Here is a 72,089-nt window from a genome sequence, read left to right as displayed (position 1 = left end):
GCATTAGAAGAACTAAAAACTACCTCGGCTCATCTCCACTAATGGCAAAGCTCGAACCTGGAGAGGAGTTATTCCTGTACCTAACGGTCTCTCCTGTGGCTCTCGCAGCAGTTCTGATTAAGAAAGAAGCAAAAACTCAACGGCCAATCTACTACATAAGTCGAGTATTGAGGGACACCGAAATCAGGTATATTAAGTTAGAGAAACTAACTTACACCTTGTTGATTGTAGCTTAAAGGCTCCGACCTTACTTTCAAGGGCACCCATAATACTGCTCACCGACAGCCGATCAAGGCGGTTCTGCATCAAGCGGATGCCTTTGGGAGGATAGCGAAATGGACAGTCGAGCTCACAGAGTTCGACATCGACTATCGACCTCGATCGTGATAAAAGCCCAGATATTAACAGACTTCTGGTGGAATGCACTATCCCGGAAGAGGCTAAACTTGGACGAGATGAAGCACAACCTAGGGCTCCAGCCGAACTCCCCTGAAGAAAGAACAGATCTCCCTGATGGTTTTTGGGCCCTCTACGTGGATGGTTCCTCCAACATGTCAGGGCAGGTGCGGGCCTGATCTTGGTCAATCCAGATGGGATTATCGCGGAGTATGCACTGTGCTTTGAGTTTCCTATTTCAAATACAAAGCAGAATATGAAGCTCTGATTGCAGGACTAAGGATCGCCAAAGAGTTAGAAATAGATTGGCTTCAAGCCTATAGTGACTCTCAATTAGTGGTGGGACAGCTCAGCGAAAATTATGAAGCTCGGGAGGACAGTATGGCCTAGATCTAGAAAGATAAAGGAGATCATCCCTACCTTCGGCAGATTTACATCAGGTAGATCCCAAGAGCAGAAAATACCAGGGCCGACCTTCTCTCCAAGTTGGCTACCCTGGCTCCGACTGAGCTGCCTAAGGAAGTCTTCTTCGAAGTTCTGAAGTGCCCAAGTACGGAAGAATCACAGCTTGTGATGGAGATCAGCCGTGAACCCAGCTGGATCGACCCACTGGTTGCACACCTCAAGGACAGGGTTCTTCCTCTTAATGCAAAAAAAGCTCGAAAGCTTAGGAACCAGGCCTCTCGATATATCCTTTACGAAGGCAAGCTATACAAGAGGTCATACTCTTTGCCCCTCCTGAAATATCTCCGACCTTCTGAAGCTGACTTCGCCTTGAGGGAGGTACATGAGGGAGTCTGTGGAAGTCACCTGGGGCCAGATCTTTATCCCACAAACTACTCTGACAAGGCTATTACTAGCCTACCATGTACCACGACTCCGTCGAATATGTCAGAAGGTGTGATCGGTGTCAGAGATATGCAAATATCCAAAGGCAACCTGCCTCCGAACTTACACCATTGAGTGCCCATGGCCATTTGTGCAATAGGGGATGGATATCCTCGGACCTTTTTCCATGGCATCCAGGCAGCGGAAGTTCCTCCTGGTGGCAATAGACTATTCACCAAGTGGGTCGAAGCTGAACCTTTGCCAAAAATCACAGAAGCTAAAGTGCAGGACTTCATCTGGAAATCAATTGTCAGTAGGTTTAGCTTACCCAGAACCCTCATTACTGATAATGGGCAGCAATTTACTGAAGCAAGATTTGTTGAATTTTGTGAGGACCTAAATATCTCCCATAACTTCACTTCGGTAGCCCATCCACAGGCAAACGGCGAGGCCGAGGTGACCAACAGGACTCTATTGCAAGGAATCAAGACGAGACTTGAAAAAGCAAAGAAACTTGGACAGACGAGCTTTATCATATGTTATGGGCATACCGAACTACTCAGAGATTGCCCATAGGGGAGACTCCCTTTGCCTTAGCCTTCGGAACAAAAGCCGCGATCTCGATTGAACTCAAGCTTCCGTCGGTGCGAGTCATGGCATTCAACGAGCAGCGCAACCCACAGGATCTCAAGGCCAACCTCGACTTGTTAGAAGAAAAGCAAAAGACAGCTCAAGTTCGGATGGCGGCTTACAAGCAGAAAGTAGCCTGCTACTACAATTTTCGGATCAAAAGCAAAGCCTTCAGAGTGGGGGACCGGGTACTTCGGTGAGCCACTGTCTCACACCTCAGAATCAAGGGAAACTTGCTCCGAACTGGGAAGGCCCGTATGAAGTCAAGGAGGTAGTCCGGACCGAAACATACTACCTAAAAGAGCTCGGAGGAGCAGACCTTCCACGGCCATGGAATTTGAAAAATCTACGAATGTATTACCAATAACTTTGCCTTAAATAAAAGTTTCATATTTGCCATTTTTTTTTTAGCATGAGCTTATAACGACAGGAAGTAACTCCCTCATACAATCAAAATTAAGCATGTTAGAAATAGGTGAAAAACCTCATCCTAACATGAACAAGGTCGAAGGCCCGGTTACTTAAAGATCGGATGGGGGGAGAGGCCCTTGCAATGGCCCTTATGTGCCCCCACAGCCTTGTTAGGAACAGGAGGAGAATCTCATCCTAACATGAGCAAAGTCGAAGGCCCAATTACTTAAAGATCGGATGAGGGGAGAGGCCCTTGCAATGGCCCTTATGTGCCCCCACAGCCTTGTTAGGAACAGGAGGAGAACCTCATCCTAACATGAGCAAAGTCGAAGGCCCGGTTACTTAAAGATCGGATGGGGGAGAGGCCCTTGCAATGCCCTTATGTACCCCCACAGTCTTATTAGGAACAGGAGGAGAACCTCATCCTAACATGAGCAAAGTCGAAAGCCCGATTACTTAAAGATCGGATGGGAGGAGAGGCCCTTGCAGCGGCCCTTATATGCCCCCACCATCTTGTTAGGAACAGGAGGAGAACCTCATCCTAACATGAGCAAAGTCGAAGGCCCGATTATTTAAAGATCGGATCGGGGGAGAGGCCCTCGCAACGGCTCTTATGTGCCCCCACAGCCTTGTTAGGAACAGGAGGAAGGCCTCGTCCTAGAATAGCTGAAATTGGCTACGTCGGGGATAGGAGGAGAACCTCACTCTAACACAAATAAAGACTCGATCGATCAGGACCGGATGAGGAGAAAAGCCTCCTCAACGGCTCCTCTACATCCCCACAACCCCACTAAGAGCAGAGGAAAAATCCTCGCCTAAAGGGAAAACCCTCGCCCAAATAAAAAGAAAAAGAGAGATAAGAAGGGAAGGTGACAAACTACACCAGCGATAAGTGAAAACAAACTACGTCAAAGACATGAGGGACCTCGTCTCAACGAGGAAGGATATCCCTATCAAAAATCCTTAATCGCTAAAGAAGGAACTCAACACAGGCCAAGGAGAAGACAAAAGAAGTTCGGTAAACGACAACTCAATACAAGAATGGACAAGGTAATGGAAAATTTTTTTTTATTTTATTAGTAAAGTGTACATTACAAAGCCTTGAAGGCCAAAAAAAAAAATGACAAGAAAAGAAAAAGAATACATGGAAGGATGAAAGATAAAAAAAAAGAGGGGCTCTAAGGAAGCTCAGCTTCTTCCGACTTCGAGCTCTTGATTCGGTCCTTATTAGGGATTGCTTTAAGTTTTCGACTTTTCCTCCAGTTCTATCTTCTCAGCAGCATCTTTCGGTATATCTGGTGGAACCGCGGCTTTCGCCCTCCGACTCCCGAAGCCTCTTCCTCAGGATCTCGGACTCTGCCTTGGTATCTTTGACTCCGCCTCGGTATCTTTGACCTCCTGCTGCTCATGGACCAGCTAATATTCAGTCGCTGTAGTTCAGCCTCCTCCTGCCCAAGGGCCACAGACAGTTCTGCCATGGTCCCCCTCAAGGAGCAGAGCTCGTCGGAGCCTTGTGCAGAGGTAGGCTGGACTCTCTCAGACAACTACCTCTGAAGGTGGGCAACTTCATCGATCATCGTTTGGAGCTTTTTTCGGTAGTCCTCTACCTGCCCGCACCAGCCGACCCGATAGGCATTGCAGTTCACCTCAGCATCCTGCAGCTGCTTTTGAAGGTTGGAGAATTTGATCGATCAATCTCGATTGCGTTCAGCCTGAGTTACGAGCCAGGACGAGCTCCCTTCCAACTGGCCGATCTTTTCTCGTGTAGCTGCCAGCTCAACTTCAAGAGAGCTGATCATGGAAGCTTGGGTCCAAGATCAGTCGCTGGTGCATTTTTGAAGTTCCTCAAGCTCCGCCATGAAGTCGGCCTTCCTCCGGGTGTATTCCATGAAATCCTTCTTGTGGAGGTTCCGAAAGCGAGTAGCCTCCGCAGTGATCTCTGAATGGCTCTCCTCAGTTGGTGAAGTTCGTCTTCCAGCTTCTTGGATTTTTTCATCAACTGACGAACTTCCCTTCAGAGGTCTTGAATCATCGACTTCAGAGAAATCTCCTGTGGCAGGGGAAGAGCTCCGGCAGGGCACTGTCGTTGGAAGACAAGAGCGCCACGACTCAAATTAGTGCAAGAAGACAAAAAAGAAAGAAAAGAATACAGAAGAAAAAAGGAGGCTCTCTGTAAAGAAGAATCCGATTTCATTGATTAAATAATTTTTAAGTACAAGAGAACAATGAAAAGTCACCACAAAGGAAAAATACCAAACTAGAGGTTTCGAACCTCTGGGGCAGAAGTGAAGGGGCTCGGCATCCCCGAAAGATCGACAGCGGTGACCGCAGCGGTCGATGAGGTCCCGACTGGAGGAAGACCGACAGCGGCTTCGAAAGGTCTGGCTTCATCGTCGGACACCTTGTCCAAGAAGCCGAGGTCCAATTCAAAAAACTTTTCGACCACCTTCTCTTGGCAGAGTTCGAAACCCTTGATGAAGGCATCCTGGCCGAACTGGACCTGTAGATCCTCCATCTCGGAGGAGGCCTTGAACTCCTCCACTACTTGGGCCCCTGCCTCTGAGACCAGGGATGGGATCCGCGCTTTCAGATCAAAAACCTGCACCTTCAGTTCGGAGACCTCAGCCTCAGCCTTCTTTCTCTCCTCCTCCAAGGTGGTCCTCAGATCGGATGAGGTTTGTCCCTCCTTTTCCAGTGCCTCCTGGAGACTTATGACCTCGACGATCTTCTCCTCGAGGCAGGCGGCCTTAGCTAGGTGACCTTCTTCCGCCCGAGCTGCCTCCCTCTTGGCGATCTTCACCGCCTCGACGTTGGCAACAAGCTGGTGTCCAATCTGCAAGAGAGGCCGGGGAGTCAATATAAAGGCTAAGGAGTAAATTAAGTAAAGAAGCAAGAAGGAGAAAAAAATAAATTAACCTACTTCGAGAAAAGATCCCAGAGAGTCCCAGACCCACAGCTCAGGATCAGCAAGGACGATCCTCTGGACGACCTCGGGCAAAATGTACCCTTCGACCAGCCTCTTTATTAAATCCCTATTGTTGAAGGGATTTTCCCCCAGGTCTTCCTCGGAGCCGTCGGCCCCCTTGACGGCAGCCTTGCGGCTGCGGCTCCTGCGGCCAGGGTCTTCTTTCTCCTCCTCCCTCCGATCCCGGGTGCCCCCTCGGGACAAGCCTCTGGAGCAGGATCCTCGATCGGGGGGCTCCTTGAGGAGGCTCAGGGGACTTTGGGTTTGACGTCGGAAGGGACGTCGACGGCAACGGCCATCTGAGCAGGCACGGTCGAGCTTGTCTCTTCTATCCTGACTCTCTTTGCCGACCCCGAAGTCGAGGTACCTTTTCTCTTGTGAGTCTTGAGACCCTAGGCTAACTGCTGAGCCACGCCTTCATCCATGTCTGCAATAAAAGAAGATCGGCACGGCTCAGGGATAGAATAAGACAAAGGGGAAGCAGCAAAAAAAAAAAAAAAAAGGTACCGACAGGGTTAAAAGGACTCAAGCTGATGTTGAACAAGAGTTGTTCCTTCAGAAGGTCAGAGAGGAGGGGGGCTGGATAGGCCTCGAGCTTATTATAGGCTTCGAGGTCGTCCCTTTCCAGGCTAGAAGCCCGGCGGATGGAATCCCTCAAAGAGCCCCGGGGGGTAATCCCAGTTCCAAGATCGGGCACCGAACGTAGAAGTACCTCTCCTTCCAGTTGTGGATAGAAGAGGAGGCACCTTTCAACAACCCCTTTCTACCGAACTGAGGGGAGAAGTACCACCAGTCCTTTGCCGAGGGGTGATGCTTGAAAGTATTGAAGTTCCTAAACAAGGAAAGAGTTGGCCGAACTTCAGCTAAGCTACAAAGAGAAAGAAATCCTATTAGAAACCTAAAGGAGTTCGGTGCGATGAAAACTAAAGAAATATTTAAGAAGCGGAAGAAAGCAATAACAAAAAGGAGAAGCGAAAGTCGAAGCCCGATGCGGAAAGCTTCTTGGTATAGACAAAAGCAGTCGGGAGGAGGAGCGCTAGCCTGGTCGGTCGGTCCGGAAAGCTCCAGCTCGTACTCCGGAGGAACCCCTTACTGAATCCTAATCAGTGAGAGTTCCTCCGAGATCAGAGAACTGGGGATAGTGCCTGGTACAAAGACGAGACGAGGTTCATCTACAGAACTGAAGTTTTTGGGAGCTGGGATGGACGAACTCCTAGAACTACTAGAGGAAGAAGTGTTAGAGGATATTATGGATCGAGCAAAAACCCTAAAAATCTCAAAAAAATTGAGAAAAATAAGAGATGGAGTGCTTGTGAAAAACTGAACAGGTGGAATGTAACAGGAGAAAAATGGATGAAGAACAGCAAAAGAAAAAGCGAAGAGGGGAGTTTTGGAACTAACCTAGACTGGTTCAAGAAGTGCAGAGACACAGAGAAGGGGATCGACTCGAAGAACGCCTAAGGCCAAAAGGGATGGAGCTCTTGGGGAAGAAGAAGAAAGGCACCAACAGGAGGCAAAGTGAAATTCCTGAAAGGGGGGAGCAGGTTTAAATAGGCAACAGGATCCGATGCAGTGATGATTGTGGATCTCCTCTGGCTGACCTACACTCGTCGCGTGTCCCACTCACCATGACAGGCTACTGAAAATGGCTGACAGCTGATAAAATCATTATTGCACCGTACCTAGAGCCACGCTCCGATAGAAATTCTAAAAAAATCTTTTCGGATCGCCTTGATTTGAAAAGACTCCGACATCAGTGCGTCAAATGCCAAAATACTGGAAACCATCGAGTGCGAAAATCGAGGGGGGCAACTTCGGCTGTGAGAATTTTCTATACTTCCTTCATTCGAAATCCAAACTCGAAAGTAGGGGGACTAGTGTTGGGTATAAAATACCCCCAGCCGAAATTTGTAAAAGACTGACCCTTCTAGGACTTTTCCGGCTTCCGACCTTGTGTGGTGTCTTTCTGAACCCCCTCGACCGTCCGAGCTTCCATAATACCATCCAGACTTCTCCGACAATGAACTTCTCCATTCATCTACCGGGCTGCTCTAAAGGCTCTCTGGGCTTCACTATCAGTCGATCTTCTACAGTGATCAACTATTCTCCGAATCCCTTCCAGACTTCTTCCGGTCATGGATGACCCTACTCCGAGCTCCATCCGAACTTCATCAATATCCGAGCTTCTCCAACAATGTGATTTCTACAATAACCAGACTCCATCCAAGTTTCTACGACGGTCGACCACCTTTCAAATTCCATCCGAGCTCCTGCGAGAGCCGAACTTCTACAGCAAGCAGTCTACTCCAAACTCCTACTGCAGGTGGTCTACTTAGGATATCTACTCCGGATCCCAGACGAGCTTCTACAACAGGACAGGCTCCACCGGTCAGGTCACTACTCCGAGCTTCCACGACAATCGATCTTCGATCGAGCTTCTACAATAAGCGGCCTCCTTTCAGCCTTCTACAAGAATCAGGCTCCGTCCGAACTTCCATAGCGGATGGATTTCGGATGAGCATCTATAACAGATGGGCTCCAGCAACTGGATTTTTACAACGGCCGATCGCCTCTGGTGTCTGCCGAACCTCCCTAGCCAACAACCTTCAATAGCATCAGTCGGACTCCAACAATGCCATCCAGACTTCCACAAGATCTTCAGACTCCTCCAGTAGACGAATCTCCCCAACGCCATCCGAAGTCCACCTCTGGCCGACCCTCCGCCAGATTCTTCATGAAACTGAACTTTCCCAATAGAAAATCCCTGTCCGAGCTTCTACAGTAGATGGTTTTTGCCTGCAGCATCAGTGCTTTGGGCACCCAACAACAGTAGACCCATCACAACCTCGGATGTTTTCGAGCTTCTCCTAGATCGATGAGATAGAGAGCCATTCCGCCCCATCAGACATCCCAGCCGAGCTTCAGTTGACAGATCCAAACTCTCTGGCAAGTCACGACAATGGCCACTACCCTACTCCACTCTCTGCAATGGATTCCACGTAGCTCCACCACTCTCTAGCAAGTCGCAATAATGGACACCACTCCACTCTTCGTAGCAAACTCCACGTGGCCCTGAACGATCCCTGACGCCACTACTCTCCATAACAAACTCCGCGTGGCTCTGAACGGCCCACTACCAGGCGGTTATAGACGTCGCTGTCAATCAGTTACGCTCTCCATCTATAAAAAAGGACCCCAAATACATTCTTCTCTAAGCTCTAAACTCTATCTCGAAATTCTGCTAAAATTTTTACTCGAGCACTCCATTTCTGTTGAAGCAGAGTACTGACTTGAGCATCAGAGGGTCTTGCCGTAGCACCCCCAACTCCGATTTAGACTTTCCTTGCAGGTCCCGATGGTGGCCGTAGTCATCTCAGCTCCAGCTTCTCCGGCTTCGGTGGAATTCTGCACCAACACAAACTATATCACATGCTATAACATATCATAAAACACATAACATGATAATCATAATAATAGCATGCTGTGCCAAAAGTGTATAGTTATATCATCATTTTAGGATAACCTTATGTCAAAATGATGACTAACTAATTCTAAACATATCTCTAATATAGATTAGGATTTAGGTGAAACACCTAATCAATGGCAATCAATAACACATTATGTATAACTACTATCATGCTACATATATTAACATGACTTGCATATCATATATCATAACATCAAATTGACCATTAATTGAATCAATCAAGGTCACTCTGATACCATTGTTGGGGTCTGATAGTGCAATAGAATAGTAGATTTCAAAATTTTATAATCATGAAACCCATGAGACCTGAAACCCTAGACCCAGGATCCCTTGACTAATTGTAATTAATGAATAGTTTAACAAAATAATTATGATATAGTTTAGATAAATACCTCTTATGCTAAATCCTAAATCTCTATAGATACACAAGCATATGCTCTCCATAGGTAATCCACATGAAAATGGCTCCAAGAGCAGGACTCCTTGCATCAAATCCTTGTTGATGAGTCCTAACCTATAGAACTTGATTTGATCCAATTTGATCAAATCCACTCCTTGACTTGGACTTGGTCTCTTTTTGACTTAGACTTGGACTCCTAAACCTCTCTTCCTTCCTCTAATGTTCTTCCTAAACTCTTGTCTTAAAGTGGGCAGACTTGTCTTAATTTTAAGATAATGTCTTAACAAGAGAAGGAAAGGAACTATCGGATAGAGTTGGGAATGCCAAAACAATTCTATCACCCCTTATTTATAGTAATAGAAGGGGCATAAGAAGGTCTAGATACACCAATTCATGAGTCCCTTAAATCAGCATATCAGAAATTAAGAGTCTTATTTGAGAAGGACTCTTAATTATAAGATACAGTGATTTTCGCATCCACCAAAAAAGAGAGATACCTTAAGGGCCTCATCTCAAATCAGAAAAAAATATGATTTTACCACATAGATAGCCAACTGAATGAGGCTTCTAATGGCATAGATATTGAGGCATGAATATATCCCAATCGGAAGAAATCTCAGTGTGAAATCATGACTCCTTGCGCCTCTTCATCCCACATGCACCAAGAGATTAGGGGTGTCTCACGCCGCATCTAGCCATGGCACACTTTAAACTTTATGCCACACTGATAGAGGGTTGAGAGGGTTTCCAAATGGGCATTAAACTTAGATTAAATAGGAATTTTAAGAGTTCAAAACTGATCAAACACTTCAGCCTTATACCATGTGGTGCATGACTTGATAGAGTTCCAATCAAATTGGACTCTACAATTGGCACCCCAAATTGGCTGTAATAAGCCCAATAAAATCTAGATAAATATGGTCCAAGTTTGATCCTAATCTAATTAAATTAATGGCTCAATTGGGTTAAGCCAATTCAACAAGATTTTGACCAAATCAACTTAATTAAGGAGCTAGGGTTCATGCCACATGCGAGCATGTTTCCTGGCAACCCTAGTAGGTTCCTTTGGTTCAACCAACCAACCAAAACCTGCTCTTGGCTAATTTTCTAGTGTGTGTGACCCTATGGGCTCTATATTTAGTCAGCAGTAGGTCCAGGTACATGTTGATCTGATTAAAGTAGACTCCATCTAATTGATTTAGGTCAAACCCAAGTCAATCTGAGTTGTCAATTTTGAACTCTTTCTAATTGACTCATGAATTAATCACTTTAATTCATGAAAATCTACAAGACATGATTGATATCTAAAAATATATCATGCCTATCTGAAAGATATAAAATTTGATGAAAATTATCAAAATATCCTTCAGTAGTAAGTTACCATGTAATTCAATCTTTCTATTATCCTGCACCTCGAATATGTTCATGAGTATGAATTTATGTCAAACTCAAATACATATTCTTATTGATTCTTCATCAATCAATAATAACTCTAATGAAGTATTAGAAATTCTATCTAATCTTTATACTGCTTTGGTCGAAGACTTCCTAAGTTATCTAGAGATGAGAATATATGGGATGTCATCTTCTCTTACTCAGAGTGATCGATTCTTTGTTGATCTACTCACAATCTTTATACATAAACTACTATATCTAGAACATCTCATTCATAACTTAGTCATGATTGAGTATGAATCAACATATAGATTCATGTGTATAAGATTTCATGGTGATCTCAGATCAAAGAATCACTTGCACAACTATCACTTAAAGAACTATCTTTTGGCATAAAAGTAAGACTTCCATAAGATGTTCTCTCGATGGATCAAATCAGTATACTCATGCCCTAATGAGCACCTACATTTTTGTATTAATATCCCTATACAAGTGGTTGTGAGATCAACCACTCTCTCCATTGAGCACACATAGGATGTGCTAGTCTTTCCAAAATTATTGATCCCTGACTCAATGATCCAATGATTAGGATTGTTTTAGATTAGGATTTTAAGATTTTAGATCTCATTGACATGAACTCTACAAGCCCATAAAACATTGTCCGAATCTATGAGATTCATCATAGTCTTAATTAATTAAGACACAACAAATGATGAAACATAAAAATATCTATTTATTATTGATTAATAATAAATATCATACATGAGTTGGGAGTATTAACAAAAAAGATCCTATCATATAACAAATGCAATTGATTTGTAAAGCACAATTCTTTCACCTATGGTGCTTAGGAATGGCAGACTTCAATTTGGGAGCCATGGCGCTCGATTCACCTAGAAAATCAAGATGGAACAAGGATTTTAGGGAGTTTGGAGGGAGAATAGAGAGGACTCTAAAGGTTTGGAGAAAGCAAACTCGAAGAATAGTGAAATGATAAAGGTGTGGGTCTATCGAATCATCTGTTTAAAAATATGATCTCCACAAATGAGTCGACTCGAAAACTCTCGACGAGTCGACTCAGATTTTGAGTCAACTCATAGCTCTCTGTTAAGTCGACTTGAGCACAGTCTCAAACAGAAAAGATTGAAGAGTTTCCAAAAAAGTTTTAAGGTATTTTAAGATGACTCTAATCAAATGAATTAGCATAAAACCACATCAAATGCTTAAGATAAATCAAGCAAATCTAAAGGGGATGATTGACAAGTGGATGGGCTAGATGCAATCCTCAGAGAGCAGTGAAGAGGATTCTAGGGCGTGCAAGAAACACTGATTCAAGAAGATTTGAGTTTGGCTAGCTTGGTCTAAGATGAGAGATCTAATCTGAATGATAACATATTTCTAGCTCTCTTCTAATTATGCTAAACTTTTCTTCATTGAAGGATTTGATAAAGATGTCAGCTAATTGCCTTTTTGTACTAACAAATTCAAGAATTATATCATCATTTTATATGTGATCTCTTATGAAGTGATGTCTTATCTCAATATATTTAGATCTTGAGTGTTGAATTGGATTCTTAATTAAGTTAATTATACTTGTATTATCATATCTTATTAAAATTTTATTAATTTTAATATCAAAATCTTAAAGTTATTGTTTAATCCATAAAATTTGAGCACAACAACTTTCAATAGTAACATATTCGGCCTCGATCATAGATAATGCTACTGAGTGTTGTTTTTTGGTAAACCTAAAATTAAATTAGCTTCAAGAAATTGACAAGTGCCACTTGTACTCTTCCTATCTAATTTACATCTAGTAAAATCTACATTAGAATATCTAATTAATTCTAAAGATAACATATTATCATACCACAAGCCAACATTAAGTGTACCTGGTAAGTATCTAAATATTTTTTTAATAGCTAATAAGTGAGACTCTTTAGGATCAGATTGATATCTAGCACATATATAAATATTAAATACAATATCAAATCTATTTGCAGTAAGATAAAGTAAAGATCCTATCATACCTCTCTACAATTTGATATCAACTTTCTTACCCCTTTCATCTTTGTTAAGATTGCAAGAGAGACTCATAGGTATGCCAATTGATCTTGAAGTCTCTATTTCAAACTTCTTGATTATTTTTCTTATATATTTTTTTGGTTGATGAAGATTTTTTCTTCATTTTGCTTATTCTGGAGTCCAAAAAAAAAATTTAGCTCTCCTATCATGCTCATGTCGAACTCATCCTGCATTAGCTTGATAAACTCTTGACAAAGAGACTCATTAGTAGCATCGAATATAATATCATCTACATAGATTTGTACTACTAATAGATCATCAAATTTTCTCCTTAAGAAGAGTGTCTTATCGATATTTTTCTTGATAAATTCATTAGTTAATAAAAATTTACTTAATTTTTTATACCATGCACGTGGAGCTTGTTTTAATTCATATAGAGCTTTATGCAATTTACAAAAATGATTGAGAAATGCATGATTTTCAAAGCTAGGTGGCTAGTCAACATACACTTCCTCAACTATATATCCATTTAAAAATATACTTTTAACATCCATTTGATATAATTTAAAATTTAAGAAATATGTGAATATAAGTAATAATTTAATTACTTCTAACTAGCTATAGGGGCAAAGGTTTTATCAAAATCAATGCCTTCTTCTTGATTGTATCCTTTAGCAACTAATCTAACTTTATTTCTAATAACAATCTCATTTTTATTCAATTTATTTCTAAATATCTATTTAGTTCCTATTATTTGTTGATCAATAGGTCTATCTACCAATGTTCATACTTTATTTTTTTCAAATTGATTTAATTCTTTTTATATGATAATTATCCAATTTAGATTATTTTCAGCTTCTTCAACAGTTTTTGACTCTATTTGTGAGACAAAGATTAAGTAATCATTAATATTTCTCAAAGAAGAGCGAGTTCTTATCCCTTATGATGGATCACCAATGATTAGATCCTTAGGATACCCATATACATACCTCCATTCCTTAGGCAAATCTTGATCTTGATCATCTTCATGATGTTCCATTTCTTTTTCAACTTCTTTGCTTTCTTTTTTATTATCTTGAGCCCAAGAATCTTTTAGAGTGAGGTCTTTAACTTCTTTTTCAATTATTCCTACATCATCATCAATAAAATCTTCTTTTCTCTTCTTTTTTAGAAGATTATCATTAGTTTCATCAAATACTATATGTATAGATTCTTCAATAATAAGTATCCTTTTGTTGAAGACTCTATAAGCCTTACTAGATAAGGAGTATCCTAAGAAGATATTCTCATCTAATTTTGCAGCAAATTTTTTCAAGATTATCTTTAGCATTATTAAGTATAAAATATTTGCAACCAAAAACATAAAAGTAACTAATATACAATTTTCTATTTTTTCAAAGTTCATAAGGGGTTTTCTTCAATATAAGCAATATCAATGCTCTATTTAGAACATAACATACTATATTGATAGCTTCAACCCAAAAATATCATAGGAGATGGATTTTACACAATATGGTTTGGGCCATTTCCTCTAAGGTTCTGTTTTTTCTTTCAACAATCTCATTTTGTTGAGGTATTCTAGGAGTAAAAAAATTATGTTCAATCTCCATTTTACTGTACAAACTTTTAAAATATTAGTTTTCAAATTCTATTTCATGGTCACTTCTAATACAAATGATTGTTAAATTCTTTTCATTTATGATCTTTCTATAGAACTTGGTGAATGTTGAAAATCCTTCATCTTTTTAAGCCAAAAATAATATCCAAGTAAATTTAAAAAAATCTACTATCACAAATCCATATCTTTTTTCTCCTAGGCTTGTATCCTTAGTTGGTCCAAATAAATCTATGTGAAGTAGTTCAAGAGGTTTTAAAGTTGAAACCATATTTTTAGATTTAAAAAAAAAATGTAGTTTGTTTTCTAAATTGGCATGCATTACAAATCTTATCCTTTTCAAAATTAAAATTTGGTAAACCTTTTACAAAATCTTTTTTGATTAATTTTGAGATTGAATTCATACTAGCATATCCTAGTCTATGATGCCATAACCAGCTAGTTTCATTGACCTTGGCATTCATTGCCATTAAACATTGACCATGCTTTATGGAATGATCATCCAGATCAACCATATAGACATTCCCATACATATGTCCAACAAGAAGGATGTCATTACCAATGGAATTAGATACAATGCACATTAAAAAATCAAAAATAACTTTAAATCCTTTGTGACAAAGTTGACTTATGTCTAAGAGATTATGTTTTAATTCATCTACCAAAAGAACATTTTTGATAAAAATAAATGGAATGATACATATTTTGAAGGAAAATTTTTTGATCTGATCGGATCGCTAGGGTGTGTTTGAAAATTTTTCTATTCTAGTGGTAATATAACATTTATATTTATCTTGGTTGCGGTGAACTAGGGATCAAATATTGAGGGTTTCTTTCTTGAATCCAAAGCCTCGTGAGGTCTGAAAGCATAGGCTCTCTACTTCGCGTGCACGCCAAACTCCATAAGAAAGATGAATGAAGCCTTAGGATGTTGCAACTTCTCAAGGCAGCAAAGGGAAGGAAGAAAAAGAGATCACATGCCTAGGGATCTTTTTGTAAGAGACCTTCACCCCAAGAAATCAGGCACCAAAAATTCTCCATGCCTAGAAAGAAAGGATGCCTCCTTTCTTTGTGTCACACACACCTCTTTCTCACCATGTTTTTATTACTTTTGTCACACAAAATCAGTTATCCCCTAATGGTTAAAGAGGCTCCCTTCTTATAGTTGAGGTGTCTTATGTTTGATCAAGGACTAAAGTAGTTAGGACACCAAATCTAATTAGGAGTCCCACTCAAGAGAGGACACCGACCCCTTAGCACATGTCCATGACCTTCACACATTCATGAAAAGTTGGGGCACAATTTGCTATCGCTCCCTTTCTTTCTTTTGGTTGGTTATGATGAGAGAGGATCCTTGGTTCATGGGACTCTTTGGTTCTAAACCAAACTAGCTCAAATTTGACTCGATTCGGATCCAATTCGAATCAGATTTGAAGAGCCATCAATCCTAATCTAATTAGAATTCTGGTCTAAGTCTAACTTAAATTTTTAACCCAATTAATTTTTAATTAAATCAAATCTAATTTAAAATTAATTAGAACATAAATTGATTCTCTCATAAATCTCTTGGATCATTGATCAGATCATCATCATCTCCAAAACTAAACCTGAACCTCATGTCTAGTGCTAGCTAGACATAGTCAACTTGCTTAATCCCATATGTTCTTAACTTAATTTTTAATTAAGCTAATCTATTCATTCAATCAAGTCACTTACTTTTAAATTGAACTCATAGATTTAGATCAATTTTTTTCTATATTGCTTGACTTTGTGCATAACTCCATAGGTTCGAACACTAAGTCGGTAGCATAAGAATCTTTTTCTATACTAATCAAAATTATCATCTAAAATGGTTCCCAACATTCAGATAGGTCGAATATTTGTAAGGCAATATCCAAAAACCTACGTATATGGTTACCGCATAACTCATCCCTTTGACCTCAAATGCTCAAGGATGACCTAGGATTTAACTGTTAATCCTGGATGAGTTATCCATATTGCATTTCAATCTTTCATATCCATCACATGGATTATTCGGGCCTAGGTTTGTTGAAAATTATGTCCTAAAATTAATCGTGTGATGATTGAATTCTCTTTGTATATGAATTATTGATTATTAAATAAAAATTATTTTGATATTTTTCATCACAAAGTAATATCTTTCTTGAACTCTTGTGCTATGATGAAGTCCTTAGAACTATGTTAGTGTGCGATGAAGAGAAGATTTATCGTATAGTTCTTAAACATATTCACGATCAAATGATACATTATTATAAGATGATGATATTTATCAGTGGAGGTCATTGTGTGCCATATAGGTTGGTTATCCTCCTAACCAAGGAGTGTGATGACACTGGTATGGCATACAGGTGAGATATAGGAGTACATCGTCACTGAACAGGTGACTCACTTGCTGAGCATTCTATTGTCAAGAGCTGCTCGTGAAATACATGGATATAAGTGTCCTTCAGATCTGAGATCACCATAGTGACTTGCAAGTAACTCATTGTGCTTTGATGCCGACTATCTAGATTTCTAATACAGTGATAGAAGGCTACTAAGTACAGTCAAGTACTTATGAAGTCTGCATGTGGATCAAGATGGAATTGACCCCTTCGAATTATTAGTATTGATGCATTACTGTATTTTAATTTAGCAAAGCCTTAGCCAGAGTATTCCATAAGATGGATTAGAAAGGTTAAAATACAATGTGGATGAAGCAATCTTGATTGACAGTTAACCTGAGACCATCCTAGTGTTAGATGTATATCCTAGAAGCTAATATGACTAACACATTGTAATAAATTTAGAGTATAATTTTATACGTAATATATTGATATGATCAATAAAAAGGATAAGTTTTTTTCATTCAAGTGTGATGTGTTCTTGAATTATCTATAGAATTAGTTTTGATACATATTCTCAAGGTATTGAGAATTAGAGATAAATATTTAATTCCTAAATACTTCCGATCATAGAATTACCATGAGGATGATGATATATCCGAATAGACTGGTGCACAAATCATTTCTTCAGGATAAATGAGTCTTTGATCTACTGTGTAGAGACACAGGACGATAAGTGCGGGTAGTTGTTAGAGAATAACTAGTACTGAGTGTGACCATACGAGAGATCACTTGAATTTTTATTCGATCATTAGTGATTATCTCGATGCTGTAGTTGTGTGACTGGTCCTTTGACTTGAGATGGCACTGCTACTCACAGTGAGGTGCTAGAGTTTGACTTAAATATAAACATGGGTCTCAATGAGCTCTTATAGTGGATGTTGGTGATAGTTGGCCTACTGTAGAGTAAGGTGCGCATCAAGATAGGATCTATTGACCTTGATAGAGAGGAGTAGTCCTACGAGATTTAAGAGGCTAAGTTCAAGAGTCTATGACCACAGCAGTGTGATTGATGAAAAAAAATTTTGATAGAAGTCACAACTAGACTTGAGCTAATGAATCTATCATATGAATGCTAAGATTTGATGATTTATCCATGACCTGCCAACTAGTCGAACTTATAATAGAGGGACTGAATCACACATTAACTACATCTAAAAATTTATTTCAGTTCTACTAGTTGCCACTACATACTACTAGGTGTCACTGATGGATTGTGAGAGCTCACTAAGATTATTCTGGATCAACAATCTTTATTGAGTTAGAGTGGAATTATTCTGACCCATTAAAAAAAGTTTCAATGATATTTTGATAGAGATCATTGTATATCTCATTACCAGATAGAATTGAACCTATGAGATTACACAATAAAGGGATTAAGCCTAAAATAAGCAATTGAGCTTTTGAAGTGTCAATTAGATTTTGAGAAATCTATTAGGTTCATGATAACTTGCTAGCACATGGTTGGACCCAATTTCTCTTTCTGTTGAGATTACTTATTTGATAAGATAATTTTAACTTAATTATTTACTAATAATCTACATGAATAAGATTTATGAGACTTCAATTATTGGGTGTCTAAGGTTATGGATCACATAAATTAAGGGTGCAAGATCCTAATTAATTTCTTTGATAGTTATTCTTGGGTGCCACCTTGATTTGATCAAGTTGGGTGTGTCCATTGATTAGAGGCCTTTTAGTTCTCCTATAGGGTGTCTCTTGGGTGTATTTTGGGGTGTCTAATTATGGATGCAAAGGCTCCAATTGTTGGTGCCTAAAGGGTCTCCTAAAGTAAGTTGGATAACTTAAATTATTAGAAAATCCAATGCAAGTAGGACTTATATTATGAGATTGAATAGGATTCAATCCTTATGCCTATTTAAAGGGACCTCCCCAAAAATCTTTAGAGCATCAAAAACCAGCATCCCCCATGCCATAGAAGGTCTCCACGCCTCTCTTCCTCCCTTTTTTCTTCTCTCTTGGGCATTCTACACGCCCCTTCTCTTGGGACACGTGTCCCAAGGTATTCCACGCCCAAAGTTGTTGGGTGCCTTTTTCTTGCTGATTTTTAGCATATGGTAGTAGCACATAGCAAGAAAAAACTCTAGAGAAGAGGAGAAGAAGAAGATCAAAGAAAGAGATCAAGTGTTGATCGCGATCCAGACTTCATTCAGATTCAGTACGCTGAATTTTTGGAGAAAAAAATTTAAATTAAAGGTAGCTGTTCTAGGCTAATCCTAAGTAGATACTCATAGAGGCCAGATACTTGTATGGCTAAGAGAGAATCTCTTCTCTTTTAGATCCAGATTTGAAGAAAAAGATTATGAAACAGGTATGTGATTTGATAATAATCTGAATTTCAGCATACATCAATTTCAGTATATGAAATAGATCTATATGGTTTTATATTTTTATGATGCATAATTTAGATTAAAAATATTTTAATCTTATTTTTTACTATAGTATTTAAAAAATAAAATTTTTGAAACATATATATATGCACCAAACTTTAAATTCCAACAGTGGTATTAGAACCACGAATTTTCATATGCTGAATTTTGATATACATATTTTTAAAAAGTTTTAAAATCAAATTTTTCTTTAATATATGAGATGTATATATAGATCTTCAAATTTAGAATTTGATTTGAATTTAATTTCAAAATATATAGTTGATATGTAATTGCATGCATAGATCTGAATTTTGATCTAGGAGTTCTAGTTCATGTTCATATGATATATAGATGCATGCATAAAATCTGAATTTTTATATGATCTAAATTTTGATCCATATATATAATAAATATTTACATATTTAGATCATAAATTTATTTTTAATCTAATCCATGATTATTATATGAGATATATAATATCATGCTTAGATATAAAATTTTATTTAGATCTAATTTTATATGCATATATATGATATATGTTTGTATTAAAATTTGAAAATTATTTTTATATTTTAAAATTTACTATCATGTAAAGAATTTAGATCTAAAATATAATTTTAAAATCTAAAATTTATGTTTGTGCATGATGGTTTGGTCATGGGAAAATCATTAATTAGGTCATGTAATAGGATTGCTTTTAAGGTTTTTGATTTGAGTCATATGGGTCTAATTCGATTAAGTAATTGATCAAACCAAGTCAAGTACTAATTAAGATTAAATTAATTAAATTAATAATCATATAATTATTATTGATCAAATCGATTGAATCTCATATGTAGAATTGATTAACCTAAGGACCTAATTTGGCTCATTGATTTGAGTCTGATTCACTTGAGCTAACCAATTCTGATCAATCAACCTATTGGTGTCTAAGATAAGTTAATGAGATGTGGTTACTTAATTAGTTTTGTTAGCCGATCTGGTCAATTTATTGGTGTCTAAAGAAGGCAACGGGGGGACCCCCACCATTCTCCACTTATCTGATCAATTTGGAAGATTGGATCTTGAATTAGGTTGCTTAGCGATTTGGTTTAGCCCATGCTAGTTAGATCGATCATATGATGACTAATTAGATGAGACTTAAATCCAAACCTCCCATAAATATTAAGTCCATAGGTCTTCCACCATTGTAAATGTGCGGGCATGCTACTGGCATTGATTATTTTTGGCTGGTCACAGTAGTTAAGTTGCATCGAGAATACGTAACCACTCTATTAGCAAAGAGTTACTCCAGGATAAGGATGGGGTTGGATCCAATAACTGTTAGGTGAGGGACCAAATGAGGCCTTGCACTTGCTTATGAATGGTGGGTCAGGATTAACGAAGAAATGTGGACAATAACTATTAGGTGAGCCCACATGACTTAGAGAGCAAGTCGCTGCAATATGCTTAGAGAAGTATCTAGGCAAAGAGTTGCCTACGCATCGGTGTGCATGTTACCAATAACTGTTAGATAAGGTATATGTCATCGATGGGATCGCAGCACCCACTAAAAATTTTTTATCGCGTTAGGGTTTTCATTTCCTTTCCTGGAAGTGGAGGGATCCGATAAATTAGTGAGAGTCATTATTTACATCTTAAAGTCTCTAGAAGTAAATTAAACATTAAGTACAAAAGTCTAACTTGAATCTCTACTCTCATAATTAAACCATCATGTCAACCTCGAACCCTCTAACCCATATCCTTGAAACTAATCATTTGATCGATAATAATTTCAAAGATTGGCTCAAAAATCTCAAGATTGTCCTGATCTCAAAAAAGTTAAGCCATGTTCTCGATCAGGATTCTATAGTGCTACCAAATCGTCCTACTGCTGAGCAAAAAGCTACTTTTGAGAAGTGGACGGATGAAGACAATCAGATCATGTTCTATGTGCTGGCATCCATGTCAAACGAGTTGCAAAGTCAGCACGAGCATATGCCCACTGCCTAGGTCATGATCACTCACCTATAAGAGTTGTATAGTGAGCAAAGCCATACTGCGTGCTTCGAAGTCTCCAAGAGACTCTTCAATCTGAAGATGTGCGAGGAGCAGTCTGTCCATGAGCACTATATGACAGTGATCAAGGACATTGAGGAGCTTGGAAAGCTTGGGCTAGATATGCAAAAGAAATTATAGATGAATCTGATCCTTCAATCCCTTACTAATTCATATAGTCAATTTATTATGAATTTTCATATGAACAAACTTGACTACACTATTCTCAAATTCATCAATATGTTGGTCACCACAGAGCGTATCTTAAAGAGTTCAAAGGGCATTATTCTCGCTGTGGAGCAGACTTCTTCTTCCAAGAGAAAATCTACTGAAAAGAAGAAGTTAAATCCACGAAGAAGTAGAAAAAAAGAGCAAGCCGAAGAAGGATGGTTCAAAGGTGGCTGAGGCAAAGGAAAGTATTTCCACTATCATGCTGAAGGCCACTAGAGGAGGAACTGTCCAAAAATTTGGAGAGCCTAAAGATCAAAAATGATGATAAGCCTTCCGAAGGTATGCTCGTAATAAAATCTAACCTTATAGTTTCTTCTACTCCTAGTTGGATATTAGACTCTGGCTTGAGTGCTCATATATGCACCTCAATGTAGGGTCTGATAGAAAGTAAGAGGTTGAGGGAAGGTGACTGTTGGGTTCCGGTGGTGTAGCGAAAGGGTTAGGTGTTTAAAATTTTCATTCAAAACACCCGATGCATCGAAAACCCTAATGCCAGAAATCCTTGACTATAATAATCAAAGTATAATAAATATCAATTAGAATAAGAAGAATACCAGTAGTGCTAATCATAATTTTCATAAGGCATCCAAGTATCTGCTCTCCAATGATGATCTACACGAAAATTGAACCAAGGACAGTGCTCCTTCTTCACCTTGCTTCAAGAGTTCTAGCTACTAGAACTCGACTAGCCTCATACCGGTCAGCTTTCTCCATAAAACTGACTCCACCCTCTTAGAACCTCCTCTGAACTGATTCTTCTTCTTTAGGACCCTCACAACCCTTGTTAGGATCAGATAAGGTTTTGTCTTAAATCCCAAAGTCTTGTCCTAAAACTAAGATAGGTTGTAAGAAAGAAAAGAGAGCAACGAAGACAAAATTAGAAATTCTTTCTGAATGCATCGGACACCCAGTGCCTCAGTCAATTTATAGCCACTAGAGGAATGCCAAAAGAGAGGGATGTGCCTCATTCAAGAAGCCTATCTGATCTGATTATTAGAGATAAGAGTTCCTTCAAACAGAAGGACTCTTATCAATGATACCTCTGCGCGCACGACTAAAGAAGGGATATTTTTGCATCCCTTCTTAAATCAAAAAAATCCTCAAAAATCTATGTGGATAGAAGATTCAATATTAATTCTAGAAATAAAATTAATGGATAAAAAATTCTCACAAATGGATGTGTTCTCATGTCCTTTCACGCGAAGTCAGATCACCATGCATGCAGGTGTGAGGAGGAACTTATGGCATCTGTTTGGCATCCAGATAAGTCTGAAAAAATTTAGAAAAATTATCAAAAATATCTTATCAAATGTGGAACATTATCACTAAAAATAGTTCATTTTTAAAGTATTTGATAAGAAGAAGGACTCTCCAAATCTCAGAGGGATGCGACACTTCTACACGCATGCACGAGACTTCCTTCCTTTTTTTAATTTTTTTCTGCTCCAAAAATTCCAGAAAAAATATATCTCATACTTTGAGATATGAACTAGAGGATGAAGGATGATATGGGCTACCACATGTATCTTAATCTCATACCAGAAGGACTTTTTTCTTTTGCCCATGCCAATACTTGTATGCAAAATCTGTTTTGCGCCAAGAGTCCTTCACAACTTAGACTCTTCATAATTGGTGTTAAAATGGGATGTGGCACCTCAATTTGGATTGCTTCTAGGTGGCATGACCTGACCCAAATATCCACTAAATTGGGCTAGCTAATTAGTAAGGGATGAGATCAAATTGACCTCCAAAGGAGCAAGGGTTCCACAGTGCTAGCATGCTTACTGGAGCCCTGATTGAATCCAAAATTTCAATCAATCTTTTTCAAAAAAGTCCATGATATTTTTTTATATGTGTGTGACCCATTAGGTTCCACATCTAACTACAGTAGGTCTGGATGCAAGTTGACTAAATTTGATTAGATTTCAATCTAATCGATTTAGGTCCAATCGAGCTAACCTGAGTTCAACAATTATAATCCTTTCTAATTGACAATCGAATTAAACTCTTTAATTCGATCAAAATCTTACAAGTTAAGATTGACATCTAGTAACATATCATAACTATCCAAAAGATATAAAATTTTGATAAAAATATCAAATATATCCTTCAGTGGCAAGTTACCATACAATTCAGTCTTTCGATCATCCCTGCACCCTGAATATGTTCATGAGTATGAAATCATGTCAAACTCAAACACATATTCATATCGATTCTCAATTAACCAATGATGACTTCAATGAAGAAGTATTAGAAACTCTTTCTAATCTTCTTTCTGCTTTTGGCCAAAAGATTTTTTTCAAGTCATCTAAGATTGAGAATACATAAGATGCGATCTTCTCTTACTAGGAGTGATCGATTCCATATTGACCTATTCACAATCTCCATATACACTCCACCATATCCAGAATACCCTGTACATATCTTAATGTCATGCCTGGGTATGAACCAAAATATGGGTTCATGTGCACAAGATTCTATGGTGGTCTTAGGTCTAAGGATCACTTGCACAACTCTCACTTAAAGAACTATCTTTGACATGCAAGTAAAGCTTCCATAAGATGTTCTCTTTCATCGAGTCAATTTAGTGGACTCATTTTTCAAATGAGCACCTACATCCTTGTATTAGTATCCCACACAAGTGGCTAGTGAGATCTACCACCCTCTCCATCGAGCATATATAGGATGTGCCAGTCTATCCGAAATATGATCTCTGACTCAATGCTCCTACGATCAAAATATTTAAGATTAGGATTTTAAGATTTTAGATCTCACTAGCATGACCCATTCATATCTCCTAAAACCATTGCCCTAATCTTTGAGTTTATCATAATCTTAGACATAATAAGATGCAGCTAATATGATGAATCAATACCTCAAATAATAAATTCATTTCATGAGTTCGAAAATTATAAAGAAAAGTTCTATTGCAATACACTTGCGATTGGCTTATAGGCACTCTTCTTTCAATCTCCCACTTGCACTAAAGCCAATCGCCTTTATATCTCATAAGATGGCGATTATATAACTACTTTGGTATGGCTTTAGTGAATGGGTCTGTTATATTATTTTTTCTATCTACTCATTCAAGGACAACATCTTATCTCTAACAAGATGGAAGCATCTGAGGATATGCTTGGATCTATAATGAGACCTAGATTTCTTTGCTTGAATAATGGCCCCAGTGTTATCATGATAGAGTGATACTGATCCTTCATTCTTAGAAATGACTCCTAAATCCATGATGAATTTCTTCATCCAGACAGCTTCTTTAATGGCTTCACTAGCAGCGATGTACTCTACCTCAGTAATTTAGCCAGATACTATCACTGCTTGGAGCTCTTCCAACTCAATGCCCCATCATTTAGAGTAAATACATACACTGATATCAACTTGCTATCATCTGCTTTCCAATGATCCTTCCTAGGATCAGCTTGAAATCTGATAGCTATGCCTAAAGCATAAGCTACATTAGGCCTGGTACATAGCATAGCATACATAATTGATCCCATAGTCAAAGCATAAGGGATTTCATTCATCCTCTTTCTCTCCTCTAATATCTTAAGACATATTTTCTTAGAGAGATGTATACCATGACTTGCAGGCAAGTAATCTCTCTTACTTGCCTCCATATTAAACCACTTTAATATGAGATCTATGTACCATGACTGGGATAAGCTTAACATCCTTTTAGATCTATCTCTATAGATCTTTATACCCAATATATAGGATACTTCACCCAAGTCTTTCATGAAAAACTTATTTGATAGCCAAGTCTTGACCGATTGCATTATTGAGATATCATTTCCAATGAGTAATATGTCATCGACATACAAAACCAAAAAGAGAATAGCACTCCCACTTGTCTTCTTATACACACATGGTTCATCCTTATTTTTGATAAAGTCAAACTCTTTGACTGTCATATCAAATCAAATGTTTCAGCTCCTCGAAGCCTGCTTTAATCTATAGATGGATCTCTTTAGCTTGCATACTTGATTTGCCCTCCCACTTGAGACAAATCCCTCTAGCTGAGTCATATAGACTTCTTTCTCTAGATTACTATTGAGGAATACAGTCTTGATATCCATCTACCAGATCTCATAATCGTAGTATGCTATGATAGCAAGTAAAATTCAGATGCACTTAAGCATAGCCACTGGTGAAAAGCTTTCATCATAATCAATTCTTTAGCTTTGACTGAAAACCTTCACCACCAACCTAGCTTTGTAGGTTTTTACTTGGCCATCTGCTCTGATCTTCTTGAAGATCCACTTACATCCTATTGGGATCACACCCTTAGGTGCATCAACTAAGGTCCGCACTTGGTTGATATACATCGAGTCCATCTCAGATTTTATGGCTTTCAGCCATCTGTCTGAGTCTTTACTCATGACAGCTTTCGAATAGGTCAATAGATCATCATCCTGAATGATGTTGATCATATTGTCATCAAATCTTAGAGGTACTTGATGCACTCTATCTGACCTTCAGAGAGGAGGTATTATTATGGATGTACCTCATCTTTAGGTACTTCTAATTGAGGATCTTCTTGTGGTTCAACCACTGGTATTTCTGGATCGATTTGTAGATCATGAACTTCAGTAAGTTCAATATTCCTCCCACTGCCTCCTTCTTGGATGAGTTCATTTTTCAAGAAAGTGGCATGCCTACTAACAAACACTTTTTATTTAGTAGGGTGGTAGAAGTAGTATCCATTAGTTTTCTTAGGATATCCTACAAACCTATACTTGTCTGATCTAGCACTAAACTTATGTCCAAAAAGATTTCTGACATAAGCAGGACAGCCTCAAGTCTTAAGATGTTTAAGATTAGACTTCCTTCCTTCCATATCTCACATGGTGTACTTGCAACAGACTTTGAAGGCACCCTATTTAATGTATATGTGGCAGTCTCTAGGATATATCCCCAGAAAGATATTGGAAGATCAGTGAAGCACATTATGGACTGCACCATATCCATTAAAATGTGATTCCTCCTTTCTGCTACACCATTTAATTGGGGTGTATAAGGAGAGATCTATTCAGAGAGAATACCTTTATTTTTAAGATGATTAAAAAATTTACTGGATAAGTATTCTCCTCCTCGATCAGATCGAAAAACCTCGATACCTTTTTCAGTTTGTTTCTCGATCATACATTGATACTCTTTGAACTTATCAAAGGCTTCAAATTTATGTTTCATAAGATACACATATCCGAACCTTGATAAATCTTTCATAAAGGTGATAAAATTGGAGTATCATCTTCTGGCCTAAGTTATCATTGATCCACATACATCTGTATGTATAAGGGCTAACAACTCATTCGCCCTCTCTCCATATCCAGAAAATGGAGTCTTGGTCATCTTACCCATGAGACAAGATTTATAAGTTCTCAATGATTCATAATCATATGGGTCAAAAAATTTTTTTTGTATAACTTGTTAATTCTTGACTCACTAATATGACCAAGGCAACAATGCCAGAGATATGTGACATTCACATCTTCTCTCTTTCTTTTCATATTTATTTTAATATGAAAAATATTTTTATTGAGTGCACGAATTAAAAGATTGTTATCAATATAACTACTGCCATAATATTCATTAAAAAGAAAATGAAGCATCCATTTTTCATTAACCTTATTTCATAACTTTGTTTTTACAACAAAAGTGTAGAAATAATATTTCTAATGACCTTTGGTATGTAATAACAGTCTTTTAATTCTAAAATTTTATCTGAAGGCAAATCAAGCATACAGGTTTTCACAGTCTCTGCACTAATGGACTCTCCACTTGCACCATAGAGCTCGAGGTCACCTCTTTTCAAATCTTTGATATTCTATAGTCGCTGTAATGAATTACAAATATGTGATCCATAGATGGTATCTAATATCTCGATATCAGAGTCTGAACCACTTAATGATAAATAGGTCTGTATCATATACATATCTTTTGGTGCTACACATGCACCCTGTTTCAATCTTACAAGATTATTCTTGCAATTATACTTTCAATGATCAAATTTGCCACAAAATGAACAGATAATATCTTTAAGGATATCTTTTGCCTTCTCATTATTATTGACCATCCCAAGGTCAAGAATATCCAAAATATTGGAGTTCTTCTCCGATACGAATCTTATTTACAAGTTCTCAACCAATCCATAGAGTTGGATCGATCAACATATTTTTATTTATGATATCATGCATTGAAAATAAAGAAGCTATAATGTAGACTTAAATCTATATAAATAAAGAACAATAGTATAAGCAGACCACTCATGTTCGACATGCACAACTAGATGAGGATTTTTAAACTAATTATGTCTCTCACTATTTTATCGGATACCATAGCTCGCCTATGGTAAATAAGAAATCCTAATCTAGTTTCTTAATGGGGTTGAGATCCTAATCTCTCAATGAAGCCTTGTGGATATCACAACAAACCTCAATGAGTTCAAAGATAGAAAAATCTATCTAATTGCATCTCATGCAACTCTCAACATAACCTACCTCTAAAAATACTTATAGCCTTATGGATATCACAACAAACTATAGTATTTTTAGTTAAGTCAGACCCTTCATTTCTATACAGTCATATATGAAAAATGCTACCCTTGTGGATATCACAACAAAGAAACATATCCAAATATGCCGTAAAGCATATAATATGCACCAAGATAAATCCACATCAATCCCTATAGCAAGCCTTGTAGATATCACAACAAACCTACTATGATTTTTGACTGGATATTGACTAGGCATATGTAGTGTTCTAAATACTGAGCTACCTTCATTCAAGATTCAAACTAATTCAATTGATCAGAAAAGTGTTAAGATTGGTGGGGGTCCCCCCGTTACTTTTCTTGGACACCAATAAAATTGGCTAGGCCAGCAACGGAACCAATTAAATAACCACCGTACTTGAAACACTCCTTAGACACCAATTGATTAATCGATTCAAGAAATAGGTTAGCTACTAATTCATAATACTACAACTTAATATAATTTTTATGAGGGCTTTAATGGTCTCAAGCACATCCTAATTCAATCACAATGATGCACTATTATAGTTATATCTTAATAATCATGGCATCTATTCATATCTCTAAGATATGAAATCATAATCATTCAATATGATTATAACTAAGCATCTCAAGTATATCACATATGCATGAAGTTTTAATAACATGCATGAATATAAAATATTCTTTTTGCGGTTCTTCTTTTTAGAACATTATAATGGCACCCCTACGCACCATAAGAGTACCCTATTGAATAGGAAGAGAGTCTCTGAACCCTACTTGCTCTTATGACCGACGGCTTGGTGATGAACCCAATTAGAGTACTAAAAAAGATTTTATATATGCATCATGTATTTCATATTTAAAAATATATCTCTAAGACATGCGAGGATTTGGATGTTCAATCGGGTTCAACCCTTCATCCGACTTGAATCAAACCAAAAACCCATGTTTGATCACAATCAAGATAATGTTCTAACCTCTGATTATATAGATCAAGGTAGGCTCTGATACCACTATTGGGTTTCAGTGGTACAGTGGAAGGGTTAGGTGTTTAAAATTTTATTCAAAACACCTGATGCACCGGAAGCCCCAATGCCCAAAAATCTTTGACTATAATAATCAAAGTACAATAAATATAAATTAGGATAAAAAAATATCTATAGCACTAATCTTAATTTCTATAAGATATCCAAGTGTCCACCCTCCAATGGTGATCTCGTAGAAATTGAACCAAGGACAGTGCTCCTTCTTCACCTGGCTTCGAGAGTTCTAGCTACTAGAACTCGACTAGCCTCATACCGATCAGGTTTTTCTAAGAAACTGACTCCACCCTCTTAAAACTTTCTCTAGATTTCTGATCCTCCTTCTTAAGGACCCTCATAATCCTTGTTAGGATCAGATAAGGATTTATCTTAAATCCCAAAGCCTTGTCCTAAAACTAAAATAGGTTGTAAGAAAGAAAAGAGAGCAACGGAGACAAAATTAGAAACTCTTTCTGAATGCATCGGACACCCAGTGCCCCGATCAATTTATAGCCACTAGAGTGATGCCAAAAGAGAGGGATGCACCTCATCCAAGAGGTCTATCTAATCTGATTATCAGAGATAAGAGTTCCTTCAAACAGAAGGACTCTTATCAATGATATGTCGATCAGCACCCTGCTCTGCACGTGCGACCAGAGAAGGAATATTTTTGCATCCCTTTTTAAATCAAAAAAATCTTCAAAAATTTATGTGGATAGAGGATTTAATTTTGTTCCAGAACATATAATGAGCAAATAAAAAATTCTCACAAGTGGATGTGTTCTCATGTCCTTTCATGCAAAGTCTAATCACCATGCGTGTAGGTGTGAGGAGAAACTTATGGCATCCATTTGGCATCCAGATAAGTCTGAAAAAATTCTAAAAAAAATTATCAAAAATATCTTATCAAATATAAAATATTATTACTAAAATCATTCTATTTTCAGAGTATTTGATAAGGAGAAAGACTCTCCAAATCTTGGAGGGATGCAACACTTCGTGTGCACGTGCAAGACTTCCTTCCTTTTTTAAATTTTTCTTCACCCCAAAACTTTTAGAAAAAATACATATCATACTTTGAGATATGCACCAGAGGATGGAGGGTGATTTGGGCTACCACACATATCTTAATCCTATGTCAGAAGGACTCTTTTCTTCTGCCCACGCCAACACTTGTACGCAGAACCTGTTTTGCACCAAGAGTCCTCCACAACTTGGACTCTTCATAATTGATGTTAAAATGTGATGTGGTGCCCCAATTTAGGGTGCTTCTAGGTGGCATGACTTGACCTAAATACCCACTAAATTGGACTAGCTAATTAGGAAAGGATGAGACCAAATTGACCTCCAAAGTAGCAAGGGTTCCACACGTGCTAGCATGCTTACTGGAGCCCTGATTGAATCCAAAATTCTAATCAACCTTTTTAAAAAGGTCCTTGGCCAATTTTCATATGTATATGACCCATTGGGTTCTACATCTAGTGACAGTAGGTCTAGGTGTAAGTTAACCAAATTTGATTAGATTTTAATCTAATCGATTTAGGTCCAATCGAGCTAATCCGAGTTCAACAATTATAATCTTTTCTAATTGGTGATCGAATTAAACTCTTTAATTCGATCAAAAATCTATAAATCAAGATTGATCTCTAGCAATATTCATGACTATCTAGAAGATGTAAAATTTTGATAAAAATATCAAATATATCATTTAGTGATAAGTTACCATACAATTCAATCTTTCGATCATCCCTGCACCCTGAATATATTCATGAGTACAAATCATGTCAAACTCAAACACATATTCATATCAATCCTCAATTAATCAATGATGACTCTAATGAAGAAGTATTAAAAACTCTTTCTAATCTCCTTTCTACTTTTGGCCAAAAATTTTTTTCAAGTCATCTTGGATTGAAAATACACAGGATGCGATCTCCTCTTACTATCCGACACCTGAGGAGCCAGTCCCGAACGTTAGAGGGACGGTCCGAGATACTTATCAGAAGTGGCTCAACGATCGCACACCATTCGGTGCATTATGCTGGCGGCAATGAATGATGAGTTCAGCCTCAGGTTCGAGAATGCTCAGCCACAAGAGATGCTTCAAATGTTGAACGACTCTTTTGGCACGCCTGACGATGTTGAAAGGCACAAAACTAGTTATGCCATTTTCAATGCTCGAATGAGGGATGGAGCCTCAGTCACTGATCATGTACTGTACATGATCGAAATGATTGAGCGCCTAACTAAACTGGTTTTCCCCTGCACGAGCAGCTCGGTGAGGATGCGATCCTTAATTCATTGCCCACGTCCTTCCTCCCCTTCCTTACTCATTTTTGGATGACAAACCTGCAGTGAACTACCACGATTTGTTGGGGTTGCTGCAAAACTTTGAGAAGCATCACCAGCTCCATAAAGAGTCGGTAAATATTGTGGGAGGGTCTTCTTCTGGTCGTCGACCCTTTAAGAAAGGGAAGAAGAAGAACAAGAACAAGAAGAATAAGAAGGTGCAGCTGCATGCTGGGACGTCTGCACAGGGTCAGACCAAGAAACGCAAGCCCGACCAGAGCCAGGGAGTACTTCTTTTGCAAGAAGCAGGGGCACTGGAAGAGGAACTGTCCTCTATACATTGCTTCCCTGGATCCGAACAGGCCGAAGAAGAAGCAAGGTACTTATATGATAAAGCTTGCAATTTTTTCATTTGTGATACTACTGCCTGGGTATTGGATACCGAAAGCCCTTATCATATTTACAATTCGATGCAGGGTCTGCAGGTCAGTAGGAGATTTGATGAAGGTGAGAAATTCCTGAATGTTGGAGATGGAAGTAAAGTTCTAGTTCTAGCATTAGGAATCATAAACCTTGTAATCAATTCTCGAAATGTAATTCTGAGTGAATGTCACTATTGTCCAAGCTTTTTATTAAATATTATTTCTGTAGGCCTTTTGGCCATGAACGATTATCAATTTTTAATAAAAAAAAATATTTGCAATATCATTTTAAATGATGTTACAATGTTTGTTGGATAACTTAATAATAGAATTTACTTTCTATCACAACTGTTAATGTGGTTCAAACCTCTGGTAAACGCCCTAGAATAGATAATGTGTCAGAAGTCTACCTTTGGCACTGTAGGCTAGGTCATATCAATAAGAACAGGATAAACAGGTTGGCTCAAGAAGGAATTCTTGAAGTAGGTGATTGTGAATCACTTCCAACCTGTAAGTCCTGTCTTCTTGGTAAAATGACCAAATCACCTTTTATTGGAAAAGGTGAGCGAGCTAGTGAACTTTTGGGTTTGGTACATTCTGATGTATGTGGACCCATGAGCTCAAGTGCAAGAGGTGGATATTTCTACTTCATAATCTTCACAGACGACCTATCGAGGTATGGATATGTCTATTTAATGAAGCATAAATCAGAGTCATTTGAAATGTTCAAACTATTTCGAAATGAGGTAGAAAAACAAACTGGAAAGTGTATTAAAATTCTTCGATCTGATCGAGGAGATGAATACCTTTCCAATGATTTTCTGACATATCTTAGGGAGAATGGGATTCTCTCTCAGTGGACTCCTCTTAGAACACCACAACATAATGGTGTATCTGAAAGGAGGAATCGGACCTTGTTGGACATGGTTCGATCCATGATGGGGTTTGCTGGTCTGCCGATCTCCCTCTGGGGATATGCGCTCGAATCGGCTTGTTACCTTCTAAATAAAGTTCTGAGTAAGTCTGTAACCAAAATGCCATATGAGATATGGATAGGACGTAAGCCAGTACTCTCGCACCTTAGGGTTTGGGGGTGTCCGACTTATATTAAATATTTAATTACGGACAAGCTTGGACCTAGGTCTGACAAGTATAATTTTAAAGGGTATCCAAAAGAGACCAAAGGGTATTACTTCTACCTAGCTGATGAGCAAAAAGTGTTTGTCAGCCTTAAGGCAATCTTTTTGGAAATAAGTTCCTTGGTGAAGGAACTGTTGCCTCTAAGGTCGAACTTGATGAAGTTCGGCAGGTGAAAAATCGACACAAGTTGCTGAACCTGAACCGAATTTGGTTAAATCAAATTTGGAGCCCATTGTTCAAGCACCCTTAAGGCGATCTGGTAGAGTACCACGTCAACCGGATAGATACTATGGTTTCTTGGTCTGGGACGGTGATCCTATCGAACTTGATGAAAATGATGAGGATCCGATCACCTACATAGATGCAATACAGAGACCCGACTCTGAGAAATGGCTGGAGGCCATGAAATTCGAAATGGAGTCCATGAAGGTCAATGATGTGTGAACATTGGTTGACCCACCTGAAGGAGTAAAACCCATAGGGTGTAAGTGGGTCTTCAAGAGAAAGAGAGGTGCAGACGGAAAGGTAGAAACCTATAAAGCCCGTCTGGTTACCAAGGGATAGCGTCAACGTTATGGTATAGACTATGATGAGATATTTTCTCCTGTGGTAATGCTCAAATTCATTCAGATTATGCTTACGATAGCTGCCCATCTGGACTATAAAATCTGGCAGATGGATGTGAAGACAGCTTTCCTAAACAAAGAGCCGGATGAAGAGGTGTATATGATACAACCTGAAGGATTCACATCCACTGATGAGTCTAAGGTATGCAGACTACAGAGGTCCATTTATGGACTTAAGCAGGCATCCCAGAGTTGGAACATATGTTTTGATAGGATGATCAAGACGTATGGCTTCATTAAGAACGGAGAAGAGCCATGCATTTATAAGTGGGCTAATGGTCCAGTAGTAGTATTTCTTGTATTGTATGTGGATGACATTCTCTTAATCGGAAATGATGTCCCTACATTACAGGGAATAAAGATTTGATTGTCGTCACAGTTCTCCATGAAGGATCTGGGAGAAGCTTCCTACATCCTAGGGATGAGGATCTATAGGGATAGATCTAAAAGGTTGCTTGGTTTATCTCAGTCCACATATATTGATACTATGCTGAAGAGGTTCAGCATGGAGAATTCTAAGAAAGGCTATCTTCCGATAGGCCATGGAATTTCTCTCTCGAAGAGGGATTGTCCGACAACACCTCAAGAGAGAGGGCGTATGGGTAGGATTCCATATGCTTCAGCAGTGGGATCTATCATGTACGCCATGACATGTACACGACCAGATGTGGCGTACTCACTAGGGGTAGTGAGTAGATACCAATCTGATCCAGGGAAGAATCACTGGAAGGTTGTGAAAATCATTCTGAAGTATTTAAGAAATACTAAGGACCAGTGGCTTGTTTATGGTGAATCAAAATTGAAACTTATAGGATTTACAGACTTTAGTTTTCAGTCTGATCACGATGACAGCAAAAGTATGTCGGAATTTATTTTTACCCTTAATGGTGGGGCTATCTGCTGGAAAAATTCCAAGCAGCACATAGTGGCTGATTCAGTTTGTAAGGCGGAGTATGTCGCTGCATCAGATGCTGCCAAAGAAGCGGTGTGGCTGAGGAAATTCATCATCGAGCTCGGAGTAGCACCCTCCCTTGTTGGTCCAGTTCTGCTCTACTGTGACAGCTCTGGAGCCATTGCTCAGGCGAAGAAACCAAAGGCACACCAGCAGATGAAGTATATTCTGTGCCGCTACCATCTCATCTGAGAAATTATGGATCGAGGTGACGTCGATCTTTAGAAGATCGACGAGAAGGAGAACCTGGCTGACCCATTCACTAAAGCCATTGCGGTGAAGGAGTTCGACAACTACAAGTCGAAGATGGGTATTAGATACTGCACCGATTGGCTTTAGGCCAAGTGGGAGATTGTTAGGAATAGTGTCCCAAAGCCAATCGTCAGCTTGTTGATGGTTGTGCTCATTTTTGTATTTATACATAAATTATGAATTAATAAAAATTATTTTGATATTTTTCATCACAAAATATTTCATCTTCTAATGAACTCCTATGTTGTGGTGAAGTCCTTAGGACTATTTAGACTTGACAAAGGAGGATTTGTCGTTTAGTCCTTAAATCTGTTCGCGACCAAATGATACGTTGTTACCAAGGACGATAACATTTATCAAGCATAGGTCATTGTGTACCATATAGGTTGGTTGTCCTCTTAACCAATGAGTGTGGAGACACTGGTATGGCATACAGGTGAGATGTAAGGGTACATCTGCACTGAACGTGATCGACTCCGGAGCTATTTTTGCTGTCAAGATTTGCTCCGATGGAATATGGGTATAAATATCCCTCCGACCTGAGACCGCCACAGTGACTTGCAAGCAACTCACTGCACTTAGGCACTGGACTACCTGAATTTTTAATTCAGTGACGGAAGGCTGCTGGGTGTAGTCAAGTACTTGACTTGTTGGTGCGTGTGTCAAGATGGGATTGACCACTCCAGTTTAGGAGCTATGTACAGTCGTATTTCAATTCAGCAAAATCTTGGCCAGGGTAGTCCTTGTGAGGAGTCACAGGACTATTTGAGTTGAGCACGATTCGGATGATCTGATCAGGGTTGACAGTTTAACCCTAAGTCATCCTAAACACAGGGGTCAAAAGGATGAATTATACAGTAACCATATTTATGTAGGTTCTGAGTGTTGCGATTGCGACTCTTCGACCTATCCGGATGTCGGGTACCATTGCTAGATGGTCACTTCAATTAGTACAGGAATTGGTTCCTGTGCTACCGGCTTAGGTTCGAACCTATGGGGTCACACACATTAGAGGTTCCTATCTGATTTGATGGCTGGTGTAGAATCCTACATATTTGGAACTCTGTGATCGAGAATCAAGATTCTCTGATCATGAGTTCCACACATTATGGGTATCGGGGTCAAGAGTCCCACTGGTTGGGACTTTTCGATCAGGGTTACATATCGATGAATTCTGATGCCCAATTGCCCATCGGATTTGGACTCAGTATTTATGAGAGATTTAATTAGTAATTTAATCACTAATTAACTCAATTTGATTGAGTAATTATTTTTGAATCAAGTCCAATTAAATTGGATTCAGTTGGGTTTGACCCGATTAGGTTAAGAGTTGACCTAATTGTCGAGATGGTTTGGTCCCTGATTTGATCAGGGGTTGGGCTTAGTCAATTCCTGATTTGAATAAGATTTTATTGAGCCTAATTAAGCCTAATTAAGTTGGGTTTAAGTTAGTCTAATTGGACCTAACTTATTTGGTTCAATTAGGTTGGTTTAAATAATTAAACCACCTTGACCCAATCTCCATGCGCCACCTCACTTCCATTGCACCCATTTGAATTCATGAGAAGGAACTTCTCATGAATTATTTTCTCACGCTAAGCCCTCTCCACATCCCACTTTAATATGCCATATGAATGGATAAGGATGATTGGTTGGCCATTCAAATTCAAAATAAAGTTTGAATTTGAATGGGCAATCAATCTTTGCACCTTATCCCTTTTTTTACACCCCATTCATTACATGAGAAAAGGTTTCTCATGAAATCACTCCATGCACAATTTAAGCCACGCCTCATGCCTTTAGTGGATAAGGGATGAGTTGGTGTCCATTTGAATTTAAAATTTGATTTGAATTCAAATGTGCAATTACTCATCTTTATCCTTTCTTTTGGATAAGACGTTTGACGTTGTTATAAAAGGAGGAGAAGAGTGGGGCATGCAAGAAGAAGATTTTTGGAGAAAAATTCTAGGATGTGAGAAGTCTTGTACATGAGAAGGAAGTCCATATCCTTCCAAGAGAAAAAGAAAGAAAAGAAAGAAAAGTGGGTGCAAGGTTTCTGGTGAGTTCCCTAGACTTTTAGCCTGGTGTTCGGGAAGTGAGAAAGTGAGCTACGAGTGTTGTGAGCCCACAAAATCTCAGGGAGATCTTCAATATCCTCTCAAGCACATCTGTTGATGTTGCTCCTAGATTGATTTTGATGATTACAAAGCAGATTGAAGGGATACAAATAATTTTAAAATGAAAAAGTCCTTATGATCTTCAAGGGCAAAATCATAATTTCACTAAAATCCTGATTTGATAGTACCATTTGGTAGAACAAATGATTTGAAATCTATTGGTGAAAATTTTATTGTGTTTGGACTTATATTTTTAAAGTTATGAAGGTTTGAAGTGCATGAGTCGACTCATGAGTCAACTCATGGCACTGTGAGCTGATTGGCACGCAAAAATTCTCCTTGGCACGCTAGTTTTCTGGCTTGGCACGACCTGTGAGTCGACTCATGAGTCGACCCACAAGGCATGAGTCGACTCATGAGTCGACCCCTGCTAATTTGAGCCAAGAATTTTCAGAAAAGCATTCTCTGGTTTTTGTAACAGAGGTCGACTCATGAGTCGACCCCTGAAGCATGAGTCGACTCATGAGTCGACCCCTGCGACGGAAAATGTCAGCAACGGCTATTTTTTTGCCCATTTTAATTGTCATTTATGCTTCCTAAAAATCCTCTAACGGCTCTTTATCTACCTAAATTGTTTTCTCTTGCTTCTAATGCTACAAAATGCTTTAAATGGTGAAAGAAATTGCAGATTAAATAGCGGATCAAACGTGAAATCAAAAGAGAAGAGGAGCAGAGAAAGAGAGAAGAATAGAAGAAAGGATCCGAAATTTGCAAGAAAAAGCCTGAGATCAACGAAAAATCCAAAAAGAAAAAGAGAGAGGATCCACAATATACCAGAGAGATTGTGAAAGAGAAAAGCAAGATCTTTCAAGGAGAGAATTCTTCACGCCTATTGTTTCAACCTTGATCTAGAGATCGTTCAAAGTTTTCAAGAGATCTTCAATCAACAATCAACCTCTTCTCAAGCATTCAAGCGTTCATCCATTTTGAGAAAATCCGAAAAGGAGTTCTTCATTTGAGTAAAGCTTTTATTGTTATATTCGCTCATTTAAAGGAGCTGTTATTGTATTAATTTATGCTCTAAATTTTCTAACTCTTTGTGAGTTTTTGTTCTTATTTTTGGAGGATTTCCAAAATAAGGAAAGATTGATCCGAACCTGAAATCGGAGTATTTTGGGTTTACTTGTACCCGGAAAACAAGTGATCTAGCTTGGGATAGCTAGTGTCGGAGTTTCCGACGTTTTGTATTCGGGTTGAATACAAAGGATAGTGGATTGAAATTCCCAAGTAGGATCTTGGGGAGTGGATGTAGGTGCAAGGTTAGCACCGAACCACTATAAATCCTTGTGTTTGTGGTGTGCTTTATCTCTTCACTTTATTTCTTTATTATATTCTTGCATTCCTGCTTTAGGTAATTAATATTGAATTAAAGTCTTTGTTTTGATCTTCATAAGTAATCTGTTGGGCTTAAAATTTTTAGAAACCCAATTCACCCCCCCCCTCTTGGGTTGCATAGCTGGGCAACAAGTGGTATCAGAGTCGGTGCTCTAGCCCTTCTTTGATCTAACAATCAAAGAGCCAAAGATCTATAGCAACCCATGTCGGTATTTCTCTAGCCGAGGGGCAATCAACAAACCGACCTCCACTTTTCAATGTGTCTAATTACACCTATTGGAAAGCTCGGATGAAGATTTTCATACAAGCACTCGACTATGATATGTGGAGTATCATAGTGAATGGTCCTCACACACCCACCAAGATTATAGATGGTAAGGAGTCAACCAAACCCGAGAAAGAATGGGATGAGGTTGACAAGAAATTGGCACAATTAAATGCCAAAGCCATGAATGTTCTTTATTGTGCACTAGATGCAAGTGAATTTAATCGCATTTGTACTTGTGCATCTGCTAAAGAAATATGGAATAGGTTAGAAGTCACCCATGAGGAAACAAATCAAGTAAAAGAGTCTAAAATAAACATGCTTGTACATAAATATGAATTGTTCAAAATAGAGCATGATGAGTCCATAACTGCTATGTTTACTCATTTTACTGATATAATCAATGGTTTAAAGAGTCTTGGCAAATCTTATACTAACAGTGAACTTGTAAGAAAGATTCTCAGGTCACTGCCAAGAACTTGGGAAGCCAAGGTGACTGCCATCCAAGAAGCAAAGGACTTGAACACTCTACCTCTAGAAGAGCTTCTTGGATCCTTGATGACTCATGAACTTAGCATGAAGCAACATCAAGAGGATGAAGTCAAAAAGAAAAGAACCATTGCCCTCAAATCCACAACTTCGCCTGATTATGAAATGGATGACTCTGAAGATGAAGATCAGGATGAAGAGATGGCTCTCATCACCCGGAAATTTAAGAAGTTTCTAAGAAAAAGGAAATAGGGGATGAGAAAGAAATTCACAAAAGGGGAACAAAGCAAAGAAAAAGAGAAAGATCAACCCCCTATATGCTACGAGTGCAAGAAGCCAGGACATTTCAGATCCGAATGTCCACAATTGAAGAAAGGTCCAAAGAAGTTTAAAAAGAAGGCAATGATGGCGACCTGGAGTGCGAGTGATGACTCAAGCTCCGACGAGGAAACCTCAACAGAACAAGCCAATCTGTGCCTGATGGCACATGAAAATGAGGTAACTTCTGAATCCACTAGTGAATTTACTTTTGAAGAATTGCATGAAGCATTCTATGATTCAATTGATGAATTAAAGAAACTAGGGAAGAAAAACAAAGAGTTGAAATTGAAAAATCAGTCCTTAGTGAAACAAGCTGAAAATCTTTCAATTGAAAAATTCACCTTGATTCAAGAAAATCAAAACTTAAAGGATGAAATGAACAAGCTGAAATCTATAGTAGATAAGTTCACCTTAAGTTCAAACAAACTAAATATGATCCTTGAAAATCAGAAAGCTATATATGATAAGGCTGGACTTGGTTATAAACCCCTGAAGAAACAAAAATTTCTGAAGGATATTTATGTAAATTATTCAAGCAACAAGTCTACAAATATTACTTGTTTTAAATGTGGAAGAATAGGACATAAATCATACACATGTCTTATTAACAAACATGCAAACACAAAGAAAATATGGGTTCCAAAAGGAACCATTCTGACTAACGTAAAAGGACCCAAGAAAGCTTGGGTACCTAAGACAGAAACGTGACCTTTGCTTGCAGGTGTGTCTAGCATCCCAAGAAGGAAACAGGAAATGGTATCTTGACAGCGGATGCTCGAGACACATGACTGGTGATGAATCACAATTCATCACGCTTGATGCTAAGGATGGAGGGATGGTCACCTTTGGAGATAATGGCAAAGGAAAGATCATCGGGATAGGTAACATTGGTATCACTCCCTCCAAATACATTGAGAATGTTTTATTAGTTAAAGGTTTAAAGCATAACTTACTTAGCATTAGTCAATTCTGTGATAAAGGGTATAAAGTAAGTTTTGAATCATCTGTTTGCATCGTGACGAGTCCTATTGACGATGGCATTAAATTTATAGGACATAGGCATGTTTATATGGTAGACTTGAATGATTTAACTAAATTAGACATGCAATGCCTAGTTTCCTTAAGTGCTAAAATAAATGAGACTAGTTGGCTGTGGCATCGTAGACTTGCACACATTAGCATGCATTCTCTCTCAAAATTAATTAAAAAGGATTTAGTTCTCGGTTTGCCAAAATTGAATTTTGAAAAGGATAGAATTTGTGATGCATGCCAATTAGGTAAACAAACTAGAGTATCATTTAAATCCAAAAACACTGTTTCAACTTCTAGACCTTTAGAGCTCTTACATATGGATTTATTTGGACCAACTAGAACCACTAGTCTAGGAGGAAAACGATATGGATTTGTAATAATTGATGATTACTCTCGTTTTACTTGAGTTTTCTTTTTAGCTCACAAAAATGAAACTTTTCAAATTTTCACTAAATTTCATCGAAAAGTCACTAATGAAAAAGGGTTTTCAATTCAAAATATTAGAAGTGATCATGGAACAGAATTTGAAAATCATGACTTTGAAAATTTTTGTGATGAAAATGGAATTGGCCATAACTTCTCTGCTCCTAGGACACCCCAACAGAATGGGGTAGTAGAAAGGAAAAACAGAACCTTAGAAGAAATGGCCCATACCATGCTTTGTAAAAGCAACCTTCCAAGATATTTTTGGGCAGAAGCTATTAACACAGCATGTTACATTTTAAATCGTGCTTTAATTAGATAATTTTTAAAGAAAACCCCCTATGAACTTTGGAAAGGAAGAAAACCAAATATTGCATATTTTCATATTTTTGGTTGCCGATGTTTTGTATTAAATAATGGCAAAGAAAAACTTGGTAAATTTGATGCAAAATCAGATGAAGCAATCCTTCTAGGTTACTCCTCCACTAGTAAAGCATTTAGAGTTTTCAACAAAAGAACTTTAGTAGTTGAGGAGTCCATACATGTTGTCTTTGATGAATCTAACGATCTTCCTTCAAGGAAGAATGAGGGTGTTGATGATGCAGATCCACTAATAGAAGGTATGAAGGAGATCACTCTGAAAGACTCAGCAACTCCAGAAGACAAGGATCAAGAAGTCAAACAAAATGAGAAAGGTGAAGAAATTCAAGAACAACCTTAAGGTACAAATGACTTACCCAAGGAATGGAGGTATGTTCACAACCACCCTAAGGAGTTAATAATTGGTGATCCTATGCATGGGGTAAAAACCCATTCTTCACTTAGAGATGTACTTAATCATTGTGCATTTGTATCTCAACTTGAACCTAAAACTTTTGAAGAAGCTGAGAATGATCATAACTGGATTAATGCTATGCAAGAAGAACTTAATCAATTTGAAAGAAATAATGTTTGGACCTTAGTGAAAAGACCTAAAGATTATTCAATAATTGGTACAAAATGGGTCTTTAGAAACAAATTAGATGAGCATGGAAATGTAATCAGAAATAAAGCAAGACTGGTTGCTAAGGGATATAATCAAGAAGAAGGAATTGATTTTGATGAAACCTTTGCACCTGTTGCTAGATTAGAAGCCATTAGACTTCTACTTGCTTATGCTTGCTTTATGAAATTCAAACTATTTCAAATGGATGTTAAAAGTGCATTTTTAAATGGATATATTTCTGAAGAAATATATGTAGAACAACCCCCTGGATTTGAAAATCATGCTTTTTCCAATCATGTCTTTAGATTAAATAAAGCTTTATATGGTCTAAAACAAGCACCTAGAGCATGGTATGAAAGGCTAAGCAAATTTCTACTAAATAATGGTTTCTCAAGAGGCAATGTAGATACAACCCTATTTATTAAAAGAAACCAAAATGATATGCTAATTATACAAATTTATGTTGATGACATAATTTTTGGGTCTACTAATGAATCCCTTTGTCAAGACTTTGCTAAGCTTATGCAGGGAGAGTTCGAGATGAGCATGATGGGAGAACTCACCTTCTTCCTCGGACTCCAAATCAAACAATCAAAAGAGGAAATCTCCATCACCCAAAGCAAGTACACCAAGGAACTACTCAAAAGATTTGGAATGGAGAACTGCAAACCAATTGGCACACCAATGAGTCCCTCAAGTAAGCTTGACAAGGATGATGAAGGTAAAAGCGTAGACTTAAAATACTACAGAGGTATAATTGGCTCATTATTATATTTAACTGCAAGTAGGCCTGATATCATGTTTAGTGTTTGCTTATGTGCAAGATATCAATCTAATCCTAAGGAATCTCATTTGAATGCTGTTAAAAGAATCCTTAGATACTTAAATGGTACACAAACTATAGGGTTATGGTACTCTAAGGACTTATAAATTAATTTGTTAGGATTTTCAGATGCTGATTTTGCTGGATGTAAATTAGATAGAAAAAGCACAAGTGGAACTTGCCAATTTCTTGGAGTAAACCTAATCTCATGGTTTAGCAAGAAACAAAATTCGGTGGCACTGTCTACGGCTGAGGCCGAATACATTACAGCCGGAAGTTGTTGTGCTCAAATCTTGTGGATTAAGCAACAACTCAAAGATTTTGGAATCAAACTTAATGAAACACCAATAAAATGTGATAATACAAGTGCCATAAATCTATCTAAAAATCCAATTCAACACTCAAGATCTAAACATATTGAAATAAGATATCATTTCATAAGAGAACATGTTCAAAATAAAAATATAATTCTTGAATATGTTTGCACTGAAAATCAATTAGCCGATATCTTTACAAAGGCCCTTAGTGAGGATAGATTCTGTGAAATTAGGAGAAATCTAGGAATTCTAGATCCATTTGTCTGAAATTTCTCAATTTCCAAAGAATAGATGTCAAAATATCTTAGAGCTCAATTTTCAACATCTATCCTGGTCCCAAAAGCTCAAATTTATCACTCTAAAAACTTATCATTGAGCAAAATTCCAAATTTTTCTGGAATTTATTTGCATTTTTCCTGAATTTCTGAACTTCATGAGTCGACCCCCATGAGTCGACTCAATGGCAAACTTGTAAATCCCACAAACTGTCAACGGGTTCATTGTTTTTATAAGGGTTACTGTTTGTGAGACGACTCATCTTTCCATCGTCTTCCTTCCGAAAGCCGTTCTTTCCAACTCTTTCTTGCTCCAAATCCAAGGATCAATTCTGAGGCAATTCTCCCTCCTCTCCACCAAAAATTGCCTCCTTCAAAAGAATTTCTCGTGCTTTCTCGCTTTGCTTGGCGTGGTTTGAACGTGCCCTAGCACTTCACCGAACTTTCAAAATCTACTTCTTTTCTCCACCAAAATCCTTCATCACTCTCTTGTGATCCCTCCTCCTCTCAATTCAAGTCTTCTTGTCTGCTACTTTATTGGATATGGCTCCAAAGATGAAGCTTCCCCAAAGAAGGAAATCAATCCGAGAGCCTGAGGAAATTGTCCGAAAGAAAAGGCATGCTCAGTCTTCTAGTGTTTCCACTCCAGTTTCAGTACCTGCTCAAGGTCCCTCTCAATCCTCAATAAGCCCCAGTGTAAATCCTCTTTCTGATAGAAAAGTAGAAATCGAGAAAAATATAGATTTTTGGTTCTTTGAGAAAGAAGGCTTTACTTTTGCTACCAAGATCAAAAATCAAGGATGGGAACTTTATTGCTCTCTTAAGGAAGTCACCTATGTTGATCTAGTCAGAGAGTTCTACCAGAACCTAAATTATGGAAACGGATCAGTGACTTCAACTGTAAAGGGAATTGATATATGCTTGGATTCTAGAATATTGGGAGAAATACTTCAGTTGCCTAGTGAAGGATACTCATATATGGAACTTCCAATTAAAGAAGAAGGGATCAGAATTATCTTAGGAGAAGCTTTTTCAGGAAGTTTAAACAAATTGGAAGCAAAGCTATTATCCATTGAGATGAGGGTCCTGCATCAGATTGTAACAAAACTCTTCTTTCCTAGGAGTGGTAGGCATGATCTACTATCTGGCAGAGATGTATGTGTCATGTTTCATGTCATCACTCAGACCCCCCTAAACCTCCCCGCACTTATGATAGAGGCCATGAGAGAAACTTTGAACAGATCCAAGGCACACTTGCCTTATGGTATGGCTCTTACTAGAGTATTCAGGAGGTTTGGAGTTAGCTGTGAGGGGGAGGCACCTACCAAGCTCTCACATGTGGACACTTTCAACCAACACAGCCTGCACCGAATGGGAATTACAAAGACTGATGGTGGTTGGATCAAGGGCTCTGAAGAAAGAGCTGAGGATAGAGCTGAAATAAGAGCTGAGGACAGAACTGAAGGCAGAGTAGAAGAAGAAGGTCCATCTTCTCCTGTACATGACTTTAGGGCAGCTTCACCAGATACCCAGTTCATTCCTGATACTAAGGCTGGCCCTTCAGAGTTTACTAAGATGCCCACACCAGTGTATCAGCCAGAGAGCAGAGCACCTCATTCAGAGTTCAGACTGGCTGATGATCAGATCGAGCATATTTCACAGCGTGTGGCTTCTTTGCTGTCTAGCCAGTGGAGTAGTACTTCTTTTGCACCTGGAGCTACCTCTTCTGATCAGACCATTACTCCCCACATCTCCACAGTATTTCAGATGATTTCAGATCAGTCCGTCAGGATACAGCAGCTTGAGGACACAGTCTGGAGACTGACTGGCAGAGTTCTTGACTTGCAGGGGCAAGTCCTTGCATTGGCCCATCCCCAGCCACAGGAGTCTACTATTGAGGTCACAGACCTCACTGCAGAGGCTGGCAGGCTCAGAGGAGCTCTAGAAGGTGGATATGAGCTACTGAGGAAAGAGATCCGAGGATCGAGTGAGCATGCTACCACCCAGTTCACTGCTCTACTTCAATCTGTTTCCAGAGCACTGAATGTACTTGATTCTATTAGACTCATCCTTTCTGTTCAGTCCCTAGCATCTCAGCGTTCTCAGCCACCCAGTTCATCTCGCTCTCCTACTCGTGGCAGAGGCAGACGGGGTAGAGGACGCACTTCTGATCCATCATCTCCTCACCCTATATCTGATGACTCCGATCATTGACTTATCTTGATCTTTACTAGGTCCTAGGAGTTAGTATCTTGTTCTAGGATCTATACCTCGGGGCCATGTATTGACAATTAGCTGGTTGAATTTTATTTTTAAGAACTATGTATTGAAACAATTATGATATTAATGGAATCATCTTTTACCTATATTTCTACCTCTTTGTAATGATCATATGGTTATATATTTTCTTCTTTGAAATATTGTCTTCTCCTTGTTGTTGTTTGCTGTTGATAATTGCTATATTAAGGGGGAGCAAACATCTGTGAAAAACTCTAAAGAGGAAGAAATTAAAGAATATTTCAGAAAAAGAAAAGGAAGAGTTAACTATGTTTGATGATGTCAAAAAGAGGAAGAAATTAAAAAAAAACAAAAATTGAAATTAGACAAAAAGCAAAACCCTAAATTATGAGAAAAAGGGGGAGAAATTAAACAAAAACAAAGATTGGAAGATTAAAACAAATATTGAAAAAATTAAACAAATATTGGAGAAATTAAACAAAAACAAAGATTGGAAGATTAAAACAAATATTGAAGAAATTAAATAAATATTGGAGAAATTAAACAAAAACAAAAATTGAAATTAGACAAAAAGCAAAACCCTAAATTATGAGAAAAAGGGGGAGAAATTAAACAAAAACAAAGATTGAAAGATTAAAACAAATATTGAAGAAATTAAACAAATATTAGAGAAATTAAACAAAAACAAGGATTGAAAGATTAAACAAAACTTTGAGAAATTTGGTATCGAAATTTGGTATCAGACAGAACTTAAACAAAAAGTCATCCATCAAAAGCAAAATCATAAGTACAATGCAAATAAGTATTTTTTTTTTTGCTCTGATATATTTCAAAATTCAAACTTGCTCTGATACATCTTTTGAAATTTTATTCACCTTGATACATCTTAAGAAATTTGTTTTACTCTGATACACCCTACAATTTCTTTTAACTTGCTCTGATACATGATAAAATTTAATCCGATACAGTGTGAAGGTTTCTCTGATAAATTATAACATTTGATCTGATACAGTGAGAAAGTTTCTCTGATATATATTTTTTTTCTCTGATACAGTGTGAAATTTTCTCTGACATTTGCTCTAATACACTGTGAAATTTTCTCTGATATATTATAAAATTTTCTTGCTCTGATACATTGTAAAATCTTTTCTGATATCATTGTAAAAATTATTGTTCTTGCTCTGATACATTGCAAAAGTTATTTATCTTCTCTTGCTCTGATATATCTTAAACTCAAAATGATCTAATACCCTTTTCAAATCTTTAAGAAAATGGACAAACTATTTTTGCATTTATATTACATGCCAAAAGAATCATACTCTTTTCAAGCATATACACCTATAATGGATTCTTTTGAAATTAATGCATTAACATAAGTATTTTTGTTCAAATATTTTGTCATCATCAAAAAGGGGGAGATTGTTGCTCCTAGATTGATTTTGATGATTACAAAGCAGATTGAAGGGATACAAATAATTTTAAAATGAAAAAGTCCTTATGATCTTCAAGGGCAAAATCATAATTTCACTAAAATCCTGATTTGATAGTACCATTTGGTAGAACAAATGATTTGAAATCTATTGGTGAAAATTTCATTGTGTTTGGACTTATATTTTTGAAGTTATGAAGGTTTGAAGTGCATGAGTCGACTCATGAGTCAACTCATGGCACTGTGAGCTGATTGGCATGCAAAAATTCTCCTTGGCACGCTAGTTTTCTGGCTTGGCATGACCTGTGAGTCGACTCATGAGTCGACCCACAAGGCATGAGTCGACTCATGAGTCGACCCCTGCTAATTTGAGCCAAAAATTTCCAGAAAAGCATTTTCTGGTTTTTGTAACAGAGGTCGACTCATGAGTCGACCCCTGAAGCATGAGTCGACTCATGAGTCGACCCCTGCGATGGAAAATATCAGCAACAGCTATTTTTTTGCCCGTTTTAATTGCCATTTATGCTTCCTAAAAATCCTCTAACGGCTCTTTATCTACCTAAATTGTTTTCTCTTGCTTCTAATGCTACAAAATGCTTTAAATGGTGAAAGAAATTGCAGATTAAATAGCGGATCAAACGTGAAATCAAAAGAGAAGAAGAGCAGAGAAAGAGAGAAGAATAGAAGAAAGGATCCAAAATTTGCAAGAAAAAGCCTGAGATCAACGAAAAATCCAAAAAGAAAAAGAGAGAGGATCCACAATATACCAGAGAGATTGTGAAAGAGAAAAGCAAGATCTTTCAAGGAGAGAATTCTTCACGCCTATTGTTTCAACCTTGATCTAGAGATCGTTCAAAGCTTTCAAGAGATCTTCAATCAACAATCAACCTCTTCTCAAGCATTCAAGCGTTCATCCACTTTGAGAAAATCCGAAAAGGAGTTCTTCATTTGAGTAAAGCTTTTATTGTTATATTTGCTCATTTAAAGGAGCTGTTATTGTATTAATTTGTGCTCTAAATTTTCTAACTCTTTGTGAGTTTTTGTTCTTATTTTTGGAGGATTTCCAAAACAAGGAAAGGTTGATCCGAACCTGAAATCGGAGTATTTTGGGTTTACTTGTACCCGGGAAACAAGTGATCTAGCTTGGGATAGCTAGTGTCGGAGTTTCCGACGTTTTGTATTCGGGTTGAATACAAAGGATAGTGGATTGAAATTCTCAAGTAGAATCTTGGGGAGTGGATGTAGGTGCAAGGTTAGCACCGAACCATTATAAATCCTTGTGTTTGTGGTGTGCTTTATCTCTTCACTTTATTTCTTTATTATATTCTTGCATTCCTGCTTTAGGTAATTAATATTGAATTAAAGTCTTTGTTTTGATCTTCATAAGTAATCTGTTGGGCTTAAAATTTTTAGAAACCCAATTCACCCCCCCTCTTGGGTTGCATAGCTGGGCAACAGTTGATGATCCGGAGCATCTGAAGAATTGACAGACATCAATCGAATGAGTTCGATCAGCATCGACCGTCAAAAGGGCTCTACAACGAGCTAGCACTCGTGAGGAATCGATCAGATCGGGAGCTTCGTGTGGACGATCCGCAGAGGCCAGACATGCTGTGTAGCTATGTCACAATGATCAGACTCTCTCGATGGTGATCAGATTGCGGTGATCTACTACCCACACAAAGGTATTGTGTTCTGAACACATTACAGTAAAGTGTTTACTATTTGAATTTGAATTTCAAATTTAAATGAATGCATGCTATATATCATATTTAGATCCTAGTGTAGGGTAAATTCATATTAATTAATTAGATTAATTAATAATTTTTACTGTAAAATCATGATTTTGAAAAAAGATTTAAAATTACCATTTTACCCCTGCACTGAATTTCTCGCTTCAAGTGCATGCTAGGCTGGCCCACATGCACGCCCATGCTGGTCCCGCCCAGGTGCTGGGCTGCATCTCCATCAGCCCACCATTAGCCGCCATCACCTCATGCATCATGCCATCTTCTCTCGCATGTAACTTCGCTGTTTGGACTCCATTTGGGCTATTCTTGGGCTCGTTGGACTCCATTCATCATCTTAGACCTCATTGTGGGCTCAATATGGATCGAATCTTGAGGTATATTTTCTAACAATGATTTAGTGAAGTTAGTTACAGGATTTACAGTTTGCAGGTTGACTTCTTCTCTTATTCTCAGATCATTGAAATCAAATCTTCTAAATTATTATATCCATTAAATGGTAAAGTTATGAGATAATTTGATCATTGCCTTCCATTAAAGTACATGATAATGAGTCTAATATTCTAAATAGGCATTAGAGGCGCTACAACCTAATATCTATTACGTGTTGAAATTGTCATTCATTATATAACCATTATGATGTACCTTCAGATCAATACTTAGGTTGATCGAGCCACACTCAGATTTGGACATCCATTTGTTGGATGCACTTAGTGTATCATATTAATGGTTGGATCTAATCAAAATTTTCAATGGAGGTGCCATACACTTGCTGAAGAGATACCTGGGGCAAAACCTAATTGATAGAAGTAATTTGGAGAAACAATTGGTTATGAACCTACCCATGGATGCACTAGAGTTGGTCGAGCCACACTCGGACCCGAATACAGTCCGTGTGAATTCTAGTACCTGCTAAGGAATTAGTGTAATTTCTCGAGTTGGAGATAGAGGCTACCAATTTATAAAAATAGTGGGAGACCTTTAGACTAAAGTCCATATCTTCAAGATTAAAAATAATTCATATACTAATAGGTTAATATTTTTTCTTTCAGTTATGGCCAACAAACTATCTCTCCGTATACTATTAGACAGTGACAAGCTCATCGGATCCAACTTCGATAGCTGATATCGAAAGTTGAAGATCATCTTCGAGCACGAGAGAATTTTATACATCCTTACAGATGAGGCACCTGAAGAACCTGTAGCCAATGCTCCTCATGCCGTAAGAAATACTTACATGAAGTGACTCAATAACTACACGACTGTGCGTTATGTGATGAGGCAGCTATGAATGATGAACTTAGCCATAAGTTCAAGGATGTGCAGCCTAATGAGATTATTCAAATATTGAATGAGTCCTTCGGCATCCCTGAGAATGTAGAGAGACACAAAACCTCCTACACAGTATTCAATGCCCGTATGCGAGAGAGAGCTTCAGTCATCGATCATGTATTGTATATGATTGAGCAGATTGAATGTCCTAGTAAACTTAGCTTTCCATTGCATGAACAGTTAGGCAAAGATGCTATCCTCAATTCACTATCAAAATTCTACCTACCCTTTCTCAATCATTATAAAATGATGAAGCCTGCGATGAACTACCATAGTTTGCTAGGGTTACTATAAACTTTTGAGAAGGATCATGCTTCAGAAGAAGCCAGTGAATTTAATGGGAGGTTCATCTGCAGGCATTGATTCTCTAAGAGAGGAAAGAAAAAAAAAAGGTACAAAATCTCATGCCACCGATCTTAAACAGAGCAAATTATCAAAAGTTGATAAGAACCAGGTAGAGTGCTTCTTCTGTAAGAAGCTGGATCATTGAAAAAGAAATTATCCTGCTTATATAGCCACTCTTAACCCAAACAGGTCTAAAAATAAGAGAAAGAAGCAAACGGTTGCTTCACAAGGTACTTATATGATAACTCCTTATAATTTTTCTATTTATGATACTACTACCTGGATATTGGATACTAAAAGTCTATTAATATATGCAATTCATTGCAGAGACTACAGATAAGTAGAAAGTTTCAAGAGGACGAGCGATTTTTTAAAGTTGGAGATAGAAGTCTTGTTTTAGTTCTGACCTTAGAAACTTTGTAGCTTATCTTTGAGTCCAATAGTGTCATATTAGATACTTGTCATTATTGTCCCTCCTTTTTGATGAATATCATCTTTGTAGGTCTTTTGGCCAAACTTGGTTGCAAGTTTATAATAAAGGATGATTTTTATGATATCATTATGAATGATACTATAATTATGCATGAACAATTAAAATATGGCATATACACAATATCACAGCTAGTTAGTGTAATGTACATAACTAGCAAATACCCTAAATTAGAAAATTATCAGTGAATCCTACCTTTGGCATTGTAGGCTTGGTCATATGAACAAGAATAGAATTGACAGGTTGATTAAGGAACATGTCCTTGAAATAGATGATTGTGAATCATTGTCTACCTGCGAATCCTGCCTACTTGGTAAGATGACTAAGTCATTTTTTAAGGAAAAAGATGAAAGAGCCAGCGATGTCCTAGGTCTAATACATACTGATGAATGCGGACCTATGAACATAAGTGCCAAAGGAGAATACTACTACTTCATTATGTTTACAAATGACCTATCGAGGTATGGATATGTCTATCTTATGAAGCATAAGTCAGAATCATTTGAAATGTCCAAACAATTCTATATTGAAGTAGAGAAATAGACTGGTTAAAGTATTAAGACCCTTCGATCAAATCGAGGTGGTGAATATTCACCAGTGAGTTCTTGACATATCTAGAAGAGAATGAGATTCTCTCATAGTGGATCCCTCCTAGAACACCACAACATAACGGAGTGTCGAAGAGGAGGAATCGAATCTTGTTAGATATGGTTCAATCCATGATGGACTTTGCGAGTCTGCCAATCTTCTTTTGGAGATATACTCCAGAAACTGCCTGCTACATTTTCAATAAGGTGCCGAGCAAGTCTGTCGATAAAACTTCATATGAGATATGGACTGGGCGTAAGTCGGTGTTCTCATACCTTAGGGTCTGGGGGTGTCCAACTTATGTCAAGTGTTTAAAGACAGACAAGCTTGGATCTAAGTTTGATAGATGCTTGTTCGTCGGGTATCCAAAGAAAACTAAAGGATATTACTTCTATCTCACTATAGAATAAAAAATATTTGTCAGCAGTCGGACAGTCTTTTTAGAAAAAAAGTTCCTTAGTAAAGGAGCTAATGGCTATAAAATTAAACTTGATGAAGTTCATGAGGTGGAAGGACCGACACACACAGAATTGAATTTGATTGGTGAATCAAATTCAGAGCCAGTAGAGGCACCATTGAGGAGATCCGATAGAGTATCGCATCAGTCAGACAGACACTATAGTTTTTTGATCCAGGATAGTGACCCCATCAAACTTGATGAAAATGATGAGGATCCGATAACTTATGTGGAGGCCATGAAAAAGCCCAACTCCCAAAAATGCTTGAGGCCATGAAGTCCGAGATAGAGACCATGGAGATTAATGGTGTATGGACACTAGTTGATCCTTCCAAATGGATAAAATCTATAGGGTGTAAATGAATTTTCCAAAAAAAAGAGGAGTAGATAGAAAGGTAGAGACCTATAAAGCCTGTCTAGTTGCAAGGGTTACCGTCAGCATTATGGTATTGACTATGACGAGATGTTCTCTTTTGTGATAATGCTCAAGTCCATTCGGATTATGCTTGCTATCACTACACACATAGATTATGAGATCTGGCAGATAGATTCAAAATCACTTTTCTTAATGAGAACTGAAAGAAGAGGTGTATATGATACAACCTAAAAGTTCACATCCACAAATGAGTCAAAAGTGTGCAAGCTGAAAAGGTCTATTTACGGACTTAAGCAGATATCTAGGAGTTGGAACATGCATTTTGATAAGGTGATCAAAATATATGGCTTCATTAGGAATGGAGAAGAGCCTTGCATCTACAAGTGAACTTCTAATTCTGTAGTCATCTTACTTGGCTTCGTTAGGAACGAAGAAGAGCCTTGCATCCTAGGGATGAAGATCGATAGGGATAGATCTAAAAAGTTACTTAGATTTCTCAATCCATGTACATCGATACCTTATTGAAGTGGTTCAATATGGATAATTCTAAGAAAGGCTATCTTTCGATAGGCCATGGAATTACTCTTTCCAAGAAAGATTGTCCGACAACTCCTAAGGAGAGAGAGCATATGAATAGAATATCATATGCTTCGACAGTGAGATCTATCATGTACGCTATGACATGTACGAGGCCGGATGTGGCCTATTCACTAGGGGTAGTGAGTAGGTACCAGTCTGATCCGGATGAGAAGCATTGGAAGACTGCAAAAGCAATAATACTTAAGTATTTGAGAAATTCTAAAGACCAATGGCTTATCTATGGAGATACTGATCTGAAACTTATGGGATATACTGATTCTAATTTTTAGTCAGATTGTGATGCAGTAGAAGCATATCGGGCTACATATTTACCTTGAATGGAGGAGCTGTTTGCTAGAAGAGTTTCAAGCAACATACTGTGCTCGATTCTATATGCGAAGCAGAATACATTACTGCATCGGATGTTGCAAAGGAGGCGGTGTGGTTGCAAAAATTCATCACCGAGCTGGGAGTTACACTTTCTATTGATGGTCTTATCCTGCTGTACTGTGACAGCTCCAGTGCCATAGCTTAGGCGAAAGAACCAAAGTCATACCATCGCACCAAGCATGTTCTACACTGCTATCACTTGGTGCAAGAGATCATGAACTGAGATGATGTTGAGCTTCAGAAGATTGACATAAAGGAGAACGTAGCTGACCCCTTCACTAAAGCTCTCAAGATCAAAGAGTTCGATGACTTTAAATAGAAGATGGGTATAAGATACAGTCCTGATTGGCTTTAGTCCAAGTGAAAGTTGTTAGGAATTGTATCCTAAAATCAATCGTGTGATGATTGAGTTTTTTTTTGTATATGAATTATTGATTATTGAATAAAAATTATTCTGATATTTTTCATCACAAGGTAACATCTTCCTTGAACTCTTATGCTGTGATGAAGTCCTTAGAACGATGTTAGTGTACGATAAAGAGAAGATTTATCATATAGTTCCTAAATATATATGCAACCAAATGATACATCATTACAGGATGATAACATTTATCGAGTGGAGGTCGTTGTGTGCCATATGGGTTGGTTGTCCTCTTAACCAAGGAGTGTGGTGATACTGGTATGGTATATAGGTGAGATATAGGAGTACATCATCACTGAACAGGTAACTCACCTGCTGAGCATTCTGCTGTCAAGAGCTACTCATGAAACACATGGGTATAAGTGTCCTTCAGACTTGAGATCACTATAGTGACTTGCAAGCAACACTGTGCTTTAGTGCCGGACTATTTGGATTTCTAATATAATGATGGAAGGCTACTGGGTACAGTCAAATCTTGTGAAGTCTATGTGTGGATCAAGATGAGATTGATCTCTCCAAATTATTGGAGTTGATGTATCACTGTATTTAATTGAGCAAATCCTTGGCTAGGATAATCCATGAGATAGATTTGAAAGATTGAAATACAATATGGATGAAGCAATCTCGATTGATAGTTAACCTGAGACCATCCAAGAGCATTCAGAGTCAAAAGGATGAAATATGTGGTAACTATGTGTATGGGTTTTGAAATATTTCTTTGTAATAATTTGACCTATATAGACGTCGGAAACCATTGCTAGATGGTATCTCAATTAGTGTAGAAATTGATTCTTATGCTACCGGCTTAGTGTTTGAACCTATGGAGTCACGCACACAAGTCAGACAAATAGGAAGGAATTGGCTTATGTTTATATGTCTAATTTGAAAGTATTTAACTTGATTGAACATATAAGCTAACTTGATTGAGAATTAAGTTATGGGTCAAACAGGATTGAAGAGTTGACTATGTCTAGCTAGCACTACACATGCGGTTCAGGTTCAATTCTGGGGATGAACAGTTTTTGATCTATGATCCATGGAGCATATGAAAGATTAGATTTAAATATTAATTAATTTTAGATTAGATCTAAATTAATTAGGCTTAATTAGATTTAAAATCTAAGTTAGACTTGATACAAAAGTCCTAAAGAGTTTGAGATTGACAGTCTTTCGAAATTATTTCGAACCAGCTTCGAATTAGATTTGAATCGGATCCATTTTAAATGAGATATGAGAAATCCTTCTTGTACTAAGATTCTTTTTATATGGGCCAACCAACATCTGGAATGGTGATGGTTTGGGGCATCCCATGTGGGTGAGGGATTGGGTGCAATTTGGTTGTTATATGTGATGGTAATTCTATCTCATGTTAGAATCCTTCTTTTATGAGTATTGGACTAATTCAAATCAGATTTGAGTTAGGACTTCTATATTTATTGGGTCATGGGATTTATCTATAAATAAAGAGGGTCTCTATCTATGGATGCATAGCAAACAAATCAGATTGAGAGAAGAAAAAGAGAGAGCGGGGCATGAGAAGAGAGAGAGAGATCCTTCTTCTCTTCCTTAGCGTCTCCTCTTGGTGCCGCCCCTTCTCTCTTGGGTGGGGGCCCTCCTTGGGCATCCCACCTGCTGGTGTGAGGTGTCACACCAGCACATCTCCTCCCTCATTTGATTGGATTGTGAAGATCAAAGTTTATCCCATTTTTTTATGGCATCTAACGTGCATGCGAAGTAGAGGATCTATACATACAGACCTCTGTAAAAGTTTAATTTAGATTATTTAAGATTTGATCTCTGATTCTGCTACTAATTAGGTAAGAATTTGATCCTTACTCATGTAGATTAATAGAAAAAATTTTTGATGCAATCTTGAGCTTCGAAGAGAAATAATTTTTCTTCCCTTCAATTTACTAAATTAAAATACAGTAATGCATTAACTCCTGTAATCTAGAGGAAATAATTTTATTTTGATCCATTCACAGACTTCGCAAGTACTTGACTGTACCCAGTAGTCTTCCATCACTGCATTAGAAATATAGGTAGTCCAGCACCAAAGCATAGTGAGTTACTTACAAGTCACAATGGTGATCTGAGGTCTGAGGGACACTTATGCCCTTACACTTCCGAGCTGCTCTTATAATAGAGTGCTCCGAAGGTGAGTCACTTATTCAATGACGATGTACTCCTATATCTTACTATATGCCATACCAGTGTCTCCACACTCTTTGATTAAGAAGACAACCAACCTATATGGCATACAATGACCTGCATTCGATAAACGTCATCATCCTTTAATGACGTATTGTTTGATCACGAACATATTTAAGAACAATTTGATAATTTTTCCTTTATTGATTGTCATATGGTTCTAAAGACTTCATCATAACATAAGAGTTGATGTACACCTTGTGATAAAAAATATCAAATAATTTTTATTATTTCATAATTCATATATAATCGTAAAGAGCACAATCGTCTAAAAATTGGCTTTAGGATACATTTCCTAACAACTCCCACTTAGACTAAAGCCAATCGGTACAATATCTAATACCTATCTTCCATTTATGTTCATCAAACTCTTCGATTCTGAGGGTTTAGTAAATGGTCGGCCAAGTTTTCTTTTCCATCGATCTTCTGAAGCTCGATGTTATCTCGATCCATGATCTTCCAGATCAGGTGGTAGTGGCACAGCATATGTTTGGTGTACTGATGGGACTTTAGTTCTTTCGCTTAAGCTATGATCTAGTACTGTCATAGTACATCAAAATAAGACCATCAAGGGAGGGTGCCACTCTAATCTCGCTGATGAACTTTCGCAACCAGACAGCTTCTTTTGCAACATCGGATGCCGCGATATATTCACCTCACAAGTTGAATCAACTATGGTGTACTACTTGAAATTTATTCAGTAGATTGCTCCTCCATTTAGGGTAAATACATAACCTGACATGCTCTTGCTATCATCATAATCTGACTGAAAGCTGGAATCAGTATATCTCGCAAGTTTCAAATCGTATCCTCATAGATAAACCATTGGTCCTTAATATTTTTCAAATACTTAAAAATTATCTTTATGACCTTTGAATGCTTCTCATCTGGATCAGATTGGTACCTACTCACTACCTCTAGTGAGAATACCACATTCAGCCTCATATACATCATGGCGTACATGATAGATCCCACTGTCAAAGCATATGAGATTCTACTCATATGTTCTCTCTCTTGTAGAGTTGTCGGATAATCCTTCTTAAAGAGAGTAATTCTATGGCCTATTGAAAGATAGCCTTTCTTAAAATTTTTATATTAAACATTTCAGCATGGTATCTATATACGTGGATTGAGACAATCTAAGCAGCCTCTTAGATCTATCCCTATAGATCTTCATTCTAAAGATGTAGGATGCTTCTCTCAAATCCTTCATGGAGAACTATGAAGATAGCCAAAGCTTTACACTATGTAAAGCAGGAACTCATTCCCCATTAACAGTATGTCATCCACATATAGTACAAAGAAGATGACTACAGAACCATTAGTTCATTTATAAATGTATGGTTCTTCGTCATTCCTAACAAAGCCATACATTTTGATCACTTTATTAAAATGTATGTTCCAACTTCGAGATGCCTGCTTCAATCCATAAATGGATCTCTGAAGCTTGTATACTTTTGATTCATCTGTGAATGTGAACCCTACAGGTTGTATCATATATATTTCTTCTTCTAACTCTCCATTAAGGAAAGTGATTTTGACATCCATTTATCAGATCTCATCATCAAAGTGTGCTGCTATTGCAAGCATAATCCAGATCAACTTGAGCATTATCATAAAAAAAATATATATCGTCATAGTCAATACCATAATGTTGATGATATCCCTTGACAACCAAATGAGCTTTATAGGTCTCCACCTTCTTGTTTGCATCTCTTTTTTTTTTTGAATATCCATTTACATCCTATGGGTTTAATTCCTTCAGATGGATCAACAAGTGTCCATATACTATTGATCTTCATGGACTCCATCTCAAATTTTATGGTCTTAATCTATTTTTCAAAGTCAGACCTTTACATGGCATCCATGTAGGTGATCAGATCCTTGTCGTTCTCATCGAGTTCAATAGGACACTATCCTAGATCAAAAAATCATAGTATCTATCTGGCTGACATAGTACTCTATCGATTCTCCTCAAAGGTGCCTCAATAATTGACTCTAGATTTGATCTAATCAAATTCAATTCTATATTTCTACTGATCTGTGTCAGTTCTTCTACCTATCAAACTTCATCAAGTTCAATCTTAGAGGTATTAATTCTTTCACTAAGAAACTTCTTTTCCAAAAAGACTATCTTATTACTGATGAACAATTTTTTTTCTCCAACAAGGTAGAAATAATATCCTTTAGTTTTTTTTGGGTACCCCATAAAATAATACTTATCAAACCTATGTCCCAACTTATCAATCTATAAGCGTTCAACATAAATCGGACAGCCCCAAATCCTAAGGTAAGAGAGTATCGATCTATGCCCAATCCATATCTCATATGGAGTTTTTATGATTGATTTGCTCAGAATCCTATTTAGAATATGAAAGCAGTCTCAAGAGCATAATCCTAAAAAGAGATCGACAGACTCGCAAAGTCCATCATAGACCAAACCATATCCAATAGGATTCGATTCTTTCTTTTCGAGATGCCATAATGCTATGGTGTCCCAGGAGGAATCCATTTTGAGAGAATCCCATTCTCTCTTAGATATGCCAAAAGCTCATTTAAAAGGTATTCTCCTCCTTGATCTGATCAAAAAATTTTAATACTCTTCTTAATTTTTTTATCTCATTATAGAATTATTTAAATATTTCAAATAATTCAGACTGGTGCTTTACAAGGTAGATATACCCATACCTTGATAGGTCATCAGTAAATGTAATGAAGTAGTAATACCCTCCTCTAGCACTTATGTTTATAGGTCCACATATATCACTATATACTAGACCTAGATCATTACTAGCTCGTCATCCTTTTCAATAAAGGGTGATTTGGTCATCTTTTCAAGAAGACAGAACTCACAGGTCGGCAATGATTCACAATCATTGATATCGAAGATTTTCTCTCTAGTTAACCTGTTTATCCTATTCTTATTTATATGACTGAGCCTACAATGCCAAAGATAGATATCCATGACATTATCTATTCTAGGGCATTTGTTCGATGTATACATAATAGTAACAAGCTGTGATAAAATGTAAATACCATATTTCAATTGTTTATGCATAAATGTGACATCATTCATAATGATATCATAAAAATCTTTCTTTATTGAGAAGTTATAACCCTCTTTCACCAAAAGGCCTATAGAGATTATATTCATAAGGAAAGATGGACAATAATGACAATCATCTAAAATAATGACATTTGAATTGAGAGCAAGCTGAACTTTTCCTATAGCTAAAACTAGAATAGCTCTTCCATCTTCAACATTCAGGAATCATTCGCTCTTCTCAAATTTTCTACTAACCTGAAGTTCTTGCAACAAATATAGATATGAATTGGACTTTCAGTATTCAATACCCAGGTAGTAGTATCACGGATAGAAAAATTACGAGATGTTATCATATAAGTACCTTGTCTAGCAATCAATTATTGATTTCTCTTCCTAGGCCTGTTCGAATCAATGGATGCTACGTATAGAGGATAACTCCTTATCCAGTGCCCCAGCTTCTTACAAAACAAGCATTCTGCTTGACTCTAGTTTGCTTTAGACTAGTTAGATCGATTGGGCTTAGAAACCCTAGCACGATACCTCTACACCATCCTTTTCTTTCCTCTCTCAGAGGATTGATGCCATGTTGAGAATAAATTTTCAAGTGTGTCAAAGGTCTTGTTCAACATTTGAAACACCTCCTTCAGTTGAGCATCATCGAATTTACAACTAAATTCATCACACAGTAGCTTTCAATATGCAATATACTATCATAGAGTCATTGAACCACTTTTAATAAGTTCTCTAACGATCGCATCTACATTAGGAGTTGGTACTTCAGGTGCTGGATCTGTAATCACATATAGGATCCTCTAATGCTCAAGAACTATTCTCAACTTTCGATACCAATAATCGAAATTGGATCCCATAAACTTATCATTGTCTAACAGTGAGCAGAGTGATAAACTATTAGCCATCATTGAAAGAAAAAATAAAAGACCTATTAGTATATGAATTATTTAATCTTAAAGACTTGAACTTTAGTGTAAAGATTCTTTCATTATTTTATATGAATTGATAGCCTCTATCTTCAATTTGAAGAATTATCTTAATTTTTTAGTGCATACTAGAATCCACACAGATTACACATAAGTCCGACTTTGGCCAGCCAATCCATGTGCATACATGGGTAGGTTCTTAACTAATTATTTCTTCAAACAACTTCTAGCAATGATTTTGCCTCAGATTTTTTTTCAGTAGGCTTTGGCCTCCACCGTGGTCGGCCAACCTAACCACCCATCAGAGAGACACAACTGAGTTATCATATTATAAATGATAATTTCAATAGTAGATAAGCACCAGGCTTTTGGGCCTCCAATAATTATCAAACTAGTGGACCCATTATCACCCAACTTAATGGGAGGCTATAATCTAGTTATCCCTATAACTAGCTTATTTTAAGGACCTAATAATTTAGAAGATTTGGTTTCAATGGTTTGAGAAGTAATTGACCGACGAGTCTTAAATCCTTCTACTGACTTCATAAGTCATGAAGAGGACTACAGACAAGCTGGTTCAAGGGCACCTAATTCAATCAAACTAATTTAATGATTCAAGAATAAGAAAAAAGATTAATTAACAAGTCATAAATTCTCTCACTGACTTCATCAAATCATATAGAGGACTATAGACAAGCCAGGTCTAGAGACACTTAAATCAATCACATTGATTTACCTTAATGGCATGGGTCAGTTCGAATTAATTAGTAACCTAATCAAAATATAATCTATCAAATTAGCTAGATAAGTGAGATCGGTGGGAGGGCCTGTCTCGATTTATCTTAGACACCATCGAAATAGTCAGGAAGCAGACTATCAATTAAAAACCATCGATCATATTGTCAAACTTATCTTAGATACTAATTGATCAATTACTTTTGATTTGATCAATCAAAGGACTCGAGCAAAACCATTGAGTCATAATCAGGTTTATTTGGTATGGTCAAAAGCATGGACTTGATCAAGCTACAACTATTAAGGTTGATCTTAGAGAAAATTTGATCTAATCTAACTCAGCTCTTGATTAGATTTAATCAATTTATCTAATTGCTCCATATTTATTTCTAACCCTAGGTCTAATCCAGTTAGAAGACCTGATTTATGCTAACCCATGGCCCATTGATTTAAGGTGTCTTAATATCTTTCAGTTCCCAGATCTAAATCACTTAATTCTAAATTAAGTATATAAAGTATGTATTTCAATCTGTAAAATTATTTTACTGGAATTTCAAGCATGGCATACATCATATATCATGCAATTTTTAGATCCAAAAATTTAATTATTTTAGATCTATGTTTAACAATTAAATATACATAAATCTGATCTAAATATCATATATACATCACATGTATCATGATCTCTTTTAGATCACTATGCAACCTACAATTCATATCTTAAAATAATTTTTATATCTAAATTTATTTTATAAAAATTATAATTAATCATAAATCACTTTAGATCTAATCTAAATATATTCATGATTAAAATAATTTTAAAAAAATTTTCACTGTTCTTCTTCATGAGATTTGATCACAGTGGCATCCCTATACATCATAAGAGAACCCAACGAATGGGTAGGAGAGGGACTCAATCCCTACTTCCTCTTATGATTAGATAGCTTGGTGATTATCTCAATTTGAGTACTGGACTACTAAAATTTGAAATTTAATTTCAAAAATTAATTATATCCACATATTCAATAATCAAAATAGGTATGCATTCATATGAACATGATCATATCATTCATATTATGTATCTAATCTAATTATATTAATGCATCAAATTAATTTTAAATAAATTTTATATAAATTTTATATTTAGATCTACTTTTATACAGTATATAAAATACTTAAATCAGATCTAAAATTTTATAAAAAAATAATTCAAATACACATATGAATGTATAGAAATAAAATTTTTGATTAGATCTAATTTTGCATTATGCAGAATTTTATTTGAAATCAAATCTGAAAATTGGTTAAAATAGATTCAATTTAGATCTTAATTAAGTCTCACTTCCAATCCAAAACAACACCATAAAAATTTTGTTAAAATAGATTTAAAACATATTTTAATTTGGTTGTTATTTCAATAAAAATCTGCATCAAAAAAATTCTGGTATAATAGGTTTATAACAGATTTTTATCAACTATTAATTTCAATCTTGAAATTTGGTCAAAACTAGGTCAAATTATTTTTAATTAATAGATCTAAATCAGATTTATTATCCTACATAAAAATTGGATTGTATAATCATATCAAAAATATTAGTTATGCATCCATGTATCAGGCCTGGCTCTGATACCAGTTGAAGAAAAATTTTTCGATCTAATCGGATCGCCAAGGTGTGTTTTGAAGATTTTTCTATCCTAATGGTAATATAATATTTATATTTACCTTGATTGTAGTAGAATAGGGATCAAATATTAAAGATTTCTTTCTTAAATCCAAAGCCTCATGAGGTCTAAAAGCACAGGCCCTCTACTTCGCGTGCACGCCAAGCTTCATAGGGAAGATGGATGAAGCCTCAAGATGTGCACCTTCTCAAGGCAGCAAAGGGAAGGAAGGAGAAGAGATCATATGCCTAGGGATCTTCTTGGAAGAGACCTTCACCCCAAGAAACCAGGCACCAAAAATTCTCCACACCTAGAAAGAAAGGATGCCTCCTTTCTTTATGTCGCACACACCTCTTTCTCATCATGTTTTTATTTCTTTTGTCGCACAAAATAAGTTATCCCCCGATAGTTAGAGAAGCTCCCTTCTTATAGTTGAGGCATCTTATGTCTGATAAAGGACTAAAGTAGTTAGGACACCAAATCTAATTAGGAGTCCCACTCAAGAGAGGACACCAACCCCTTAGCGCACGTCCATGACCTTCATGTGTGCATGAAAAGTTGGGACACAATTTTCCATTGCTCCCTTTCTTTCTTTTGGTTAGTTATGATGAGAGAGAGCCCTTGGTTCATAGGACTCTTTGGTTTTAAATCAAATTGGCTCAAATTTGACTCAATTCAGATCCTATTTAAATCAAATTTGAAGAGCCTATCAATCCTAATCTAAATAGAATTCTGGTCCAAGCCTAACTTGAATCTTTAACCCAATTAATTCTTAATTAAATTAGTTCTAATTTGAAATTAATTAAGATATAAATTGATCCTCTCATAAATTTTTTGGATCATGGATCAGATCATCATCATCCCCATAATTAAACTTGAACCTCATGTCTAGTGCTAGCTAGACATAGTCAACTTGTTTAATCCTATATAACCCTTAACTTAATTCTCAATTAAGCTAATCTATTCATTCAATCAAGTCACTTACTTTCAAATTAAAATTGTAGACTTAAGTCAATATTTTTCAACATTGCTTGACTTTGTGTTTGACCCATGGGTTCGAACACTAAGCTGGTAGCACAGGACCATTTTCTATACTAATCGAAGTTACTATCTAGCAATGATTCCCAATGTTCAAATAGGTCGAATATTTGTAAGACAATATTCAAGAACCTACGTATATGGTTCCCATATAATTCATCTGTTTGACCTCGAATGCTCAAGGATGACCTTGAGTTTAACTATCAATCCTAGATGAGTCATCCACATTGTATTTCAATCCTTCATATCCATCACATAGATTATCCGGGCCTAGGGTTTACTAAATTGAAATATTGTGATGTATTAACTCCTATAATTTGGAGGAATCAATCCCATCTTAATCTACATACAGACCTCACAAGTACTTAATTGTACCCAATAGCCTTCTGTCATCGTATTAGAAATGTAAGTAGTCTGGCACCAAAGCACAATGAGTTCCTTGTAAATCATTATGGTGATCATGGGTCTGAGGGACACTTATGCCCATATGCTTCGTGAGCTGCTCTTGACACCAAAGTGCTCTATAAGTAAGTCACTTATTCAATGACGATGTACTCCTACATCTCATCTGTAGGCCATATCAGTATCTTCATACTCCTTAGTTAAGAGGACAACCAAACTATATGGCACACAATGACCAACATTCGATGAACGTCATCATTTTTTAATGATGTATTATTGGATCATGAATATATTTAAAAATTATTTAATAAATTCTCTTTTATTGATTGTCATATAGTTCTAAGGACTTCATCACAATACAAGAGTTCTAATAAAGAAGATGTACACCTTGTGATGAAAAATATCAAATATTTTTATTATTTCATAATTCATATACAATTATAAAGAGCATAGTTATCTAAACGATTGGCTTAAGGATATATTTTCTAACATATTTTATCGATACTAATGATGTGTCCTTTGTCGTTGTCGTCAAAGGTCACCACACCTCCTTTAGCTTCTAGGGTGACAAATTTTGAGCTATCATTCGACATGTGCCTTAAGTAGCCACTATCAAGGTACCACCATCTTTTCTTTTTCTTAGCTACAAGACACACCTACATACAGAAATCAAGTAGAAGATTTAGGTACCTAAGTCATCTTGGGTCCGTTGGGGTTAGTAGACATGGTTCCTTTGAGAACCCAAATCATTTTAAATTTTTATCTATTTTTTAATTTTCTGAAGTCACAATTGTATGCTTTATATCCTCTTTTACCATAGCAAAAATAAATTACATTGTGAAAACCAGTGGCTCATTCTTTGATAAAAATTTTTTTAGAAATTTTTGTTTGTTTTGGGGTTTAAAATCAAGGTCTGTTTTGTTGAAGATAGCTCTTTGATCATTTAAAATCATATGTAGTTTTTCAGAACCATAGATAAATTTTTCAACTATTGGTTTATATTTTTCAACCTCTTTTCTTAGATTTTGAATTTTAGTATTTGTAGTTTTTTTTTCAAGAGTTTTTCATTTTCTTTGCTTAGGACATGATTTGAAGATTTAAGACTTTTTTTTTCAAAATTTTTTTTTAAATAATTAATTAAATTATAGAAGATCTTTTGTAATTCATCAAAAGTACATTCAAGAGAGTTTCAAATTTTACCTCTTCTTCTTCTTGTATTATGAGACAAAGGTTCACTACTTCTTATGTTTTCTCATCTAAACTTGTCTTATCACTATCACTTCAAGTTACTATCATTGCCTTCTTCTTGATTTTCTTAAAGGATCTCTTTAGCAAGGGACAGTCCATCTTGAAATACCCTTACCTCTTACACTCAAAGCAAGTGGGTGGCTCCTTCTCTTTATCTTTCTTCTTTTTCTTACTTGGCTCACCCATAGAGAAAGATTTTTTTCTGAAATTTGGCCTCCTCTTCTTCATAAAATGTCTAAATTTTTTGTTATAAGGACCAGCTCTTCATCTTTATTTTCATCCTCTGAGATCTCACTCTTCTCTTCTATTCTTACTGCTAACTGAGGGCTATGGTCTTCTTCTTCTTGGTGTCTTCCTCTATATTTTGTTTTATGGTCAGCTCATACATCATTAGGGAACCAAAAAGCTTTTCAAGCGACAAGGTGTTAAGGTCCTTAGCTTCTTGTATCACCATCACCTTTGCTTCTTAAGTCCGAGGAAGAGACCTAAGAATTTTTCTCACAAGTTCACTGTTAGAATAGAATTTGCCTAAGCTCTTAAGACCATTAATTATATCAATAAATTGAGTAAACATTTCAATTATGATTTTAGCTGGTTCTATTTTAAACAACTCATATTTATGCACTAACATATTAATCTTAGATTTTTCACTTAGTTTGTACCCTCATGGGTAATCTCAAGTCTATCTCATATTTTTTTGACAGAAATATAAATAAAAATTTGATTAAACTCATTGGCATCAAATGAACAATAAAGCACATTTATTGCTTTAACATTCAATTGTGTCAATTTCTTATCAATATCATCCCAATCCCTTTCTGGTTTTGGAGTAACCTTGCCATCAATGGTGATAGTGGATGTGTGAGATTCATTAATTATGATACTCTATAGATCATAATCGAGTACTTGAATGAATATGCACATGCGTGCTTTTCAATATGTATAATTAGAATCATTAAATAAGAGAGGTCGGTTGGTGGACTGCCCTTCAGCTAGAGAAATATTCAATTGGATTGTCGTCTTGATCTTTTACTCTAGATCATAAGACAAACAAGTGAATGAAAGTGCCTGCTCTAATATCACTTGTTGCCCAAAGGTGCAACCAAGAGGGGGGGTGAATTGAATTTTAAAATTTTCTTATAAGTTAAAAACACTTATGTGCACTACTTATGCTAAACATTAAATATTTGCAGTGAAGACAGTAAGTATATCAATAGAAAATTAAAGTTATGATGCAAGAGAGGATAGCACACACACAAACAAATGATGTATAGTAGTTAGATGTCAGTCCAACACTTACATTCACTCTCCAAGCAACTCACTTGAGAATTTCACTATAATCGCTAAGATCACAGCAAGATTTTTTTCAAGATCACAATCTTAATCCAATTAATTTTATGGGAGAACCAACCACAACCTAACCCCAAGCCAATCCTAGGCTTGTACAAATCTAATTTAAGGCTTGGATGAGCCTATCTCCCTAGTTTCAATCCTAAATGAAACTAGTTATAGAAAATTTAGTGAGTAAAAAATTAAATACAAATAGCTCCTTTGATAAGCAGATTAAAAGTTGATGAAGCTTAGTTGTTGAGTGTTTGAATGCTTACAATTAAAGCTCTAGAATGTCTCTTCAATGATCTCACAAAAATTAAGAGAAAGTAGGTTGAAAGTTGGAGAACTCTCTTGAACACAATGAATGTCAAAGGTTTCTCTCTTTTTCACTTTGAACAGTATTTTTCTTTTATCCCTTTATGTCTTATATATTATCCTTTGATCTTCTACAAGTTTGATGTAGTTTGAAGCCAAAAAAAGCCATTTTTGATCGTTGGAGATGAAATATAGTCGTTGGAAAAAGTTCTGGATAAAATTTGATCTGTTGCAGAACTAGCCGTTATGACTGTCAGAGCTCCACGAATCAACTCAGACTGACTTCAAATTGACTCGACTGGTCTTTGAGTTAACTTGGCTAGTTTTCAAGTTACCTCATTCTCAGTCGATAGAAACATGGCTCTCTATAATTTTTTATCCTCTGAGATGAAGGAAAACTGCAAGTGGTTTCATGCATGCATTTCAAAGGTTTTTGAAACATATTGCAACGGAAGACAATTAGATTAATCTAATTAATCTAATATGCATTAGAACTGATCTAAACATAGCCTACACTAGCATCAATGATATGACATAATATGCATACAAAAATCTGAAATCAAAAAATCATAAATGTAATCTATGCTGTCATATTAATACTGCAGATTATATCTATATTATAATTGAGTTCAAAATCCAATACCTGAGTGCAGGTAAAAGATGACTACAATTGACAACCATAGAAATATGGTTCTTCAAATCTTGCAGCAGCCGCATAGAATGTCCGGCCTCTAAAGGATGTCCACATGAAGCTCTATACTGATCGACCTCTTCGAAGTGCTAGCTCCTTGTAGAGACCACTGGATGGCTGATTTATCTTCTTCTTTGGACCACTTAGACACTTCTGAAAAGTGAAGAAGGGTGATTAGGAGGAAGAAGAAGTGGAGATGAGAACTCTTTCTCACTTTCCAGAACCCAAAGCCCAAACCCTAGAACCCTAGGTCTCACTTCATAGCTAAATGAGGTCGGCCACCCCAAGAACCCATGCCCACAAATTTTTGTCACACACCACACTTCCTCACAGTGAAACTCCTTTCTCAGATATCTCTCAGATATCAATCGCATGCCAAAATTAATCCTCCTTAAGGTTGGCATCCAGAGGAGGTTAGGATAAGGCTTTATCTTAACCACTTTCAAAGTTGAATTCAAACCAAATTTGAATTTAATTTTGAACCAAACTTATCCAACTACTTAGGCATTGAGGAGGGGTGAGAAACTTCATCTAGAATGGAAAACTTTCATGCAAAATCTGAAATTTGCATGAAGGAATGTGGGCATGGATAAGGTAGGGTCCAAGGTGAGAAAGTCCAATCAGATTGGACTCTAGGTTTATCCAATTAAATCTAATCCAAACCCATTTGGTTAGAGCCTAAGAGAAGATCAAACCTAATGCTATTAAGCACCTAATTTACTCAATTAAATCCTAATCAAATTAAGATTTAATCAAGCTCAAGTCCTAATCAAATCAGGAATCAATTTTCTTAGCGATTAGGTCATCTTATAACCTAATCAGGTCAGGCCCAATTGAATATAATTCAATTAGACTTGATCCAAATCTTGTTGCTCAATCAAATTGAACTAATTAGTGATCTAATTACTTATTAATCATTCATTAATTTACTAACTTTTAATAAATTATTTTATCATAATTTTTGCATAAGGTTAATCATCAATCATATTGATGATTATACCCTTGATTGATTCTTAATCGTTGATCAACCATTTGATCAGATAGAAATCTCTTTGGTGTGTGACCCATAAGTTCGAGCCTAAGTTGGTAGCACAGAAATAAATTCTTATACTAATCAAAATGACCATCTAGTAATAATACCCAACGTCTAAATACGTCGAATGGTTGCAAAGCAACATTCAAGAACCTTTGGCATATAGTTCCTTTACAATTCATCCCTTTGACCTTCAATGCTCAGGATGACTTCAGAGTTAAACTGTCAATTCTTGATCAGTATATCTGAATTGTATCTCAACCTTATAAATCTTGTGACTCCTCACAAGGATTATCCTGGCTAAAGTTTTACTAAATTGAAATACATTGTAGCATTAACTCCTGAAACCAAGAGCGATTAATCCTATCTTGACTCATATACAAACTTTACAGATACTTAACTATGCCTAAAAATCTTCTATCACTGAATTAAAAATTTAGATAGTCTGATACTAAAGCATAATGAGTTGCTTATAAGTTACTGTGGTGATCTCAGGTCAGAGGGATACTTATACTCATATCCCTTGTGAGTAGCTCTTGACAACAGAGTGCTCCACAGTTTGATCACATTCAATGAGATATACTCCTATATCTCACCTGCATGCCATATCAATGTCTCCACACTCTTTAGTTATGAGTATAATCAACTTATATGGCACACAATGATCTATACTTAATAAACATTATCATCCTAGTAATAACGCATCATTTGGTCGCAAACAAATTTAATAATTATACGATAAATTCTTCTTTATCGATTAGAAGTAATTCTAATGACTTCATCATAATATAAGAGTTCAATGAGAAAGAAAAAAAAATATGATAAAAATATCAAATAACTTTTATTAATTTATAATTCATATATAATTTACAAAGAGCACAATTATCTATAAATAGACGATTGGCTTTAAGATACATCCTCTAACCACTTTCACTTGGACTAAAATCAATCAAAATAGTATCTAATATCCATCTTCTACTTGTGATCATCAAACTCCTCAATTCTGAGAGCTTTAGTAAATGGATCAGTCAAGTTTTTCTTTTTGTTGATCTTTCGAAGCTCGATGTCATCTCGATCTATGATCTCTCGGACAAGGTGATAGCGACGCAGAATATGTTTGATTCTTTGATGGGACTTCAGTTCTTTCACTTGAGCTATGACTTCAGTGCTGTCATAATACAAAAAAACTAGATCATCAACAAAGGGTGCTACTCTAAGCTCATCGATGAACCTTCACAATCAAACAGCTTCTTTGATAGCATCAGATGCCGTAATGTACTCCATCTCACAAACAGAATCAACTACAGTATGTTACTTAAAATTTTTCTAGCATATCGCCCCTCTATTTATGATAAATACATAATTTAACATATTTTTACTATTATCATAATCTGACTGAAAATTAAAATTAGTATATCCCATAAGTTTTAAGTCAGTATCTCCATAAATGAGTCATTAGTCCTTAGTATTTCTCAAATTTTTAATGATGATTTTTACAACCTTCCAATAGTTTTCATCCAAATCAAACTGATACCTACTCACTACCCCTAGTGAGTAGATAACATCTAGTCTCATACATATCATGACGTACATAATAGATCTCATTGCTGAAGTATATAGAATTTTACTCATATGCTCTCTCTCTTATGGAGTTATCGGATAATCCTTCTTAGAGAGAGAAATTTCATGGCCTATCGAAAGATAGCCCTTCTTGAAATTTACCATGTTGAACTGCTTCAGCACAGTATCAATATACATGGACTGGGACAACTCAAGCAACCTTTTAGATCTATCTCTATAGATCTTCATCTCTAAGATGTAGGATGCTTCTCCTAAATTCTTTATGGAGAATTGTGACGATAGTCAAACTTTTATATCTTGTAATGTAGGGATGTAATTTTTGATTAAGAGAATATCATTCATATATAATACAAGAAAAATGACTATAAAACCATTAGCCCATTTATAGATACATGGTTCTTCTCTGTTCTTAATAAAGTCATACATTCTGATCATCTTATCAAAATGTATGTTCCAACTTCGAGATACGTGCTTCAATCTATAAATGGATCTCTAAAGCTTGTACACCTTTGACTCATCTATGGATTTGAACCTTTCAGATTATATCATATGCATCTCTTCTTCCAGCTCTTTATTTAAGAAAGTCGTTTTGACATCTATCTGCCAGATTTCATAATCAAGATGTGCTGCTATCGCTAGCATAATTCGAATGGACTTGAGTATTACCAAAAGAAAAAATATCTCGTCATAGTCAATACCATAGTGTTAACGATATTCCTTGGCATCCAAATGGACTTTATAAGTCTCCACCTTCCTGTTTGTGCCCCATTTTCTTTTGAAAATTTACTTACACCTTATGAATTTTATCCCTTCAGATGGATCAACGAGTGCCCATACATCATTGATCTTAATGGACTCTATTTCAAATTTCATGTCTTCAAGCCACTTATCAGAGTCGGATCTCTGCATGACATCTATATAGGTGATCGAATCTAAATTAGTTTCATCAAGTTCAACAGGATCACTATCTCGAATCAAAAAATTATAGTATCTATTCAACTGATGCAGTACTCTACTAGATCTCCTCAATCATGCCTCTACATTGGGCTCCAAGTTTGATCTAATCGAATCTGATTCTGTAGGTTCACTTATTTGTGTCGATTCTTCTATCTTTCGAACTTCATCAAGCTCAACCTTAGTAGCATTAGTTTCTTCTCTAAAGAACTTTTTTTTTAAAAAATACTATCCTATTACTAATGAACATCTTTTGTTCTTCAGCAAAGTAGAAGTAATACCCCCTAGTTTCTTTCAAATACCCAATAGATAAATATTTGTCAGATCTAGGTCTAAGCTTATCTATTTTTTAATGTTTGACATAAGCTGGACACCCTCAAACTCTAAGCTATGAGAGTACTGGCTTACATCCTGTCTATATCTCATATGGTATTTTATTTACAAACTTGCTTGAAACCTTATTAAGTATATAACAGGTAAATTTGAGTACAAATTTTCACAAAGAGATCAGCAGACTTGCAAAGCCCATCATGGATCGAACCATGTCTAACAAAGTTTGATTCCTGCTTTCTGACACCCCATTATGTTATGGTGTACCAGAAGGAGTCTATTGTAAGAGAATCCTATTCTCTTCTAGATATGCCATAAATACACTGATGAGGTATTCACCTTCTCAGTCAGATCGAAGAGTTTTAATATTTTTTTTAATTTAATTTTTAATTTTATTACAAAATTATTTGAATATTTCAAATGATTTAGATTTATATTTTATAAGATAGACATATCTATACCTTGATAAATCATCAGTGAACGTAATGAAGTAGTAATACCCACCTTTGGCACATATGTTCATTGGTCCACTTACATCACTATGTACTAGATTTAGAACTTCACTGGCTCGTCACCTTTTTCAGTAAAAGATAACTTAGTCATCTTTTCAAGAAGATAAGATTTATAGGTCAGCAATGATTTACAATCATTAACTTTAAAAATTTTCTCTTGGATCAACCTATTTATCCTATTCTTATTAATATGACCTAGTCTATAATGTCAAAGATAGGCATCCGTGATATTATCTAATCTAAGATATTTATTAGATGTGTACACTACACTAACAGACCGTGATAAAATATAAATACCATTATATATTTGTCCATGCATCACAGTAACATCATTCATAATGATATCATAATAATTATTCTTTATTGAAAATTCATATCCATTCATAGTGCCAAAAGGCCTATAGAAATTATATTCAATAAGAATGATGGACAATAGTGACAATCAATCAAAATAATAATTTTAGAATTGAAAACAAGCTTGATAATGTTTAAAACTAGGACTGAAATTTGACTTCCATCTTCTACATTCAGGAATCTCTCATCATTTTCAAATCTTCTACTAACCTAAAGTCTCTGCAATGAATTATAAATATTAATAAAACTTTCAGTATCCAATACCTAGATCGTAGTATCACAAATAAAAAAGTTACAAGATGTTATCATATATTTATCTTGACCAGCAATTGCTTGCTTCTTTCTCTTATTAAGCCTGTTCGGATCAAGAAAAGCAATATATTGAGGATAATTTCTCTTCCAATGATCTTACTTCTTATAGT

Source organism: Elaeis guineensis, unplaced genomic scaffold (genome assembly GCF_000442705.2).
Source record: "Elaeis guineensis isolate ETL-2024a unplaced genomic scaffold, EG11 Super_Scaffold_1000045, whole genome shotgun sequence".
Classification (NCBI taxonomy): Eukaryota; Viridiplantae; Streptophyta; class Magnoliopsida; order Arecales; family Arecaceae; genus Elaeis; species Elaeis guineensis.
The sequence above is the reverse complement of the archived record's forward strand: the minus strand, read 5'-3'. Positions refer to the sequence as shown.